This window comes from Bos javanicus, chromosome 29, assembly GCF_032452875.1.
Source record: "Bos javanicus breed banteng chromosome 29, ARS-OSU_banteng_1.0, whole genome shotgun sequence".
Lineage (NCBI taxonomy): Eukaryota > Metazoa > Chordata > Mammalia > Artiodactyla > Bovidae > Bos > Bos javanicus.
In genome coordinates this window covers 41,996,766-42,068,854 of record NC_083896.1, presented here as the reverse complement: position 1 = coordinate 42,068,854, position 72,089 = coordinate 41,996,766, and the positions used below count along the sequence as shown (strand labels likewise).

The window sequence follows — 72,089 nt, the reverse complement described above, 5'->3', positions numbered from 1 at the left end:
TGCATTTCTGTTTTACACTCATACCTGGAACTTACAAATGGTAGACTACCACCTTCTTACATGTGGAATTAGAACATTTTCCTGGTCCCTTCCCTAAACCACAAATTTTATTAAACTATTGGACACTATATATCAAACTTTAACCAGGCTTCCCGAGATATAAAAAGTCTTATACTTGAGAAGAGTGGGCATGAGTTCATCACAGTGGACACAGTAACTGGTGACAGCAGCAGCAACACAGCTGATTCCCACACTTGCCAAAGCCACACGCAGAGGCTGCATTTCTGGACAGAGGAAGATCAGTGGGGTTAAGACAACTGTGTGGAGACAATCAGCATCCAACAAGCTTAGTCAAGACCAACAGCTCTATAGACTATTTGAACATTTGTTGTAGAAAATATTACAATAGTAGAGATCATGGAGTCTTTTATAATCTGAGAGATATAAAATTATCAACATAGGTTGTAAAATGTACATAAAATGATCCGGATTAATTATAGCAAATCTCTCTGCATATCTGAGATTTGACAGAGAACAGGAAGAAAAGGTGAGTCTGGTAGAAATTTGCATCTACTTATTCTGTCCAATACTTATTATATTTTTATTGTAGAAGGTAGAACTGTCATGTGGAAGACTCAGCTCTAAAGTTAAGGACTTCACAATTAAAGTGTAGAATTTAAAGAGACCGGTCATCCTAGGTTCCTTGGGATTTAGGAGGTTTTAGCAATGTGGGATTCTCATGGAAAAAATCAGGAAACTCAGGTAAACCTCAGTGAGTCAATTGATCTAGTGTAGAAACAGCATTGCCATGGGTATGACACCAGAGAGTAATAGGAAGACAGGACTGCTCTGTTAGTGGAAAGGCTAAAGAGAACCCAGGTCTACCTCAATGTTAGACATGAGGAACCAGGAAAGGAAACTTTTGTTTGGATAACAGAACCACTAAAAAAAAAAAAAAAATCTGGAGAAACAGTTTTCTGCACAGTATAAAAAGAAATCTAGTTATGGCTTTATAATATTGTAAAGAACACTTGTAAGGGAGTAAGCTTGTGTCATTAGTGACATTCTGAGAAGCAGAGCCTGCCCATCTCTAATGCTGTGCAGCACATTCCTGCACTGGGAGATGGTAAAGTATTGTGCCCATTATGGTTCTCCTAATCAATACATATTTTCATTCTATTAACTTATAAAGTAATCTAACATGGAATGGACAGGGATTTTAATCTGCTTAAATCCTGTTCCTGCTGTTTACGCCTTCATTCCTTGGAAAAAGGAGATTTCTTTTTTTTTTTTTTTTTCATTTCCTGCTGCTGCTGCTAAGTTGCTTCAGTCGTGTCCGACTCTGTGCAACCCCAGAGATGGCAGCCCGCCAGGCTCCCCTGTCCCTGGGATTCTCCAGGCAAAAACACTGGAATGGGTTGCCATTTCCTTCTCCAAAGCATGAAAGTGAAAAGTGAAAATGAAGTCGTTCAGTCGTGTGCAACTCTTCGAGACCCCATGGACTGCAGCCCACCAGGCTCCTCCGCCCACGAGATTTTCCAGGCAAGAGTACTACAGTGGCGTGCCATTGCCTTCTCCCTTCATTTCCTGAGAGACTACCATAAACAAGAGCTGTAGTCATGGTGACTTAACAGTCTTATTTGCCCTTCACTGACCTTTGTTTTTTGTTTTCCCAAAAAATATTAACAGAAAACCTCATAAATAATCAGATTGGTTTGGGGGAATACTTAGCTCAAAATATGAACCTGTCTTTAAACCTAATTTCAGACAAGTGTGACCAATTACAGTCCCTGAAGGATGGGGAAAGACCCTTCCTTTCCCCAAAGTCCAGTCTCCCCTCACCTTGGGGCACAAACATGTTGGCCAAAATGGAAAGTCCCACCAGGAACAAGAAAAGCATCTGCGTTGGTCGACGGCCCTTGTAATTCAGTACTAGAAGTGCAAGACATCGGGCTAAGGTGGTAAGAGCTCCAAAGATGACCTGGAACAGGAATATATTGCTTCCAAAGTGCTGTAGATTCAGAGAGATGCCATAAAGGGGTACTGTGACAGCAAACCTGCAGTGAACAAAAGAAGAAAGATGCAGGCCATAAGGTTTAGAGCCCAGGTGCTGCAGCTGATGATTTTATCCACCCAGGCGGCTAAAGAATAAAGTCTCAACCTAGTTTCTTCAATTTTAGATGGTAAAGTTACCATAAATAATTACATGGCTATAAATGAAAACAATATTCCTTTTGTCCTTTTTGGAGTTTCTAAGCAAAGAGTTATCAGTAAAAATATAATGTGACTCAATCGCCAAACTGGATGGTACAGAGAATTTGAAAACATAAGCATTAAAACTAAAAATTTAGGGAAATAACTTCTTTTTGAGGGTTGTCTGTATGCAGAAAGTCCTCCCTTTCTTCACCCAAAGCCAATACTGTAAAGCACTTCCCTTTTCTGAACTAGTGAGTGAAACTGCAAAGAAGCTACCTGGGTCCCCTTGACTTGGCAGCATAGCATGCTGGTGTCCAAACAGAATTCTGGGAAATTTAAAGTTCATATCAGATTTCATGGGGCTAAAAGCAAATGTAAGAATGCAGGAAAGCAAACATGCACCAACTGCACCATCAGATATGGAATCAAAGATTCCCGGTGAGGATCTACCTTTTAACCAAGGAGCATCTAAGGGAATGGAATCCACTTTAAGGATCTACTTCACCAGAGAGATCTAGACTTAGAAATTGCAAGAGAAGAACCCACTAGAGCAATTGCAAACAGGGCTTCTCTTGACCATTATCTGTACTTTTCCCTTACATTCTGATCGTCTATGATTCAGAAACATAAGTTCATGTCCTAGTGGATATGAAAAGGTCAAAAAAGCACAATGTAGTTAAGTGAATCAGCAGTCTACTGAGATATGTCTGGAAAGAGATAAAATATACTGTTCAATAGTCACTTTCTTAAGTTTGGCAGTGGATATATACTGTTTTGTGTGCTTTTTTGGTCCATGTGCATACATCTTCAAAAATTCAGAATCTAAAATTTCTCCTCCTGACTCTACCAAAGCATTCCCTCAAGAGATAACAAACAAGACTTTCACAGAAGGCCATGTACTAACACACACAAAAAATGTATCCAAATTTTAAACAAAAGTCCATCAATATTGAAGTACATATAAACACTGTAGTGTATTCATGGAATGGAAAACAAAAACACTAGGGAGGAGAATGGGAGAAGGCAATGGCACCCCACTCCAGTACTCTTGCCTGGAAAAATCCCATGGATGGAGGAGCCTGGTAGGCTGCAGTCCATGGGGTCGCTAAGAGTCGGACCTGACTGAGCAACTTCACTTTCATTTTTCACTTTCATGCATTGGAGAAGGAAATGGCAACCCACTCCAGTGTTTTTGCCTGGAGAATCCCCGGGACAGGGGAGCCTGGTGGGCTGTTGTCTATGGGGTCACACAGAGTCAGACGCGACTGAAGCGACTTAGCAGCAGCAGCAGCAGGGAGAATAATCTACTGTTACATGCACCTGAATGCGTGAGTCTATATGAGTGAGCATGAGACACAGGGGCCGTTCCAGAACCCTTTATAATTTACTTTATGTGAAGCTCAACATCAGGGCACACACGTCTAGAGTGAAGGATAGCAGAACAGCTGTTAAGTTTTGTTTGGCAAAGGAGAGGGTGGTTGAGGAGAGAAAAGGGGTGGTGCTGGTGGTGGTGGTAGTGGGGCACTCCATGGGATTTACAATTTTCTATCTTGATCTGTATGTTGGTTACATTTTTATATACTGACATACTCATTGATTTATATATTTAGATATATATTTAAATATTCCTGATCTCTTCGTGTTTCTGTTTGCAACACTTGCATCAATGAAAACTGAAAGAAAAAATAAAGACAATTAAGTATGCAAATCTGTACTGCAATAGAAGTTCTCAACATCAATCTCCAGTGAGGAGACTGATAGTGTGATATGACATAATGAACTGTTTATAATATAGTCAGCTCCATGTGAGTCTTATTTGCTGTGTTTTCCTCATCTTTCTTTTTAAATTTTTTTATTTAAGGATAATTGCTTTACAGAATTTTGTTGTTTTCTGTCAAACCTCAACATTAATCAGACATAGGTATACATATCCCCTCCCTTTTGAACCTCCCTCCCATTTCCCACCCCACTCCACCCCTCCAGGTTGATACAGAGCCCCTGTTTGAGTCTCCTGAGCCATACCACAAACTCCAGTAGGCTATTTTACATATGGTAATGAAAGTTTCCATGTTACTCTCTCCATACATCTCACCCTCTCCTTCCCTCTCCCCATGTCCATAAATCTATTCTCTATGTCTGTTTCTCCATTGCTGCCCTGTAAATAAATTGTTCAGTACCATTTTTCTAGATTCCGTACATATGTGTTAGAATACGATATTTATCTTTCTCTTTCCAACTCACTTCACTCTGTATAGTAGGTTCTAGGTTCATCCACCTCATCAGAACTGACTCAAATGTGTTCCATTTTATGGCTGAATAACATTCAATTGTGTATATGTACCACAACTTCTTTATCCATTCATCTGTTGATGGACATCTAGGTTGCTTCCCTGTTCTAGCTATTGTAAATAGTGCTGCAATGAGCAATGGAATACATGTGTCTTTTTCAATTTTGGTTTCCTCAGGGTATATACCTAGAAATGGGATTGCTGGGTCATATGGAGGTTTTTTTCATACCATCTTCCACAGTGGCTGTATCAATTTGCATTCCCACCAACAGTGAAAGAGCATTCCCTTTTCTCCACACCCTTTCCAGCATTTATTGTTTGTAGACTTTTTGATGATGGCCATTCTGATCAGTGTGAGGTGATATGATATTTCATTGTAGTTTTAATTTACATTTCTCTACTAATGAGCAATGTTGAGGATTTTTCATGTGTTTGTTAGCCATCTGTATATCTTTGGAGAAATGTCTGTTTAGGTCTTTTTCCCACTTTTTGATTGGGTTGTTTGTTTTTCTGGCATTGAGTTGTATGAGCTGCTTGTTTATTTTGGAAGATAGTCATTTGTCAGTTGTTTTATTTGCTATTATTTTCTCCCATTCTAGACTTGCCTTTTCACCTTGCTTATAGTTTCCTTTGCTGTGCAGAAGCTTTTAAGTTTAATCGAGACCCACTTGTTTACTTTTATTTTTATTTCCATTACTCTAGGAGGTTGGTCATAGAGGATCTTGCTTTGATTTATGTCATGGAGTGTTCTGCCTATGTTATTCTCTAAGAGTTTTATAGTTTCTAGTTCTACATTTAGGTCTTTAATCCATTTTGAGTTTATTTTTGTGTATGGTGTTAGGAAGTGTTCTAATTTCATTCTTTTACATGTAGCTGTCCAGTTTTCCCAGCACCATTTATTGAAGAGGTTGTCTTTGCACCCATTGTATATTCTTACCTCTTTTGTCAAAAATAAGGTACCTATAGGTGCGTGGGTTTATTTCTGGGCTTTCTATCTTGTTACATTGGCCTAGATTTCTGTTTCTATGCCAGTACCATACTGTCTTGATGACTGTAGCTTTGTAGTATAATCTGAATTCAGGAAGGTTGATTTCCTCCAGCTCCATTCTTCTTTCTCAAGACTGCTTTGGCTATTCGGGATCTTTTGTGTTTCCATATGAATTGTGAAACTTTTTGTTCTAGTTCTGTGAAAAATGTCATTGGTAATTTGATAGGGATGGCATTGAATCTGTAGATTACATTTGGTGGTGTAGTCATTTTCACAATATCGATTCTTCCTACCCAGGAACATGGACTATCTCTCCATCTGTTTGTCATCTTTGATTTCTTTCATTAGTGTCTTATAATTTTCTGTGTACAGTTATTTTGTCTCCTTAGTAAGTTTATCCCTAGATATTTAATTCTTTGTGTTGCAATGGTGAATGGGATTGATTCCTTAATTTCTCTTTCTGATTTTTCAATGTTAGTATATAGAAATGCAAGGGATTTCTGTATCGTGCAATTTTACTAAATTCACTGATTAGCTCTGGTGATTTTCTGATAGTATCTTTAGGGTTTTCTATGTACAGTATCATGTCATTTGAAAACAGTGAGAGCTTTACTTCTTTTCCAATCTGGATTCCTTTTATTTCTTTTTCTTCTCTGATTGCTGTAGCTAGGGTTTCCAGAACTATGTTGAATGATAGTGGTGAAAGTGGACATATTTGTCTTGTTCCTGAGCTTAGAGAGAATGCTTTCATTTTTTTCACCATTGAGAATAATGTTTGTTGTAGGCCTATCATATATAGCCTTTAGTATGTTGAGGTAAGTTCCTTCTATGCCCATATTTTAAAGGCTGTTAATCATAAATGGGTGCTGAATTTTGTCAAAGGCTTTTTCTCCATCTACTGAGATTGTCATATGGTTTTATCTTTCAATTTGTTAATATAGTATATCACATTGATTGATTTGCATATATTGAAGAATCCTTGCATTCCTGGAATAAATCCAACGTGATCAAGGTGTATGAACTTTTTGATGTGTTGCTGAATTCTGTTTGCTAAAATTTTGTTGAGGATTTGATTTGTGACCCAAGATATGGTCTATCCTGGAGAATATTCCATGTGCACTTGAAAAAAGGGTGTATTCTTCTGTATTTGATGGAATTTCCTGAAGATATAAATGAAATTCATCTCATCTAATGCATCATTTAAGACTTGTGTTTCCTTATTAATTTACTGTTTTGATGATCTGTCCATTGGTGTGAGTGGGGTGTTAAAGTCTCCTACTATTATTGTATTACTGTCAATTTCTCCTTTTATGTATGTTAGTGTTTGACTTAGGAGAAGGCAATGGCTCCCCATTCCAATACTCTTGCCTGGAAAATCCCATGGACGGAGGAGCCTGGAAGGCTGCAGTCCATGGGGTCGCTAAGAGTCACACGACTGAGCAACTTCACTTTCACTTTTCACTTTCATGCATTGGAGAAGGAAATGGCAACCCACTCAAGTGTTCTTGCCTGGAGAATCCCAAGGATGGGGGAGCCAGGGGTCTGCCGTCTATGGGGTCGCACAGAGTCAGACACGACTGAAGCAACTTAGCAGCAGCAGCAGCAGTGTTTGTCTTATGTATTGAGGTGCTCCTATGTTGGGTGCATAGATATTTACAATTGTTGGTCTTCCTCTTGGATTGATCCCTTGATCTTTACGTAGTATCCTTCTGTATCTCTTGTAGTATTCTTTCAGGTCTGTTTTTATCTGATATGAGGATTGTTACTCCAGCTTTCTTTTGCTTCCCATTTGCATGGAATATATTTTTCCATCCCCTGACTTTCAGTCTATATGTGTCTTGAGGTCTGAAGTGGGTTTCTTGTAGACAGCATATATACAGGTCTTGTTTTTGTATTCATTCAGCCATTCTGTCTTTTGGTTGGAGCATTTAATCCATTTACATTTAAAGTAATTATTGATATGTATGTTCCTATTGCCATTTCCTTAATTGTTTGGGGTTGCGTTTTTAGATCTTTTTTCTTTTCTTGTATTTCTTGACTATATAGGTCCCTTTAACATTTGTTGTAAAGCTGGTTTGGTGATACTGAATTCTCTTAACTTTTGTTTGTCTGAAAAGCTTTTTATTTCTCTATCAATTTTGAATGAGATCCTTGCTGGGTACTGTAATCTTGGCTGTAGATTTTTCCCTTTCAGTACTTTAAATATATCCTGCCATCCCTTCTGGCCTGCAGAGTTTCTGCTGAAAGATCAGCTGTTAGGTGTATGGGGTTTGCCTCATATATTACTTGTTGCTTCTCCCTCGCTGCTTTTAATATTCTTTCTTTGTACTTTGTCTTTGTTAGTTTGTTTAGTATGTGTCTTGGTGTGTTTCTCCTTGGGTTTATTCTATATGGGAGTCTTTGTGCCTCTTGGACTTGATTGACTATTTCCTTTTCCATGTTGGAGAAATTTTCAACTATAATCTCTTCAAAAAATTTCTCATAAACTTTGTTTTTTTCTTCTTCTTCTGGGACCCCTATAATTCAAATGCTGGTGCATTTGATATTGTCCCAGAGGTCTCTGAGACTATTCTCAGTTCTTTTCATTCCTTTACTTTATTCTGTTCTTCAGAAGTTATTTCCATCATTTTATCTTCCAGCTCACTGATTCATTCTTCTGCTTCAGATATTCTGCTATTGATTCCTTCTAGAGTATTTTTAATTTCAGTAATTGTGTTGATTGTCTCTGTATGTTTATTCTTTAGTTCTTCTAGGTCTTTGTCAGTTGATTCTTGTACTTTCTTCATTTTGTTTTCAAGGTTTTTGATCATTTTTACTACCATTATTCTGTATTGTTTTTCAGGTAGTTTGCCTATTTCCTCTTCATTTATTTGGACTTCTGTGTTTCTAGTTTGTTCCTTCATTTGTGTAGTATTCATTCATTTTTTAAACTTATTGGGTTTAAGGTCTCCTTTTACCAGACTTCAAGGTTGAATTCTTTCTTCCTTTTGGTTTCTGCCCTCCTAAGGTTGGTGCAGTGATTTGCAGAAGCTTCATATAGGGCGAGATTTTTGCTGAGTTTTTGTTTGCTTGTTTGTTTGTTTGTTTTTCCTCTGATGGGCAAGGCTGAGTGAGGTGGTAATTCTGTCCGCTGATGATTGGGTTTTAGCACTCACAGGGTGCTACTGGTGGTTGGGGTCTTGTATTCAAGTGGTTTCCTTTCTGTGAGTTCTCACTGTTTGATACTCCCTTGGGTTAGTTCTCTGATACAAGTCTAGGGTCTTGGAGTAGGTGCTCCCACTCCAAAGATTCAGGGCTTGACCTCTGGTCAGGGACAAAGATTCCACAAGTGGTTTGTTATGGAATTAAGTGAGATTAAAACAAAAATGCAAAAATGAGAAACAAAAGATGAACCTCAGACAAATGGCAGTTACAAAGTCAGGCAAATAATAATCAAAATAATGAAATATACACATATACATATACACCCATAAGCAAAGTGAAAACAGTCCAACAAAAATAAAGAACACAGTAGATTGACCTGGCAAACAAAAGAAATAAAAAATATATATATTTACCAGTTAAGAACAAAACTAACTAAAAGACAAACTGGAAAACAAAACTAAAGCAAGGTGCCAAGTGGGGAATAAAGCAATGAAAACAAAACTAACAATTATGTTGAGAGGAAAGGAAAGAGAGACAGGAAAGAAAGAACAGATATGCAAAGTTAAATAGAGGTAGATGAAGAAGATTTGTATATATTAATGATTAACTGCAGGGGGAAAAGAGTAGGAAAAACAAACAAAGGAATAAATGTAGAATAATAGTTATAGGTTTAAAAGATTAAAATTTTAAAAAGAGGAAAAAAAAAAAAAGGAAAACATCACAGAACTGCAAAAGCCCAATGTAGAGGCAGAGGTTTATATCAATAATAAAAAAATGTCACTGAAAAAAAAAAAAAACCTCAAAAGCTTTATTAGGTTTCATAGTGCCAATAAAATCGACAATTACAGCAGAGCAAGGGAAAAGGGAAAAAGAAAAAAGAAAAAAAAATCCAAAAGAATCTACAGAACAAGTCAAAACATAAGAATAATAAATGTTTTTCTTTTTTTTCTTTCTTTCTTTCTTTTTTTTTCTTGAGTCACTGCTGTCAGAGTCCTTTCCCTCGCTGGGAGTCACAGTCCACCTCACCTCCCTAGACTGCTCTCCAACACTGTGCTGACCTCTGGACCTGCTGTGGGGGCAGCTCAGATTCTAATCTGGTCCTACTCCTATGTGTTCTTGCTTCCAAGGTCCACAGCTATCAGAATTAGTGCATTTTCTTTTGTGAGAGCTCTCAACAACATTTTATATACTCCATAGACACAGATTTCACCTAGTTGATTGTGTGGATTTAATCTGCAGCTTGTACAGCTTGTGGGAAGGTTTTGGGTCTTCTTCCTTAGCCACACTGCCCCTGGGTTTCAATTGTGGTTTTATTTCCACCACTACATGTGGGTCATCCACTGGGGTTTGCTTCTGAGGTTGCCCTGGAGGTTTTGGGTTTGCCCCTGTGAGGGCCAGGTGTGGAGGTGGTGCAGCTGCTTGGATCACAAGGGTTCTGGCAGCACCAGGTACTCAGGGAAGTTGGCAGCTACAGCAGCAGGAAATATAGTGATCTGGAAGGGTATGGCAACCAGTATTGGCCAATATGCTCCAGTATTCTTGCCTGGAGAACCACTTTCCCTGACAGGGAAGCCTGGCAAGCCACAGTCTATAGGATCATAAAGAGTTGGTCATGACTGAAGTGATCTTGTGTGCATAGATGCAAGACATTTTTTGCCTGTGGCAGCTCTGCCCCAGTGAGAGTTGAGCATGAAGTTGGCGCAGCTGCTTGGCTTGCAGGGACCCTAGTGGCACCAAGTGTGCAGGGACACGGACTGCCTCTGCTGCAGGAGTTATGGCCCTATCAGAGTCATTCTTTGAGCCTCTTGTAGCTGGTGGTCAGAAGGCCTCTTTGGCCATTCTTTCCTCCTAGCTTCTCCTATTCAGGCCCTTGGAGGGCTCCCTTGCCTGGAGTCCTTCTCTCTTGTTCCATATATCAGGCACATAGAAGGATCCCCCTGGCTGGAGTCCTACTCTGTAGATCGGCACATCAGTCACTGAAAGGAGCACCCTGGGTGGGGTCCTGCTCTGCAGTTCAGTGCGTCAGGCATTTGATGGGCCAGGCTTTCTATTGTTCAGCTACCAATGCTGGTGTGTGGAGAGAGAGAGGCTATGGTGATGGCTTCACCCCCTACATGTGACTCAGCAGTATCGCCTTGCTTCCATGGCTGCCATATTTTCTTCCATCAGCATTCCCCACCACAATCCATCCCCTGCCTAATCTCCTCTCAATCTGTCTCTCGACAGTCAACAGCACCCCTCGCCCTGGGATTGCTCCACAATCCCCAAACTCCAGGTCCCAGCCACTATACCTTCCAGGGGACCCACATCCCTGTCCAGGGTATGTATGGCTGCAGCAAGGACTGTCTGATTCTCATTTCATTTAGGCTGCCACAGATCAGCTGTTTCACTCTCAACCTTAAGTGTTTCTCCTCTGTCTTGGACAACTGTCCCACTGTGGGGACTGGACCCCTGCTTCAGTTCCCCCTCCCACCAAGGGCAGGTCCAGTCCTACTAACACTCCTATTTTTCCCCCTAGTTCCTTCATCCTACCGAGTTTTGCATGGTTCTATATATTCTTTTCCTCTGGTCAGGTACTTCTGTCTGCTCTCAACTGATATTCTGCATGCACTTCTATATCTGAAGGTGTACTCCTGATGTATCCGTGGAGAGAGATGCACTCCACGTCCACCTACTCCTTCGCCATCTTGTATTCTCTTCCTCATCTTTTAACCACAAATAAGCCCTCCCTCTCACAACACTGTTGTAACCTTTTGTGATAAACAGATTCATGTTCCCATTCAAGTTGTCATACATTGTGGGTAGCCCACCTCACAAAGAGGAGGAGACAGATCCTTTTACGCAGGTTGGGTGTGCGGAAAAAGTCAAACACAGTAGTTTTGGTCTGTGCTCCCTCCAGCTCCTCCTGCATGGTCACTCTCAAACCCTTGAACAAAAGCAAACAAGTATCATTTGCTAGTATAGTGCCAGGTATTGTGATGAGTGCCAGTAGGATAGGAGAGATGTGTGTCCTTTCTTTCTAGTGTAATATATTCAGGTATTACCTAAATCAAATCCCTTACAATTATACAGTGGAGCTGACAGATAGATTTAAGGGATTAAATCTGATAGACAGCATGCCTGAAGAACTATGGGTGGAGGTTCATAATATTGTAAGGAGGTGGTGACCAAAACCATCCCAAAGAAAAAGAAATGCAAGAAGACAAAGTGGCTGTCTGAGGATGCTTCTCAAATAGCTGAGAAAAGAAGAGACGTGAAAGGCAAAGGAGAAAGGGAAAGATATACCCATCTGAATGCAGAGCTCCAGAGAATAGCATTGGGTGACAAGGAAGCCTTCTTAAGTGAACAATGCAAAGAAACAGAGGAAAATAGAATGGGAAGGACTAGATATCTCTTCAAGAAAACTGGAGATACCAAGGGAATATTTCTTGCAAGATGGGTATGGTAAAGGACAGAAATGGCAAGGACCTAACAGAAGCAGAAGAGATTAAGAAGATGTGGCATGACTACACAGAAGAAATACACAAAAAAGGTCTGAAGGACCCAGATAACCATGATGGTGTGTTTACTCACCTAGAGTGAGACATCCTGAAGTGTGAAGTCAAGTGGACCTTAGGAGGCATTATTACGAACAAAGCTAGTGGAGGTGATGGAATTCCAACTGAGCTGTTTAAAATCCTAAAAGATGATGTTGCTAAAATGCTGCACTCAATATGTCAGTAAATTTGTAAAACTCAGCAGTGACCACAGGACTGGAAAAGGTCAGTTTTCATTCCAATCCCAAAGAAAGGCAATGCCAAAGAATGTTCACACTACTACACAATTACACTCATTTCACATGCTACAAGGTGATTCTCAAAATTCTTCAAGCTAGGCTTCAAAGTACACAAACTGAGAACTTCCAGATGTACAAACTGAATTTAGAAAAAGCAGAAGAATCAGAGATCAAATTGCCAACATCTGCTGGATCATAGAAAAGGAAAGGAAATTCCAGAAAAACACCTACTTCCACTTCATTTACTATGCTAAAGCCTTTGACTGTGTAGATCACAACAAATTGTGAAAAATTCTTCAAGAAATGAGTATACCATACCATTGGTATTTCTCATGGCCTCCTGAGAAACCTATCAGCAGGTCAAGAAGCAACAGAATGGACATGGAACAATGAACTGGCTCAAAATGGGAAAGGAGTACGTCAAGGCTATACATTGTGACCCTGCTTGTTTAACTTACATGCAGAGTACATCATGCAAAATGCCAGGCTGTAAGACTCACAAGCTGGAATCAAGATAGCCAGGGGAAATATCAACAACCTCAGATATGTAGAAGATACCACTCTAAAGGCATAAAGTGAAGAGGAACAAAAAAGCCTCTTGATGAGTGTGAAAGAGGAGAATGAAAAAGCTGGCTTAAAATGCAGCATTCAAAAAACTAAGATCATGGCATCCAGTCCCATCACTTCATGACAAATAGTTGGGGAAAAGGGGGAAAAGTGGAAACAGTGGCAACTTTTATTTTCTTCACTCTAAAATCACTATAGATGGTGACCGCAGCCATGAAATTAAAAGACACTTGCTCCTTGGAAGAAAAGCTATGACAAACCTCGACAGTCCATTAAAAAGCAGAGATATCACTTTGCTGACAAAAGTCCGTATAGTCAAAGCTATGGTTTTGTAGTCATGTACAGATGTGAAAGTTGGACCATAGAGAAGGCTGAGCACCAAAAAAAATGATGTTTTGAATTGCATGCAAGAGACTCTTGAGAGTCCCTTGGGCAGCAAGGAGATCAAACCAGTCAGTCCTAAAGGAAATCAACCCTTAATATTCATTGGAAGGACTGATGCTGAAGCTCCAATACTTAGCCACCTGCTGCAAAGAGCTGACTCATTGGAAAAGACCCTGACGCTGGGAAAGACCGAGGGCAGGAGGAGAAGGGGGCGATAGAAGATGAGATGACTGGATGGAATCACTCAATGGAGGTGAGTTTGAGCAGACTCCGGGAGATAGTGAGGGATAGGGAAGACTGGCGAGGTGCATTCCATGGGGTCACAAAGAGTTGGACATGACTTAGCAACTGAACAATATTACACATGCAATCACAGGTGTGATGTTGATATGATGGAGTAGGTAAGGAGTTAAGGGATACTCCAGGAAATTAAATGATAACCATTAAATTTTGAAAATGAGAGCACAGAGGGGTCAGGGCATCCTGGAGAGTACATAGGATATACAATCAGTCAGGAAGTGAACTAAAGCTGAAAGCTTCTTTTCTACGAGCTTTATGGCCCTCATGGCCATAAAGAACCAGGGAATTTGTATTCTTAACTAGCTGCCCTTGTTAGAAAAGCAGCTTGTCTATCTCATTAGGAGAAGGCAGGTGTCAGTTTATGACTCACATTCAGCAGTAACCACCTTCCCTTTCTGCTCACCTCCATGTTCAGGGTTGCCTCGGCATTCTTCATTTCATTTCTGCGTGCAACTTTCTTAAGTTCCCTTAATCCTTGATCTGTTTTATTGGTGACAATCAGCCACCGTGCAGACTCCACCAGCCACCTGATGAAAGAAGGGCCCACAAGTGCAGTCAGTTCTCTCTTGCTTATTTGTCATATGGTTAATTACAGCTAATGCTTTTTGCCTTCAATCCGATATTCACCACTTCAAGTATTGGGTTAGGAAAAGGAGCTCATGTTTTGTTACATACTGCTAGGAAAATACAAGAATGACCACTTTATGTAGTACATTTAAAAGATGTTCTACATGCAAAGGATCATAGAGTTTGCAGTCAAATTGCCTCTCTGCTTACTCAGCAGAAGGCTTTCCAAGAGGCCTAAGAAGCTTAAGTTTGAGAGTCCCTCACTTGCATAATTCCCTCCAAAGCTAAGCATGAGATCCAGCACATTTGTGCACGTAGCATATATTCATAATATATATTATCTTGAAAAAAGAAACCCCCGAATGCATTTCAGTTCAGTTCAGTCACTCAGTCAAGTCTGACACTTTGCAACCCCATGGACTGGAGCATGCTAGGCTTCCCTGTCCATCACCAACTCCCAGAACCTGCTCAAACTCACATCCATCGAGTTGGTGATGCCATCCAACCATGTATGCTTTCAGGCCAACAAATATTGTCAATACTCCTGCCACTTCCAGCAATGTCGGTGGAATGCAAATGTAGGGAAGCCTGGTATGCTACAGTCCATGGGGTCATAAAGAGTCAGACAGCACTGAGTGAACAACAACAGCTCCATAAATGGGGGTCACCTATTTACATCTGCCCCAGTTTCCTTATCAATGAACAGAGACAATAAACACACCTTCCTGGTTAAGAGGAGAGAATGACGTAGCAGATGGGTCTGGTGTGGATTATCCTTTTTATTTCTGTCTCTTTGTACTCATGTCACTGTACTAAATCCATAGCAATCTTTCTGGGATCTACTGAATATGACTCTCCCTAGAATGGTTATAAGTGTAGGGATGAGATTATCCATAAATTACTTAAGGGAAGACAGAGTGGTGAACACATAATGTAAATCATCCAATCTGCATGTCATTTTCTGTTCTGGAGAATTTAAGCTGCTATTTGTTAAATTGCTCTATGAATACATTTTCTGCCTCTTCCTTTATCCAATTTAATATGCAACATAGAAAATCATTGAGAACTTGATTGTATCATATTCATTCCAAAGCCAAAAAATTGAAGCTTTATCTTTCAAAAATACTTAAGTATATATTTTATATTAAGAAAAATAGTAATGGAATAACTCAATGACATAACACTGGGTAAGACTTAGGAAGCAAAATGGCAGAAAATACCTGGAACTCCCAGGCAGAAAGCTCATTGTTATTCTGTGTTCTGCTTCTCAAATCTCAAATTGAACAGAGTAAACAGATGAAAGACCCTGGTTTAGGCAGAAACAATAAGAAAGTGTTCAGGAAATAAGAAAATCAATATATCCCAATTCAGCAAGCATTTTCATCCCAGGTTCCCTTAAAACACAGTGAGAGAGATGCTCATACCTTGAGGAGAAAGAGAAGACAAAGAAAGGGACAGACACCACCAGCTGCAGGGTGCGCCACTCTCGAAAGGCAAAAGCCAGTCCTCCCAGCATCATCTGTCCAATACTAATAGCACAAGTTATCAGCATTGTTACCATGGCTTTAGACTGGGACCTTGTCCACTCTGCAACTAAAGGAAAACCCAATAGGGATATTAATGTTGTCTAAGGGTGAAATTTCAAGATCAAATTCAAGGCTTGGAAAATGAAGAAGGACAAAACTGTTGACTTACTGAGCAACCAGTTATTTGTTATGATGGCCACAGCAGAACAGCCTGACCAGAAGCGAAGCAAGCTGTAAATGAGGAAGGTGGGAGCAAAGGCTGTGCAGGTCCCAGAGATGGCGAGCTGGAGCAAACAGCACCTGAGAATCAACTTTCGCCCAAACCTAAGAAACAGAGAGTCAGCTTAGATTACGGAGATAGTGATAATTTGTGGTAAAAAATTAAAAAGACATACTTTGACGTTTAGCTGCTGCTGCTAAGTCGCTTCAGTCGTGTCCGACTCTGTGCGACCCCATAGACTGCAGCCCACCAGGCTCCCCCATCCCTGGGATTCTCCAGGCAAGAACACTGGAGTGGGTTGCCATTTCCTTCTCCAATGTGTGAAAGTGAAAAGTGAAAGTGAAGTCGCTCAGTCGTGTCCGACTCTTAGCGACCCCATGGACTGCAGCCTACCAGGCTCCCCCGTCCCTGGGATTCTCCAGGCAGGAGTACTGGAGTGGGTTGCCATTTCCTTCTCCAATGCATGAAAGTGAAAAGTGAAAGTGAAGTCGCTCAGTCGTGTCCGACTCTGTGCGACCCCATGGACTGCAGCCTACCAGGCTCCTCCGCCCACAGGATTTTCCAGGCAAGAGGACTGGAGTGGGGTGCCATTGCCCTCTCCATTGACATTTAGAGAATGTTTTAATAAGTGATTCTTTGTATCTGGAAGCTTGAGTACACAAGAGCCAGGTCAACAATGGAAATAGCTTCAAGGTAACATTCCTTGTTACCTAAATAAGCAGGTATAATGTTACCTAAACAAGTGTTATAATGTTTTATATAAAAAAAAATTACCAAAACTTCATCACGCAGTCATCAGGAGACCCGACCCAGGGATCAAACCCAGATTTCCTGCAATGCATGTAGATTCTTTACCATCTAAGCCAGCAGGGAAGCCCATTAAAAAACTACAGTGTTGGAAATTATAATATACTATAAGCACTCATTGTACTAACTTATGTATTTAGCAGAGTAGAGAATCTCTATAGTGTGTAGTGCTGCGGCCAGCACAGTAGGTAGGGATCAAAAGCGGTCGACGCACAGTTTGGAAAAAAGAAACTAGAGACAGAATTAAAGTTTTAAAGATGGGACTGGGGGACTCAAGACCTCGTGGGTCAAGAGCCCTGTTTCTCTGAGCCACATCACTTTTATTTAGTGTCTTGGCAAGCAGAAAGTATCTACTGTGTTACAATGAAGTCAGCTTCCTGTGTCCCCGGTCACATCTCCCGTTTTATTGATTACTCTAAACTGTTATTTTCTTGTACAAGGGCTACCACCTAACTGGAGGTCATAGACCCGCACATGCCTTGGGAAAACATCTTAGTGTGTGCACAAGCAGTGTTCTGAACTTGCGCTGACCCGGCGTTCCAAGGTCCACACTGTGTTTTTCCTTAGTTTAGCAGGGTATGACAGCCCCAACTGATGTACTTTTATTTGGGTTATACTGTCGGGGATGGGGAGCCTGGTGGGCTGCCGCCTATGGGGTCGCACAGAGTCGGACAGGACTGAAGCGACTTAGCAGCAGCAGCAGCAGTACTGCTATATTTTGCTTTTATTCTTTTCCCACGATGATTTTCTCATGGCTTAGCCAGAGCAACAGGCGGCTGACTGTTAACCCCTGCAGTGCAGGACACAAGAGGGCTAAAAGTGTACTTTGTTCTCTAGCACCAGACAGGTTAAGATGCAACTGATGCAAAAGATCAGTGAAACAATGCATCAAAGTTGTTAAGGTTTATGTAAGAGTAACACTAAATTTCCATGTATTTGTAAAAATTCCAATTTTCCTTCTGCTTATGTTTTCTAATTTCATTCTGTTGTAATCACAGAAAATATTTTTTAAAAAGGTTTTTTAAATAACATTTTTTGGTAACAATAACCCTGTGTACGAGACAGCAAAAGAGACACCGATGTATAGATCAGTCTTATGGACTCTGTGGGAGAGGGAGAGGGTGGGGAGATTTGGGAGAATAGCATTGAAACATGTATAATATCATGTATGAAAAAAAAATCTGAAAGTCTGTTACTCTTTAAAAAAAAAAAGTTAGCGCATGCAAAAGAACTGAAAAAACTAAGTCATTCATAGTCACAAGCAGTTTACCATTTGATGTGTTCTTCTAGGTCTCATTTGTGTATTTTCACTATAAGCATCCATTTTTATGTAATTAAGATCGTACAGTTATGTATCATGCCATTTCACACATCTTGAATACTTGCCATTAACCAAAAATACACTGTGCTTAGTCACTCAGTCATGCCCAACTCTTTGCAACCCCATGGACTGTAGCCCAACAGGCTCCTCTGTCCATGGGGATTCTCCAGGCAAGAATACTGGAGTGGGTTTCCACGCCCTCCTCCAGGGGATCTTCCCAACCTAGGGATCAAACCCAGGTCTCCCACATTGCAGGCAGGTTCTTTACTGTCTGAGCCACCACTCAATCTTTAAGGAAAAAAACATAATCGTGCCTTTCTTGGTGACAAAAATTTCAGAGAAGACAAAAATGGCAACAGGTCTCTAGACAAAGATACTGGCAGAGCTATGATTGAAACACTACATTCACTTCATGTTCAGTTTAAAATGATACATAAAGCAACAGAGTACACAAAGTATAATGCTTCTAAGAAGATTTATTATTCAAACTCAGCTATTAAAGTATTAGCAGGGAGGTGTGTTTTCGTTGAATTAATTACTTAACAATGCATTCCTGTAGTACAGCCAGGAGATGCACACACATCAGTGGTTATCATCAAAATACAAATATGAACACATCCACACCCAGCCCTCCCTCTATATTTCCTTCTACCCCTCTGCTGCCAACCTAGATGAATAAGTCATGACTCACATTTCTCAGAGATTGTTTAACAATTCCACATCTAAGATGTTGCCTTTTATTTTTATCAATTAGAACAAAAATATTTACAGATTGGTTAATTCACTAGTCATACTTTGTATCATACATTGTCACCTCAGGACATCTAAAAAGCCTAGAAATCTTGCAAAATTTTCTGATTTTTGGCTTTGAGCCTCATACATGGTCAAGTCTGGAGAATGCTCCACGAACCAAATGTGTATTCTTTCATCAAGAAGGGAGTTTTATCCAGGTCTGTTAGCTCTAGCAGTTTGTAGTGCTGCTCACGTCTTGTATTTCCTTACTATTATTTGGCTTAGATGTTTAATCCATTACTAAAACTGAAGTACTGATGTTCTCAGCTATGAATACAGAACTACTTTGCCCTTCAGTTATGTCAGTGATTGTTTCATATATTCTGAAGCTTTTTCTTTAATGCAATATTGCTATTATTCTGTCTCTAAGATGTGTCTGACTCTTCTCAATTCTATCAACTGCAGCATGCCAGGTTGCCTTGCCCTTCACTATCTCCTGCCTGCAATGCGGGAGACCTGGGTTGGGAAGATCCCCTGGAGAAGGAAATGGCAACCCACTCCAGTATTCTTGCCTGGAGAATCCCATGGACATAGGAGCCTGGTGGGCTACAGTCCATGGGGTGGGTCGCAAAGAGTCAGACATGACTGAGCAACTTCACTTTCACTTTCACTATCTCCTAGAGTTTGCTCAAACTACTTAAAGCGATCTACAGATTCAAGGCAATCCCTATTAAATTATCAATAGCATTTTTCACAGAACAAGAACCTCCTGTCTTGAAGCACCTTCCTCTTCTTCCCATTGGTAACTCCTTCTCAACTTTATAAATGAAGTTTATGGTAGTTCACCTCTAAGGATTATTCTGAAATTCCCTTCAGATGTTATGGAGGTGACATTTCTGTGTCCAGTACAGACAGCCCAGTGGCAACAAAATGTCATCCATCAGAATGAGTCTAATTCTACATTTCCATCTATAACTTCCTGGGAACCAAGGCAACCCACAGTGTAAATTGTGTATGGGAACTCAGTAATGACTTCTCTATGAAACAATCATAAACTGTGAAAACACGCAGTGGAAGGGCAGCAGTGATTGGGAGACACTCACCTGTCTGAGAGATGGCCGTATACGAAGCCTCCCACCTGCATTCCAGCCATGAATACAAACTGAACCACTGATTTCTGTGACTGGTGATCACATATGAGGTCCCACTGGAAAAGAAGGAAACCAGCACAGAGGAGCACCACAGCATTTTAAAGCTCTCAATGAGTACATTCTGCTTTCCTTTCTTACATTTACTCGGCTCTACTATTTAAGTCCCAGTTTGAGCATGGCTTTTCTAGAAATTCTCAACTCAATCTTTCAGATTTTATCAGGACAAATCTTTATATTCACTTAGGACTACATACCTCAGTGATTCTCAATCTTTTTGATACACTGAAAATAGTTGAGTTTTTTTTTTTTTTATCACTGATATTTGGATCACACCTAGAGTGAAATACACTGATTTGTTTCTCTACAATTAGTCAGGAGATGGAATTTTTTAAGGTTAATAGAAGTCCTTCCAATTACAACTAGGCTGAGAACATGCAACTAAAAATAATTTTTCACACATTATATCAAACATGTACTGATCTAAACATCAACCTCCTCATTAAATTTTAAGTTTGGTGACAGTAAAGTTCATATCCAGTTTGCTGATTTCCTCATTCTCAATTGTAATTAAAAATGAAGTTAAAGTATTAGTCACTCAGTTGTGTCCGACTATTTGTGACCCATGCACCAGGTTCCACTGTCTATGGAATTTTCCAGGCAAGCATACTGGAGTGGGTAGCCATTCCCTTCTCCAGGGGGCCTTCCTGACCCAGGGATCAAACCCAGGTCTCCTGCATTACAGGCAGATTCTTTACCATATGAGCCACAAGGGAAGCTGTGATTATAATGTAAGTTCTTGGCAATTTAAAAAGATAAGCAAAAACCAATACAATATTGTAAAGTAAAATTAAATAAATAAATAAATAAATAAAAAGATAAACAACCACTGAAAGGATAAAAGAGAACTCATTACATTATCTTCTCAGTAACTGAAGATTTGAACAGTGTCTATTTTATGTTATTCTAAACATCCACACCAAGTACTCAGAAGAGGAAAATGGGGCCTTACCTCAGTCACGATGGTGGAGGAGAACAAGCTGTGGTCATACACCCAGCCGTCCATACAGGGCTCCGTGTCCAGGCCAGTCATGTTGGCGAAGGTCCTATTCAGGTGAAGGAGCTGCCACTGGGGGTGGAGGAAGCGATGACACTTCTCTGGCTTTAAGTTTGAATCCAGTGGGATGGAGATTCTCAGGAGGACATCAGGGCTGAGGATCTCAGTGGCATTATCCAGGATGTAGACCCAGCAGCGATGACCAGGAATGGCAGCAGTGAAATTCTCCAACAGTATATGACAGGCTGCTATCCCAACAAGAGGAAGAGCTAAAACCATCTGAAGGATCTGGAATTTTCCCAGGCCACCAACTTCATTAAGGAGCTCCTCAAAAGCCATTGTGATGAGGCAAACGGAGGGAAAATTTTCCTTTCATTAATTCACATGGAATCTACGTGACTTCACACCAGTTTGTCATCAACGGTTCTCGTCACTTCGCTGCTGTAAGAGAGCAGTGGAAGAGTTTCCTCAGTCCTTCTGGAGTCACGAGGTATTGGCTTTTTAGTAAAGTCATAGAGAAAATTATTTACTAAAGATTCCTCTATCTGATGAACGTTAAATCTGTTTAAAGGTTTACTCACTTAATGCGCTTGTCCTCAGTGATTCTGTAAAATCATCACTGGACCTTGACATGAACATGGTTTTTAAATAATCTAAGATAAACCTGCTACACAGTCTTCGGTCATTTCTGGAAAACAGAATTTGAGAGATACAGAAGTGAATTGCTCTATGAATTTTCTGTGGAAAGAACAGAAAGTGAGTGCTTTTCTTGTTTATACTGACTTTAGGCTATAATAATTAACAAAATATAATCCCTTGTTTCTAATTAAAGCAAAGTGAATTGTGGTACAATTACTACCTTTTAGCAACTGCTATTGTGCTTCAGTTTCAATCACACTAGGAATACACAATGATTTTAAAATCCTTCAAATAAAGATACTGAAGAAAGACAGTGGTAAGATCACCTAAGGGTTTATCTTCTGAGATTTTCACTTACAGAATATATTAAGGGTCTTTTATGTGCTACCAGTCAGAACCTTGATGAACTGATCATTTTATCAAAATGTGCCCAGCCTTGTTATCTCTAGGAATGTTCCACTATACCTACATGAGTATGTATTTACTCACTTCAGTATAACAATTCCAAGTTTCTTGTACTTACAGTTTACAAACTACAACTTTCCAATCCTCTATGTTTTAAAAAGTTTTTATTCATTTATATATTTTTGGCTGTGCTGGTCTTCATTGCTGCCCTCAGACTTTCTCTAAGCTGTGGTGAGCAGGTGCTACTCTTCAGAGTGATGTGTGGGCTTTTCATTGTGGTGGCTTCTCTAGGAGCATGGTCTCTAGGGCTTCAGCAGTTGCAGCACAGGAGTTCAGTCATTGTGGTGCTTGGGCTTGCTCCACAGCATGTGGAATCTTCTTGGACCAGGGATTGAATCCATGCCCCCTGTATTGGCAGGTGGCTTCCTATCCACTGTACCACTAGGGAAGTTCCTCGTTCATACTTTTCATTGAAATGTTTATTGATATTATTGAAGATTCATTGCAGGAGCAAGAAAAATATAATGTACATGCACTTCACTCAGTTTCCCCCAATAGTAATATTTATAAAATGATAATATGATAATCACAGCTAACATATTGACAGTTACACTGTCTCCTGATCTTATTCAGGTTTTCCCAGTTTTGCCTGTACTTGTATTTGTGTGTTCTTGTATTTAGTACCAGAGTTTTATCATCTGTGTATCTTTCTGTGCCCATCACCACAGTCAAGATACTAAAGAATTCCCTCTCCAGAGGAATCCTTAATTTTGTACTATTAGAAATATGCCACCGCCCCTTGCTCCTGTCATTCCCTTTCCTACCTTTGGCATCTAGTAATATGTTTTCTGTTATTTAACCTCAGTCATTTAGAAGTTGTTATGTACATTACCAGAGAAGGCAATGGCACCCCACTCCAGTACTCTTGCCTGGCAAATCCCATGGACAGAGGAGCCTGGTAGGCTGTAGTCCACGGAGTCGCTAAGAGTCGGACACGACCGAGTGACTTCACTTTCACTTTTCACTTTCATGCATTGGAGAAGGAGATGGCAACCCACTCCAGTGTTCTTGCCTGGAGAATCCCAGGGACAGGTGAGCCTGGTGGGCTGCCGTCTGTGAGCTCTCACAGGATCTGACACGACTGAAACGACTTAGCAGCAGCAGCATATACATTACCATCCTCTCCTTCTTTCCCCTAATGGTAATGTATATAACAACTCTGAAAGGAGAAGAGGGTGACAGAGGATGAGATAGTTGGACATGAACTTGGGCAAACTCTGAGAGATGGTGAGGGACAGGGAGGCTTGGTGTGCTGCAGTCCATGGGGTCACGAACAGCCAGCCACAACTTGCTGACTAAACAGCAACATATATATTACATATGCAAAACAGATAGCCAGTGGAAACTTGCTCTGTGATGCAGGGAGCTCAAATTGGTGCTCTGTGACAACCTAGTGAGATGGGATGGGGTGGGAGGTGGGACAGAGGCTCCAAAGGGAGGGGACATATATATGCCTATGGCTGATTCATGTTGATGTATGGCAGGAACCAGCACAATTGTGTAAAGCAATTATCCTCCAATTAAAAATAAATAAATTTAAAAATGATAATAAAAACTCAGAAGTATAATAGATTAAATGTCCATCAAAAAGAGAAGTTATTGGATCAATCATAATATTTCTTTCTAATAAAATGAAGTTATTGAAAAAAATTTTAATGCAAAAAAATTTTTTTAATAAATAAAAGTTGTTATATAGAAGGGAGGGATCAAAGTGGTATAGTAGGAGGATGTGGAGCTCAGCTGTCCTTATAAACACATGAAAAATACATCAACATCTGGGGCAATTCTTACAAAATATTAACTAGAAATTGTCAGAAGAACTCCTGTACAACCGAAGATGCAAGACAGATTTCCACATAACAGAGGAGGCCAGAGGAAAGGCGTAGGGTGAGGATCCCAGCCCAGGAAAGGAGTCTTAAAATAAGAGAAGTTCTTCAGGGGCAGACCCTCACTCTGGGGAGCTAGCTGGTTGAGTCACAGCCTGGAAATCCCAGTCCAGGGTTCCTGCATGGATGGCACAAGCCCCCTTGGTTGCTGGGAGAACAACTGGGACACAGAGATGGGCTGGAGGTGTCGTGTAGGAGGTGTCCCTACACACAAGGGAGCACACATTTTGGCTCCAACAGTGAAGATGGACAGAGAGCTTTGCCCTGGCAACTGCCCCCTCACCACACTCCCCAATCTGAGCAGGGCCAAGGCCCCAGACCCAATTACTCCACAGCATGGTTTAGTTCTGGATCTGGGGCAGAGACATCCCGGGGGAAAACACCCAGGGAGGCAGCCTATACACTGGAAAGCAGTGCGGCCACCACAGTGCCATGACCCCAAGCCCCAGCCCAGCAAACGGCCGGCCTGCACACTCCACACCGCAGCCGTGCACTAAGTTCTGAGATGGACACGTCAGGGAAAAGGATGCAGCCTTGGGCTGCATCTGAGAAGAACTGTGGATGCCAACACAGGCAGTGCTTTCTCTGTGGGCATATGGGCCTCTGTCGCTTCAGTACTCCCCTTCTTCTGGGCAGGCATGCACTCATGGGGAAAGGGACCTGATTAAACCTGACTTTCAGGGCTTCTACTGCAAAAACTGGGGACATGTCAGACTTGTCCATGAGAGCATGTTTACAGGCATGGAGCAGATGGAATTCCTGCCTCACTTGGGACAGGCTTTAAGTCACCCCAAAACAAATTCAACACCCTGAGGGAAGACAAGCTAGCATCCATTATAAACCTGTCCTTGCACCGAAGACTTTGAACACACACAGTCTTCCCAGGAATGCTACCATCTAAAACACCCCTTCAACAGCACAATAGATAACTGTTTCTCCTCAATTCAGAGAAAGAGGAAGTTAAGTAAAGTAAAAATTCAGAGGAAACTTCTGAAAGAATGAATAACAAAACAGACCTCACCAGTCTACTATAATCCAAGTTCTGAAAGAAAGTAATAAAGATGCTAAAGAAATTAAGAAAGAATATCAATAGAAATTAAAAGATGCTTACTCCTTGGAAGGAAAGTTATGACCAACCTCGACAGCATATTAAAAAGCAGAGACACTACTTTGCCAACAAAGGTCCAGCTAGTCAAGGCTATGGTTTTTCCAGTGGTCGTGTATGGATGTGAGAGTTGGACTGTGAAGAAAGCTGAGCACCAAAGAATTGATGCTTTTGAACTGTGGTGTTGGAGAAGACTCTTGAGAGTCCCTTGGACTGCAAGGAGATCCAACCAGTCCATCCTAAAGGAAATCAGTCCTGGGTGTTCATTGAAAGGACTGATGCTGAAGCTGAAACTCCAATACTTTGGCCACCTCATGCGAAGAGTTGACTCATTAAAAAAGACTCTGATGGAGGGAGGGATTGGGGGCAGGAGGAGAAGGGGACGACAGAGGATGGATGGCATCACCGAGTCGATGGACATGAATTTGGGTAAACTCCAGGAGTTGGTGATGGACAGGGAGTCCTGGCGTGCTGAAATTCATGGGGTCACAAAGAGTTGGACACGACTGAGTGACTGAACTGAACTGATCAATAGAAACACAGATCATTGTAACAAGGAACTGCTGCTACTGCTAAGTCGCTTCAGTCGTGTCTGACTCTGTGTGACCCCATAGACGGCAGCCTACCAGGCTCCCCGTCCCTGGGATTCTCCAGGCAAGAACACTGGAGTGGGTTGCCATAACTATATAATAACCCTTATATGTTATTACAGAATATGGAATATAGTTCCTGTGCCTGTGCTATGCTTGTTGGTTATCTATTTTATATATAGTAGTGTGTACATGTTAGTCCCCACCTCTTGGTTTATTCCTCTCTCCACCCTCTCTGCCTTTTGATAACTGTAATTTTGTCTTCTATGTCTGTGATCTCTTTCTGTTTTGAAAACCAGTTCATCACTATCAGTTTTGATTCAGCATATAAGTCATATCATACAGTATTTGTCTTTCTCCACCTTATTTATCTCACTGAGTATGGTAATCTCTAGGTCCATCCATGTTGCTGCAAATGGAATTACTGCATTCTTTTTACGGATCAGCAACATTCCCTTGTTTATATGTATTAATATCACATCTTCTTTATCCATTCTTCTGTCAATGCACATTTAGGTTGCTTCCATAAATGTTATTTGTTATTACAAATGCCCTGATGGCTCAGTGGTAAAGAATCCACCTGCCAATGCAGGAGACACAGCTTTTATCCTTGGTTAAGAAGATCCCCTCTGGAGAGGGAAATGGTAACCCACTCCAGTGTTCTTGCCTGTGAAATCCCATGGACAGAGGAGCCTGGTGGGCTAGAGTCTATAGAGTTGCAAAAGAGTCATACACAACTTTGCGACTAAACAACAAGGACAACTTTGTAAATAGAGCTGTTACGAACATTGGGCACATATCTTTGAATTAGAACTTTTTTTTTTTAGGTGTGATTTTTAATTAGGTTCATTGCCACAGTTGTTACAATATTTGAATTTTATATGAGTCATGGATTTCTCCTTCTAATATTTCAAGTGATTGACATGAGTAATAAATTACAACTGCCTATGTGATTTACATTGTTAGGCTATTTCCTATTTCTCTTTGCACTTTGTAGGAAAAAAAGATTTCTTCCAAAGTTTGTGTATAACAAATGTTTAAATATTCAAAGTGGCCACATTTGATTGTTCTTACGTTATTTAAAAGAAAAGTGGAAGTTGTATGGTAAAGGAGAAAAATGAAGTGTCTGTGAAATGAAAAGGCAAAACAAATGTAGGAAATTAAAATTATTTCAAGTGTCAGTGATGAATTAGGGTGAAAGCAAAGGAAAATTATTATTTTGGTTTATTTAGCAGTTGAAATAAGAGCAGACTAGCCTTCTTTCCTGGGTTTTGTTTACCCCTCATTTCTGTATTCTTTCACTGAAAGATGGGTAATACTGGGCTTCCTCTTTTCTGGCAGGTTGGCTTTACTAGAACAGTAAAATGCAGGGGACAGGGGTCCCCATACATTCGGGCCCAGCTGCGTGTCTGCCCTTGACCTCCAGAGTGCTGGGGACGGGAGGAGGCTCTGATTCCCCTGGGGGGCCGTTGGGCCGCTCCCACAAAGGCTCCTTGTGAAGCAGGCTCACTATGTCATGAGCCCCATTAGTTTGTGTCATTTGCTGTCTCCTCCAGTCCCTCCCACCTTTGTTTTCTTGCGACACACTGGTCATGGTGATGTGGAATAAATGTGCCTTACTGGGTACATGTGGCACATTTCTAAAAATTGAGGTGCAGTTAATGCATACTATTATATACGTTTCAGGTATACAATGTAGTTATTTACAGCATTTTAAGGTTATATTTCATTTATAGTTATTATAAATATTGGCTATATTCCCTGTGTTGTAGCACAGTTCTTTTTTTTTTAATTTTATTTTATTTTTTAACTTTACAATATTGTATTGGTTTTGCCATAAATCAACATGAATCCACCACAGGTATACACGTGTTCCCCATCCTGAACCTTCCTCCCTCCTCCCTCCCCGTACCATCCCTCTGGGTCGTCCCAGTGCACCAGCCCCAAGCATCCAGTATCGTGCATCGAACCTGGACTGGCGACTCGTTTCATATATGATATTATACATGTTTCAATGCCATTCTCCCAAATCATCCCACCTTCTCCCTCTCCCAGAGTTCAAAAGAAAATAAAGTAATTAACCTCCAATTAAAATAAATAAATTTATATTTTAAAAAATAAAAAAAAATTACAAAAGACTGTTCTATACATCTGTATCTCTTTTGCTGTCTCACATACAGGGTTATCGTTACTGTCTTTCTAAATTCCATATATATGCGTTAGTATACTGTATTGGTGTTTTTCTTTCTGGCTTACTTCACTCTGTATAATAGGCTCCAGTTTCATCCACCTCATTAGAACTGATTCAAATGTATTCTTTTTAAAAGGTCATCATACCCTGAACAAGCCGGCTTATTCTAGTGGAAGGTTAGTTTAACACTTTAAAATATATCTGTTTTGACACTGGTCAGAATGGCTATTGTGGAGAAAAGGGAACCCTCTTGCACTGTTGGTAGGACCGCAAATCAGTATAGCCACTATGGAGAACAGTATGGACATTCCTTTAAAAACTAGAAATAAAACTGCCATCAGTCAGTTCAGTCGCTCAGTCATTTCCAACTCTTTGTGACCCCATGGACTGCAGCATGCCAGGATTCTCTGTCCATCACCAACTCCCAGAGCTTGCTCAAACTCATGTCCATCAAATCAGTGATGCCATCCACCCATCACACACTCTGTCGTCCTCTTGTCCTCCTGCCTTCAATCTTTCCCTGCATCAGGGTCTTTTCCAATGAGTCAGTTCTTTGCATCAGGTGGTCAAAGTATTACAATATTGTAAAGTAATTAGCCTCCAATTAAAATAAATAAATTTAAATTAAAAAAAAAAGAAAAAAAGTATTAGAGCTTCAGCTTCAGCATCAGTTCTTCCAATGAATATTTAGGACTGATTTCCTTTAGGATTGACTGGTTGGATCTCCTAGCAGTCCAAGGGACTCTCAAGAGTCTTCTCCAACACCACAGTCCAAAAGCATCAATTTGTAGGTGCTTAGCCTTTTTTATGGTCCAGTTCTCACATCCGTACATGACTACTGGAAAAACCATAGCTTTGACTATGTGGACTTTTGTTGGCAAAGTAATGTCTCTGCTTTTTAATATGCTGTCTGCTGCTGCTGCTGCTGCTGCTGCTAAGTCACTTCAGTCGTGTCCGACTCTGTGCAACCCCATAGACAGCAGCCAGCTCCTCTGTCCCTGGGATTCTCCAGGCAAGAATACTGGAGTGCGTTGCCATTTCCTTCTCCAATGCATGAAAGTAAAAAGTGAAAGTGAAGTCGCTCAGTCATGTCCGACTCTTAGCGACCCCATGGACTGCAGCCTACCAGGCTCCTCCATTCATGGATTTTCCAGCCAAGAGTACTGGAGTGGGGTGCCATTGACTTCTCCAAATATGCTGTCTAGGTTGGTCATAACTTTTCTTCCAAGGAGCAAACGTCTTTTAATTTCACGCCTGCAGTGACCATTAATCCCACTATTGGAGAAAAACCTTGAGAAAAACATAATTGAAAAAGACACATGTACCCCAATGTTCATTGCAGCATGATTTACAACATTCAGGACATGATAGTGACAGATGAATGGATAAAGAAGCTGTGGTACTTATATGCAATGGAATATTACTTAGCCATAAAAGGGATGGATTTGAGTCAGTTCTCACAAGGTGGATGAACCTAGAGTTTGTTTTACAGAGTGAAAGAAAGAAGTGAAGTCGCTCATTCGTGTCTGACTCTTTGCGACCCCATGGACTGTAGCCCACCAGGCTCCTCCATCCATGGAATTTTCTAGGCAAGAGTACTGGAGTAGGCTGCCATTTCCTTCTCCAGTGTATCTTCCCAACCCTGGGATTGAACCTGGGTCTCCTGAATTGTGGGCAGACACTTTACTATCTGAGCCACCAGGGAGTCCCATACAGAGTGAAGTAAGTCAAAAAGAGAAAAACAAATATTGTAGATTAATGACATATATGGAATCTAGGGAAAATGGTACTGATGAACATACTTGCAGGGCAGGAATAGAGACACAGACATAGAGAACAGACTTGTGGACACAGCGGGCAAAGGAGAGAGAGGGTGGGGCAAATTGAGAGTAGCACTGAAGCATATACATGACCATATACAATAGATAGCTAATGGGAAGTTGCGGTATAACACAAGGCGCTCAACCCGTTGCTGTGACAACCCAGAGAGATGAGATGGTTAGGGAGTAGGAGGAAGTTCACGAGGGAGGGGACATGGGTACGAGTGTGGCTGAATCACACTGCAAAGCAATTATGCTCCAATTAAGAATAAATTTTAAAAAAAGAACCAGTGTAATTCACCACTTACAGAGACTAAACAAGAAAATAACTATATGTTCATGTCAATATATTTGACAAAGTCTATTGCAAAAGGTAAGGAACTATAGAATGTGAAGTGGACATGGACAAAGGGTGCACTGCTGGAGATCTAGAAATCACTTTTAAATAGATAAGCGAAAACTCCTTCTTTGATCTCCAACTCATAATCTTGGTTTTGTATGAAAATGCTAGTATCTTGATCCCTCAAATGGGGAGATTTTAAGGTACATGGACCCAAAATAATTCTGGAATCCTGCATGACAGAAACTTGAGCCTCCAAGGTAAAAATAAAATGGACTAGTAGAGAATCACAATGTGACAATGAAACTGCATTTGTGGACTATCTGTTTTATCTGGTTTCATACTTTTTTCTCATTAAATCTCTGTCCATTGTAATAAGTCAAGTCCTTTGTAAGTTATATGTGCCCAACAAGTATTTTCAGAACCAACAATTGAATAAAACTCTTTATGAAAAAATTAATTTATTTTCATTGGAGGCTAATTATTTTACAATATTGTAGTGGTTTTGCCATACATTGACAAGAATCAGCCATGGGTGTACATGTGTCCCCTATCCTGAACCCCCGCTCCCACCTCCCTCCCCAACCCATCCCTCAGGGTCATCCCAGTGCACTGGCCCTGAGCATCCTGTCTCATGCATTGAACCTGAACTGGTGACCTATTTCACATATGGTAATATACATATTTCAATGCTATTCTCTCAAATCATTCCAACCTCATCTTCTCCCATAGACTCCAAAAGTCTATTCTTTACACCTGTGTCTCTTTCTTTTTTCCAACTAGTACTTTTATTTTTTTAAATTTAAATTTATTTATTTTAATTGGAGGCTAATTACTTTACAATATTGTATTGGTTCTGCCACTTGCATCTCTTTTGCTGTCTCATATATAAGGTCATTGTTACCATCTTTCTAAATTCCATATATATGCATTAATATACTGTATTCGTGTTTTTCTTTCTGACTTACTTCACTCTGTATAATAGGCTCCAGTTTCATCCACCTCATTAGAACTGATTCAAATGCATTCTTTTTAATAGCTGAGTAATATTCCATTGTGTATATGTACCACAGCTTTCTTACCCATTCATCTGCTGATGGACGTTTAGGTTGCTTCCATGTCCTTGCTATTGTAAACAGTGCTGCGATGAACACTGGTGTACATGTGTCTCTTTCAATTTTGGTTTCCTCTGTGTATGCCCAGCAGTGGGATTGCTTGGTTGTATGGCAGTTCTATTTCCAGTTTTTTAAGGAATCTCCACACTGTTCTCCATAGTTGCTTTACTAGTTTGCATTCCCACCAACAGTGTAAGAGGGTTCCCTTTTCTCCACACCCTCTCCAGCATTTATTTCTTGTAGACTTTTGGATAGCAGCCATTCTCACCAGTGTGAGATGGTACCTCATTGTGGTTTTGATTTGCATTTCTCTGATAATGAGTGATGTTGAGCATATTTTCATGTGTTTGTTATCTATTTATATGTCTTCTTTGAAGAAATGTCTGTTTAGTTCTTTGCCCATTTTTTTATTACTATTTTTATTTCTTTTACTTTACAATATTGTATTGGTTTTGCCATACATCAACATGCATCCACCATGGGTGTACATGTATTCCCCATCCTGAACCCCCCTCCCACCTCCCTCACTGTACCATCCCTCTGGGTCATCCCAGTGCACCAGCCCCAAGCTTCCTGTATCCTGCATCGAACCTGGACTGGTGATTCGTTTCTTATATGATATTATACATGTTTTAATGCCATTCTCCCAAATCATCCCCCCCTCCCTCTCCCACAGAGTCCAAAAGACTGTTCTATACATCTGTGTCTCTTTTGCTGTCTCACATACAGGGTTGTCGTTACCATCTTTCTAAATTCCATATATATGCGTTACTATACTGTATTGGTGTTTTTCTTTCTGGCTTACTTCACTCTGTATAATAGGCTCCAGTTTCATCCACCTCATTAGAACTGATTCAAATGTATTCTTTTTAATGGCTGAGTACTACTCCATTGTGTATATGTATCACAGCTTTCTTATCCATTCATCTGCTGATGGACATCTAGTTGCTTCCATGTCCTGGCTGTTATAAACAGTGCTGAGATGAACACTGGGGTACACGTGTCTCTTTCAGTTCTGGTTTCCTTGAGGTGTATGCCCAGCAGTGGGATTGCTGGGTCGTATGGCAGTTCTATTTCCAGTTTTTTAAGGAATCTCCACTCTGTTCTCCATAGTGACTGTACTAGTTTGCATTCCCACCAACAGTGTAAGAGGGTTTCCTTTTCTCCACATCCTCTCCAGCATTTATTGCTTGTAAACTTTTGGATCGCAGCCATTCTAACTGGTGTGAAATGGTACCTCATAGTAGTTTTGATTTGCATTTCTCTGATAATGAGTGATGTTGGGCATCTTTTCATGTGTTTGTTATCCATTTGTATGTCTTCTTTAGAGAAATGTCTGTTTAGTTCTTTGGCCCATTTTTTGATTGTGTTGTTTATTTTGCTGGAATTGAGCTGCAGGAGTTGCTTGTATATTTTTGAGATTAGTTGTTTGTCAGTTGCTTCATTTGCTATTATTTTCTCCCATTCTGAAGGCTGTCTTTTCACTTTGCTTATAGTTTCTTTTGTTGTGCAGAAGCTTTTAAGGTTAATTAGGTCCCATTTGTTTATTTTTTCTTTTATTTCCAATATTCTGGGAGGTGGGTCATAGAGAATCCTGCTGTGATGTATGTCAGAGAGTGTTTTGCCTATGTTCTCCTCTAAGAGTTTTATAGTTTCTGGTCTTACATTTAGATATTTAATCCATGTTGAGTTTATTTTTGTGTATGGTGTTAGAAAGTGTTCTAATTTCATTCTTTTACAAGTGGTTGACCAGTTTTCCCAGCACCACTTGTTAAAGAGATTGTCTTTAATCCATTGTATATTCTTGCCTCTTTTGTCAAAGATAAGGTGTCCATAGGTGCGTAGATTTCTCTCTGAGCTTTCTATTTTGTTCCATTGATCTATATTTCTGTCTCTTTGTGCCAGTACCATACTGTCTTGATGACTGTAGCTTTGTAGTAGAGTCTGTAAGTCAGGCAGGTTTATTCCTCCAGTTCCATTCTTCTTTCTCAAGATTGCTTTGGCTATTTGAGGTTTTTCATATTTCCATGCAAATTGTGAAATTATTTGTTCTGGTTCTCTGAAAAATACCATTGGTAGCTTGATAGGGATTGCATTAAATCTATAGATTGCTTTGGGCAGTATACACATTTTCACTATATTGATTCTTCTGATCCATGAACATGGTATATTTCTCCATCTATTTGTGTACTCTTTGATTTCTTTCATCAGTGTTTTATAGGTTTCTATAAATAGATCTTTTGTTTCTTTAGGTAAATTTACTCCTAAATATTTTATTCTTTTCATTGCAATGGGGAATGGAATTGTTTCCTTAATATCTCTTTCTTTTTTCTCATTGTTAATGTATAGGAATGAGGGATTTCTGTGTATTAATTTATATCCTACAACTTTACTATATTCATTGATTAGCTCTAGCAATTTTCTGGTGGTGTCTTTAGGGTTTTCTATGTAGAGGATCATGTCATCTGCAAACAATGAGAGTTTTACTACTTCTTTTCCAATCTGGATTCCTTTTATTTCTTTTTCTACTCTGATTGCTGTGGCTAAAACTTCCAGTATGGCAAAACCAATATAATATTGTAAATTAATTAGCCTGCAATTAAAATAAATTTAAATTAAAAAAATAATAAACAAGATCTTAAAAAAAAAATAGTAATGGTGAGAGTGGGCACCCTTGTCTTTTTCCTGACTTTAGGGGAAATGCTTTCAATTTTTCACCATTGAGGTTAATGTTTGCTGTGGGTTTATCATATATGGCTCTTATTGTGTTGAGGTATGTTCCTTCTACAGAGAAGGCAATGGCACCCCACTCCAGTACTCTTGCCTGGAAAATACCATGGACGGAGGAGCGTGGTAGGCTGCAGTCCATGGGGTCGCTAAGAATTGGACACGACTGAGTGACTTCACTATCACTTTTCACTTTCATACACTGGAGAAGGAAATGGCAACCCACTCCAGTGTTCTTTCCTGGAGAATCCCAGGGATGGGGGAGCCTGGTGGGCTGCCATCTCTGGGGTCACACAGAGTCGGACACGACTGAAGCAACTTAGCAGCAGCAGCAGCATGTTCTTTCTATGCCTGCTTTCTGGAGGGTTTTTATCATAAATGGATACTGAATTTGTCAAAGGCTTTCTCTGCATCTATTGAGATAATCATATGGTTTTTATCTTTCAATTTGTTAATGTGGTGTATCACATTGATTGATTTGTGAATATTAAAGAATCCTTGTACCCCTGGGATAAAGCCCACTTGGTCATGATGTATGATCTTTTTAATGTGTTGTTGGATTCTGTCTGCTAGAATTTTTTTTGTTTTTAGCAAATTAACACTAAATATTTAATTCATATTATCCTCAAAGTAACAGTATAAAGTAGATATTATCATTCCTATTTTTTTTCTTTTTTAAACTTTACATAATTGTATTAGTTCGCCAAATATCAAAATGAATCCACCACAGGTATACATGTGTTCCCCATCCTGAACCCTCCTCCCTCCTCCCTCCCTATACCATCCCTCTGGGTCATCCCAGTGCACTAGCCCCAAGCATCCAGTATCGTGCATCGAACCTGGACTGGCATCTTGTTTCATACATGATATTTTACATGTTTCAATGCCATTCTCCCAAATCTTCCCACCCTCTCCCTCTCCCACAGAGTCCATAAGACTGTTCTATACATCAGTGTCTCTTTTGCTGTCTTGTACACAGGGTTATTGTTACCATCTTTCTAAATTCCATATATATGCGTTATTATACTGTATTGGTGTTTTTCCTTCTGGCTTACTTCACTCTGTATAATAGGCTCCAGCTTCATCCACCTCATTAGAACTGATTCAAATGTTTTCTTTTTAATGGCTGAGTAATACTCCATTGTGTATATGTACCACAGCTTTCTTATCCATTCATCTGCTGATGGACATCTAGGTTGCTTCCATGTCCTGGCTATTATAAACAGTGCTGCGATGAACATTGGGGTACACGTGTCTCTTTCAATTCTGGTTTCCTCAGTGTGTATGCCCAGCAGTGGGATTGCTGGATCATAAGGCAGCTCTATTTCCAGTTTTTTAAGGAATCTCCACACTGTTCTCCATAGTGCCTGTACTAGTTTGCATTCCCACCAACAGTGTAAGAGGGTTCCCTTTTCTCCACACCCTCTCCAGCATTTATTATTTGTAGACTTTTGGATCACAGCCATTCTGACTGGTGTGACATGGTACCTCATAGTGGTTTTGATTTGCATTTCTCTGATAATGAGTGATGTTGAGGATCTTTTCATGTGTTTGTTAGCCATCTGTATGTCTTCTTTAGAGAAATGTCTATTTAGTTCTTTGGCCCATTTTTTGATTGGATCATTTATTTTTCTGGAGTTGAGCTGTAGGAGTTGCTTGTATATTTTTGAGATTAGTTGTTTGTCAGTTGCTTCATTTGCTATTATTTTCTCCCATTCTGAAGGCTGTCTCTTCACCTTGCTAATAGTTTCCTTTGATGTGCAGAAGCTTTTAAGGTTAATTATGTCCCATTTGTTTATTTTTGCTTTTATTTCCAATATTCTGGGAGGTGGGTTATAGAGGATCCTGCTGTGATGTATGTCAGAGAGTGTTTTGCCTATGTTCTCCTCTAGGAGTTTTATAGTTTCTGGTCTTACGTTTAGATCTTTAATCCATTTTGAGTTTATTTTTGTGTATGGTGTTAGAAAGTGATCTAGTTTCATTCTTTTACAAGTGGTTGACCAGATTTCCCAGCACGACTTGTTAAAGAGATTGTCTTTAATCCATTGTATAGTCTTGCCTCCTTTGTCAAAGATAAGGTGTCCATATGTGCGTGGATTTATCTCTGGGCTTTCTATTTTGTTCCATTGATCTATATTTCTGTCTTTGTGCCAGTACCATACTGTCTTGATAACTGTGGCTTTGTAGTAGAGCCTGAAGTCAGGTAGGTTGATTCCTCCAGTTCCATTCTTCTTTCTCATGATCACTTTGGCTATTCGAGGTTTTTTGTATTTCCATGCAAATTGTGAAATTATTTGTTCTAGCTCTGTGAAGAATATTGTTGGTAGCTTGATAGGGATTGCATTGAATCTATAAATTGCTTTGGGTAGTATACTCATTTTCACTATATTGATCCTTCCAATCCATGAACATGGTATATTTCTCCATCTATTAGTGTCCTCTTTGATTTCTTTCACCAGTGTTTTATAGTTTTCTATATATAGGTCTTTAGTTTCTTTAGGTAGATATATTCCTAAGTATTTTATTCTTTCCATTGCAATGGTGAATGGAATTGTTTCCTTAATTTCTCTTTCTGTTTTCTCATTATTAGTGTATAGGACTGCAAGGGATTTCTGTGTGTTGATTTTATATCCTGCAACTTTACTATAGTCATTGATTAGTTCTAGTAATTTTCTGGTGGAGTTTTTAGGGTTTTCTATGTAGAGGATCATGTCTGCATCTATGTTCATCAGTGATATTGGCCTGTAGTTTTCTTTTTTTGTAGCATCTTTGTCTGGTTTTGGTATTAGGGTGATGGTGGCCTCATAGAATGTGTTTGGCAGTTTACCTTCCTCTGCAATTTTCTGGAAGAGTTTGAATAGGATAGGTGTTAGTTCTCTAAATTTTTGGTAGAATTCACCTGTGAAGCCATCTGGTCCTGGGCTTTTGTTTGTTGGAAGATTTTTTAATACAGGTTTGATTTCTGTGCTTGTGACAGGTCTTTTAAGATTGTCTATTTATTCCTGGTTCAGTTTTGGAATAAAACTCTGAATAAAATGCCAATTGTTTTCAACAGCCTATAACATGTTTGATTTCTTAAATTATAGCATGTTTTCACATTTATGAATGCCCATCACTGTATGCCCTCACCCAAAATGAGACAATAATTTGTTACATCTGCCTTTTTTAAAATGAAAACGTATATTTCAAACTGGATTTGTCTTTTATTAATTACTATTTGTCTTTTAATAATTACTATTAATTAGAAAAGCTTTTCTTATTAATTAGCCATGACACTAAGAATGTAACTTTTAATTTGCAGTGATTATATTTAATACATACACATTTTAAAAATTTCGTATTCTATATTTGCCATTCAATGTTGATAACTTAAAAGAATTTTAAATTACATATATTAATTATTGAAAATATGAAGGGAAAAAATTGCAAAGAGAAAGTAATAATCATTTAAAATTTCACCATTAGAAGGTCAACATTCTTATTTCAATGAATGTATTTCTACATATCACATAATCCTTCTATTTGGAGAGATTTATGATGTTTAATGTATCATGTCTTAAGTGTATATATATATACACACACATATATGTATTAGTATCTGTTTCTGGATTTCTTTTGATGTTTGGTTTCATATCATATATTGTTCTGCACACTTATGGACAGTTCACCATATGCTGTCCCACACATAAAGCAGTCATATACTAATTCAATGATATTCTTTTGCTTCTGAATTCCACACATCAAGCAGTCACATACTAATTCCATGACATTCCTCTGCTTCTGAATTATTTTGTCTATTAATAATTTATTGATAGATCTTAAACTTTTTCAACTACTTTCCCTAAATATTGAACTGCTCATGGAACATGTACCAAGAAATTATATGTTTAAGTGAATACTAAGGCAATAATTATAAATTCGATTCAATTTTCCAGTATATTTACTTGCTACTGTGTAGATATAAAGGAAAACTCCAAGTTTTGTTGTTCATATCTTTCCTTTCCTCCCTGGTCAGTCATAAAATCTCCTTAAAATTTTGTCACTTTTATGCAGAAATCTTCCTCATTTACTTTTCTTGAGAATTGTTTCCTGGAGAAACAAAATAGAAACAACAAATCAACCAGCCAATTAGCAAATAAAAATAAACATTAAAAAAGAGAAAAACATGAAAATAAGTTCAGGTGCCCTCCCTGCACAAGTACAAACTGAACTTCTAACCATCAACTTCTTTTTTTTTTTTTTAACTTTACAATATTGTGTTGGTTTTGCCATACATCCACATGCATCCATCACGGATGTACACGTGTTCCCAGTCCTGAACCCCACCTCCCACCTCCTTCCCCACACCATCCCTCTGGGTCATCCCAGTGCACCAGCCCCATCAACTTCTTATAATCCAATAAAATCCATAGGGTTGACACTCATTCTGGAAAAGGCTCTGCAGACTGTGCAAACCCAAGAAAGCAGTTTGAAAATTGCTACTCTCACTTGGGTCTGTTTAGACCTCTGACCAACAACACCTTTGGAAAGCCAAGAGGCGAACTGAAAATCTAAGGGCACTCCCCATCTGTTGTGGGTTGAATTATGTCTTTCACAAAATTCATACGCTGAGATCATAACTCTCAGCATCTCAGAATGTGAGATTGCCATATTTGGAAACAAGAATGTCACATATAAAATTAATTAAGATGAGGTTATATTGGACTAGAATGGGCCCTTAATCCAACATGATTAGTGTCTTTATTCAAAAGGAATATTTGGGCATAGTGGTGTGCCAGGGAGGTGTCATGTATAGATTGGAGTTATGCTGCCACAAGCAAAGGAGCTACGAGAAACCAGGAGAGACCTGGAACAGACCCTTCCCTAAAGGCTACAGATGGGGCATGAACCTGCCAACAACTTGAGCTCAGATTTAAAAGCTAGATAATTGTGAGGCAATCATTTCTGTTAAGTAACTGACTTTGTGAACCATGATTATGGGTGCCAGGTCACTAATATACCATTTTTCTTATTTTTAAATATATTTTGTAAGTTTCTATTTTCCCTGTACCAATCTTTCCATTACTTGTGGCAGCAAATTGTCTGACTCTTACGGGCACATACATAATATTAATTATCTTTTCAAAGAGAATCATTAACTCTATGTGATTTTCCTAAATTATTCCTTCATGTTTGTTTCCCTTTCATATACTAGGCTTTTATGGATCTGAGGACCATGAAGCACCATCAGGAATGTGTGTCTCTCATGAGGGCAAGTAGAATGTGCCCTCACAACAGAGATAATTACCATCACTTCAGCACTAAAACTATCAATAAGAACAGGGAAGAGGGAATCTCTGCAGTCTAGACTGGAACACACAGTGGGTAGAAATGACCCTGTCTCTTGTGAAGGCAATGATCTGACATGGAAGTATCCCTGGCAAGGCTCAGTGATCTGAAGGACCCACACATTGTGTTGCCTTTCTCACCTACAGATTCAAAGCACATAGTCTCTTCCAGGGGGTGGGAGCAGGTTACTCACTTATTTTCCACATCCTGGATGGTGTCAGGCAGAGGCAGATGTCTGGTTTCAGGTTGGAGAAGGACGAGAAGACTAGCAATGATGGGGCACACTCCATAGATGATCCAGGGCAGAGTGGGTAGATACACCACTAGGGTCATCAGCAGGGGAGCCAGTGCTGCCCCACACCTACTAGCCATCATATCTATGCCTGCAGCTCTTGCTCTAAATGATAAGTAATAATTTTTGTAATAATTCAGTAAAAATCTTCACTTGTAATTTATGATCTATTATTTTGACATGATTATGGAAGACAATAAAAGACAAATATTAAATACTTGGGTTTGATGACAAACACTTATTTTTGCAATTTGCTCTGTAATTTTCCAGCTGTCTTTGTCAGGGTCAAAGTGTGAAAGACCCATTGTCATCATTAAACAGAACATTACACACTAGACCTATTCTAACAAATGGCCCAAAAGGTTAATGAAATGAAGCACTGAAGTATTGCTTAGGACAGTGCATGGCCCCAAATCTGCTTTTTCAATAAACTGTGACTATAATTGCTGTTAGCGTATCACTAGTACAGTTAAAAACAATTGCTTTATAGTTAACATTTCCTATTATGCTTATTCCCACAACAACCATCAGTTAGCTGGGAAAGTACTTTTTTGGGTGGTGGCAGAACATTCATAAACTCATATACCTGACAAGAGTGGGGAGGAGTTCAACAAAGTGGACAGAAATACTGGTGTTAGAGGCAGCAACACAGCCCATTCCCACACTTGCCAAAGTCACACGCACGGTCTGCATTTCTGGAGACAAGAAAATCAGAGAGATTAAATAACTATGTGGAAGGAATCAGCATCCACCAAATTTAGTCAAGGGGGAAAAACCCTACTGCTTTACCTGTATGTTTGAAATAAGTTGTAGAAAATTGTACGTGGCAGTGATCATGGGGTGGCTGAACAAATGAAAAATGTAAAATTATAAATATAGGTGGTAAAAAGTACATAAAAGTATCTGGATTGATTGCAGCAAATCTCTTCACGTAGGTGAGATTTACTGGAGAAGCAGAAGAAAAAATGAATCTGGCAGAAATTTTCTTTTACTTATTCAGTCCAGTACTTGTTATATCCTAATAGTAGAAGGTAGAACCATCATGCAGTCAATTCCTAAATCTAAGGCTCATCTCTAACTTTGAGGACTTTATGATTAAAATGCAGAATTTAAAGTTATCAGTCATCCTGGTGTACCTGGGAATTAGCAGATTTTAATAAGGTGAGACTTTCATTGATAAAATCAGAAAAGTCCCAGGTAAACCAAAGTCCCAGGTAAACCCAAATGAGTCAGTCAACCTAGAGCAGATACAGCATTGCCATGGGGTAAGCATGACACCAGAGAGTACTAGAAGGACAGGATTAATCTCTGAAAGAACAGGCAGAAGATCTAGATCTAGATCAATTTTAGGTTTGAATGGAAGGAAACCTACTAGGAGAAAATGGAAGAATGGAAACCTACTAGGAAATAAAAATAAGTCAAAATTTGTTGCTGTTGTTTAGTTGCAAAGTCATGTCTGACTCTTTTGTAATCCCAAGGACTATAGCCCCTCCAGGCTCCTCCATCCATGGGATTTTCCAGGCAAGAATACTGGAGTATTGCCATCTGCCATCTGCTTCTTCAGGGGATGTTCCTGACCCAGGGATAGAACCCACATCTTCTGCATTCACAAGCAAGTTCTTTACCATAGAGCCATCTGAGAAGTCCCAATTCAAAATTAGGGAAACACTTGTTCCCTACGTTCAAATGTTCAAAGAATCAGTTTTCTGAGCAATATAAAAAGAAATATAATTATAGCTATATAATATTGGAAACAAACTTTACTGTAAGGCAGTAAGCCTGCATCATTAATGATATTCTGAGGAGCAGAGTTCACCAGTCTATGAGGATGTAAAGCACATTTCTGCATTGGGAGATGGCAAAACATTGTGCTCACTAAGTTTCTCCTAGTCGTTACATAACATCATTCTATTAACATATGAAGTAATCTAACAGGGAATTGACAAGGGTTTCCTCTTCCTGCTCTACACTCTTTCACTACGTAAAGAGGAATTTTTTTTTTCCATTTCCTGGAAGACTTCCATAAGCAAGAGATATAGTTATGGTGACTTAACCCCACAGTCACATGTGGATACATAGATATGGGGAAGTAGACCAGTCATCAAAGCTGGCAATGAGGAGCCCAGAGTGGGTGACCATATCGTGTCCTCACCTGGAATATAATTGCAAGACCTTGCCCTTCCATGTTTGTTATTAAAAGAGTGAATGAGTGTATGTGTGCTCAGTCATGTCCGACTCCTTGCGACCCCACAGATCTGTAGACTGCCAGGCTCCTCTGTACATGGGATTTCCCAGGCAAGAATATTGGAATGGGTGGCCATTTCATCCTCCAGGGGATCTTCCTGGCCCAGGGATTGAACCTGCGTCTCCTGTGGCTCCTGCTTTGTCAGACAGATTCTTTACCATTGAGCCATCAGGGAAGCCAAAAAGAGTGAATGAGTGAAGAGAAAGTGAACAATTGCTGTTCTGGAGAAACTGTCTGAAATAAATGGCACTAGTTTCCAACATTTCCATAATGGAGTGAATATAAACAGATGCCTGATTTATCCCTCAACATGTGACTCATTTCTCAACAACTTATTAGCAGAATTTCTCATTAACAATCATATTGGTTTGAGGGAATACTTAGCCCTTAATTAGGATCTCTCTTTAATCCTGGCTTCCAACAAGTGTGATCAATTGCAGTCCCTGAAGGAGTAGAAAAAGACCCTTCATTTCCCCAGAGCCCAGTCTTCTCTCACCTTGGGGCACAAACGTGTTGACCAAAATGGAAAGTCCCACCAGGAACATGAAAAGCGTCTGGGTTGGTCGACGGCCCATGTGATTCAATACTGGAGGTATAAGACATCGGGTTAAGCCCGTGAGAGCTCCAAAGATGACCTGGAACAGGAATATGTTGCTTCCAAAGTGTTGTAGATTGATGAAGATGCCAAAAAAGGGTATTGTGGTTCCAAATCTGTAGTAAATGAAAAAGGAAAGACAGAAGCCATAAAATTTAGAGCCCAGATGCTACAGTTGATGATTATATTCACCCAGGCAACTAATAGTCAAGGTTAAAGAATAAAGTCCCAATCTGATTTCTCCAATTTTATTTATTTATTTATTTATTTATTTTAATGTATAATTTATTTTTATTTTTTTTCTAATTTTATTTTATTTTTAAACTTTACATAATTGTATTAGTTTTGCCAAATATCAAAATGAATCCGCCACAGGTATACATGTGTTCCCCATCCTGAACCCTCCTCCCTCCTCCCTCCCCATACCATCCCTCTGGGTCGTCCCAGTGCACTAGCCTCAAGCATCCAGTATCGTGCATCGAACCTGGACTGGCAACTCGTTTCATACATGATATTTTACATGTTTCAATGCTATTCTCCCAAGTCTTCCCACCCTCTCCCTCTCCCACAGAGTCCATAAGACTGTTCTATACATCAGTGTCTCTTTTGCTGTCTCGTACACCGGGTTATTGTTACCATCTTTCTAAATTCCATATATATGCGTTAGTATACTGTATTTATGTTTTTCCTTCTGGCTTACTTCACTCTGTATAATAGGCTCCAGTTTCATCCACCTCATTAGAACTGATTCAAATGTATTCTTTTTAATGGCTGAGTAATACTCCATTGTGTATATGTACCACAGCTTTCTTATCCATTCATCTGCTGATGGACATCTAGGAACTGGAGGAATCAACCTACCTGACTTCAGGCTCTACTACAAAGCCACAGTTATCGAGACAGTATGGTACTGGCACAAAGACAGAAATATTGATCAATGGAATAAAATAGAAAGCCCAGAGATAAATCCACGCACATATGGACACCTTATCTTCGACAAAGGAGGCAAGACTATACAATGGATTAAAGACAATCTCTTTAACAAGTCGTGCTGGGAAATCTAGTCAACCACTTGTAAAAGAATGAAACTAGACCACTTTCTAACACCATACACAAAAATAAACTCAAAATGGATTAAAGATCTAAACGTAAGACCAGAAACTATAAAACTCCTAGAGAAGAACATAGGCAAAACACTCTCTGACATACATCACAACAGGATCCTCTATGACCCACCTCCCAGAATATTGGAAATAAAAGCAAAAATAAACAAATGGGACCTAATTAACCTTAAAAGCTTCTGCACATCAAAGGAAACTATTAGCAAGGTGAAGAGACAGCCTTCAGAATGGGAGAAAATAATAGCAAATGAAGCAACTGACAAACAACTAATCTCAAAAATATACAAGCAACTCCTACAGCTCAACTCCAGAAAATAAATGACCCAATCAAAAAATGGGCCAAAGAACTAAATAGACATTTCTCCAAAGAAGACATACAGAGGGCTAACAAACACATGAAAAGATGCTCAACATCATTCATTATCAGAGAAATGCAAATCAAAACCACTATGAGGTACCATTTCACACCAGTCAGAATGGCTGCGATCCAAAAGTCTACAAATAATAAATGCTGGAGAGGGTGTGGAGAAAAGGGAACCCTCTTACACTGTTGGTGGGAATGCAAACTAGTACAACCACTATGGAGAACAGTGTGGAGATTCCTTAAAAAACTGGAAATAGAACTGCCTTATGACTCAGCAATCCCACTGCTGGGCATACACACTGAGGAAACCAAAAGGGAAAGAGACACGTGTACCCCAATGTTCATCGCAGCACTGATTTCTCCAATTTTAGAAGTAAAATTATCATAAATAATTACATGGAGTCACTTGGACTGAAAAGAGATCAAACCAGTGAATTCTAAAGGAAATCACTCTGAATATTCATTGGAAGGACTGATAATGAAGCTGAAGCTCCAGTACTTTGGCCACCTGTTGTGAAGAGCCAATTCACTGGAAAAGATGCTAATGCTGGGAAAGATTGAGGGCAGGAGGATAAGGAGAAGACCGAGGACGAGATGGTTGTTTGGCATCATCAACTCAATGGACATGACTTTGAACAAACTCCGGGAGATGGTGAAGGGCAGGGAAACCTGGCTTGCTGCTGTCCATGGGGTCTCAGAGTAGGGCACAACTGAGTAAATGAATAACAAATATATGAAAATGATACTCCTTCTGTCTTTCTTTTGTCTGAGTCCCTGAGCATAGAGTTGGCAGTGACAGGAAAGTGTACCTGCTGTGATCAGCAAATTGGATGCTACATAGAAATTGAATGGAGAAGACCAAAACCAGGAATTTAGAAAAATTACTTTTTGAAGTTTGTCTGTATGCTGTGAGTCTGACATCTCCTACCTCAAACCCAATATTGTAAACCATTTCTCTTTTCTCAGTTCAGTTCAGTTCAGTCGCTCAGTTGTGTCTGACTCTTTGTGACCCCATGAATCGCAGCATGCCAGGCCTCCTTGTCCATCACCAGAAACTAGCGATTAAAACTGTGAAGGGACCATGCATGTCTTCTTGACCTGGGAGCATAGTATCCTGGGTTTTAACACAAATCTGGGGAATTCAAAGTTCATATATGATTTCTTAGGGCTAAGAGAATATGTGAGAATTCAAAAGAGCAAACATACATCTACTGCACTGTCAGAAATGGAATCAAATGTTCCAACTTGGGATCAACCTTTTACCCAGAAAACATCTAAAGGAAAAGAGTCCACTTTAATGAACTACTACACCCTGAGAGAGCTAGACTTAGACATTACAACAGAAGAAACAGCACAGATCACAGCAATTGCAAGCAAGTCCTCTCTTGACCATTATCTCTGCTTTTTCCTTCCCTTCTGATTGTCTAGGATTCAGGAACAAAAGTCTGTGTCCTAGTGGATATGGGAAAGGTGAAAAAGCACAATGCAGTTAAACACAGAAGCAGCCTACTAGGGTATTCCTAGGAAGATGTAAATTGTACAATACAATAGCTACTTTCTTAAGCTTGGGGAAGGTCTATATTGTCATGTATGCTTTTCATTCTTGATTGTTAAATCTTCAAAAATTTAGAATTATATTTAAAATTTCTCCTCTTGACTCTACCAAAATACAAGTACTTATATACTCTCATGACATAATGAACGAGATTTTCACAGGAACCATTGTGCTAACACTCAAATAAAGTGTTAGTCACTCAGTCGTGTCTGACTCTTTGCTATCCCACGGACTGTAGCCCACCAGGCTCCTCTATCCATGGGATTCTCCAGGCAAGAATACTGGGGTGGTTTGACATGCCCTCTTCCAGGGGATCTTCCTGACCTGGGGATCCAACCCAGGTCTCCTGCATTGCAGACAGATACTTTACCATCTGAGTTACCCGGGAAGCCCCAACACTCAAATAAGCTGAATCCAAATTGAAAACAAGTAACAGTTCACCAACACTGGAGTACATGTAGACATTGTAGCTTAATCATCTGCTGCTGCTGCTGCTAAGTCGCTCCAGTCGTGTCCAACTCTGTGCGACCCCATAGATGGCAACCCACCAGGATCCGCCGTCCCTGGGATTCTCCAGGCAAGAACTCTGGAGTGGGTTGCCATTTCCTTCTCCAATTCATGAAAGTGAAAAGTGAAAGTGAAGTCGCTCAGTCGTGTCCAACTCTTAGCGACCCCATGGACTGCAGCCCACCAGGCTCCTCGGTCCATGGGATTTTCCAGGCAAGAGTACTGGAGTGGGGTGCCATTGTGGAAACTAAATTCCTAGGGAGGAGAACAGCCTACTTTTATACACAACAGAATGGATGAATCTTCATGAATGAGCATAAAGAAAGGGGGCTGTCTCTGAACCCATCTGTCATTTACATTATGTAAAAGAATCAGGCAACATTCATCTGTAGTGAAGAAGATAAGAACAGTTGTTAATTTTTATTTTTCACAGGAGAGGGTAGTGAGGAGAGAATAGAGTCAGGAAGTGGTGCTGGTGGTGGTTATTGTGCAACTGGATAGTTGACATAGGAAATCTTGGGAAATTTGAATTTTCTGTCTTGATCTGGAGGTTGGTTACATTTTTACATATTGGCGTATTCATTGATTTGTATATATTCCTAATCTCTTCAGGTTTATGTATTATTTTTTAATTAAAATATTTTATTATAAAAGTATTTCTTGCACACAGAAAAAGAGAATAATATGTATCCACCATTTCAGCACATTGTCTAATTGCTTTACTTATTTACTCACTTAATAGCATTAAAGTTTTATAGATACAATTGAAGCTCCCTATATGTTCCTTCTTGATCTCTTCTCCTTCAATCCTCGCAAAGGGGCTGATACTTACCATTGACATGCTTGCTCTTCTTACACATGTGTATATCCTATGCACACTGGTATAGTATTGTATATAAGATTGTTTTACCTTTTTTCAATGTAAAACAATTGGCGTCATGCTGATAAATCACAAATCATTCTGAATTTTTCTTTTTCATTATGTTTTTACGGGTGCATCTATGTTGGTGCAGTTGGCCCTAGTTCAATCATTTTAACAGCTGTAAGATATTACATTGTACAAATGTACAAATTTGTACAAATTACATTGTACAAATATGCTACAAATTATTCATTAGTTTTCTATTAGCAGATTAGAATTTTCTGTCTTGACCTGGAGGTTGGTTACATTTTTACATATTGACATATTCATTGATTCATATATATTCATGATCTCTTCATGTTTCTGTTTTAAAATTTTGCTTCAATTAAATTGAAAGATAAATATAGAAAAACAAGTGCTAAGATCTGTTCTTAATGGAAGTTCTCAACAATAGTCTCCAGTTAAGACACAGATAGAGTGATAAAATCTAACTAACTCTTCATCATACAATCAGTTTCTTGTGAGTCTTAGTTGGTGTTCCCCACATCTTTTATTTTCAAATCACCATCTCCCTCTCACAACACTTTTGTAACCTTTGAAATAAATAGTTTTATGCCCCAACTCTTTGAATGTTGCCATGCACTGTGAGCAAGCCCACCTCACAAAGAACAGAAGACAGATTCTTTTTCGCAGCTTGGGTGTGCGGAATAAGTCAAACACAGTAGTTTTCATCTGTGCTGTCTTCAGCTCCTCCTGCATGGTCACTCTCAAACCCTTCAACAACAGCAAACACATATCATTTGCCAACATAGTTCGAGGTATAGTGGTTAGCATTGGATCCCAAAAGGACAGAAATGATGTATTCCCTTTCTTTCTGCGTGTGTGTCCTAAGTCACTTCAGTTGTGTCTGATTCTTTGCTACCCTATGGACAATTCCCCACCAGGCTCCTCTGTTCATGGGATTCTCCAGACAAGAATACTGGAGTGGGTTGCCATGCCCTCCTCCAGGGGATCTTCCCAACCCAGGGATCAAACCTGCATCTCTTATGTCTACCTCCATTGGCAGGCAGGTTCTTTACCACTAGCACCACCTGGAAAGCCCCTCCTTCTTTCTAGGGTAACATATTATACATGAAACCACAAGTGTGAATGTGATATGAAGGAGTATGTAAGGATTTAAGGGAAACTCCAGGAAATTAAATGGCAACAACAAAATTTTGAAAATGAGGGCATGGTATCCAAGGGAGTACAGAGCCTATAGATTCAATTCAGGAAATGAACTAAAGGAAGTAGTTGCACAGCAAGCAAAGCTTCTTTTCTCTGAAATAGACCTGAAAGATGAGAGAACTGAGCTTGTCTTCTCAACTAACTGCCCTGTTAGAAAATCAGCTTGTCTATCTCAAGAAGAAGAAGGCAGGTGTCAGTTTATTTCTTCTCTACAACCCTTAACCACCTTCCCTTCCCTTCTCACCTCCATGTTCAGGGTTGCTTCAGCATTCTTCATTCCATTTCTATGTGCAACTTTCTTAAGTTCCTTTAAGCCCTCATCTGGTTTATTGGTGATAATCAGCCACCGAGCAGATTCCACCAGCCACCTGAAGAAAGGCACATAAGTGCAGTCAGCTCTCTTTTTTAATGTATTGTATGCTTCTTGACAGCAGATGCTTTTTGCCTTCCATCTATATCCACCATTTCACTTGTTGGATCCACAGACCTTGGAGTCAAATTTCCTCTCTGCTTACTCAGGAAGAGAATTTCCAAGAAGCTTATGAAGTTTAAGGTGGAGAGTCCTTCATATGCATATTCTCTTTGAAAGCTTTGCATGGGATCTAACAACTTTGTGAATATAGTATATATTTATAATATATATTCTTTTAAAAAAGAAGCCCCCAAATGATGTAAGCTTATAGCCCAACAAATATTGCAAATATTCTTGCTGCTACCAACACTGTTGGTACCTAACTACACAAGTGAGTCACTTGTTTACATCTGCCTCAGATTTCTCATCAATAAAATGGGGACTGTAGTGCCATCTTCTTTGTAGAACTGGAAAGAGGATAAAATGACTTAGGAGATGATTCTGACAAGGACTACACTCTGCTCCTTCTTTGAACTCATCTCAATGTATTAAATCTATAGTCATCCTTCTGTGATCACTTAAGCTGATTCTCCCTACCATAAGTAAATGTTTGTTAAAACTATTTAAGGGAAAAGGAAGTGCTGAACACATAACAGAAATCACCCTATCTACATGCCATTTTTAGTAATGTAGAAATTATGCCACTATTTTGTCAACTGGCTATATGAACAAATTTGCTGCCTCTTCCTTTATCCAAAATCAGCAACAACATAGAAAATTGCTGAATCTTTACCATATTGGATTCATTCCAAAGCTCAAAAAACAGTATTTTTAAAATATGTCTGATTTTATACTAAGGAAAATAATATTAGCCTAACTCTGACCACTATACTGGGTAAAACTTATAAAGATGGCAGAAAATATCTAGAAACCCCAGACAGAAAAGTCATTATTACTCTGTGTTCTGCTTCTCAAACCTCAAATCCCACAGAGTGAACAGATGAGAGACATGGGTTTTAGGTCCAAACAATACAAAATGGTCCATGGAATAAGAAAATCAATATATCTTAATTCAATATGCATTTTCATCCCAGGTTCCCATAAGACAGAGTAAGAGAGAAAGCTCATACCTTGAGGAGAGAAAGAAGACAAAGAAAGGTACAGATACCACCAGCTGCAGGGTGCGCCACTCTCGAAAGACAAAAGCCAGTCCTCCCAGCATCATCTGTCCCATACTAAAGGTACAGGCTACCAGTGTTAATATCATGGCTTTTGACTGGGATCTTGTCCACTCTATAACTGGAAGAAAATCCAAATGGGATATTAATGTCACATAAAGATGAAATTTCAAAGTGATTTTTAAGGCATGGAAAATGGGAGGAGACCAAAATTGTTGACTTACTCAGCATAATGTTGTTTGCCACGATGACCACAGCAGAACAGCCTGACCAGAAGCGTAGCGAGCAGTAAATGAGGAAGGTGGGAGCAAAGGCTGCACAGGTCCCAGAGATGGCCAGCTGGAGCAAACAGCACCTGAGAATCAACTTCCGCCCAAACCTAAGAAACAGAATCTGCTTAGATGAAGGGAATAATGATAACTTGTGGTAAAAACATAAGAAACCAAAAGAATACTCTGAAATTTAGAGAATGTTTTAACAAGTGATTCTTTGTAATTGAAAACGTTTAAAAAAGAAGGGCTAAATCAACAATAGGAATCTCATTTTTTTTTCTTTTTCTTTTTTTTTTTTACTGTAATACTTTTATTTTGACATAATTTTTTTACAACCTTTTGATTTTATTTTATTTTTTTTTAAATATTTAAAGTGACATTGGGATGCCTGATATACATTGTAAAAAGAGTCCTGCTATCTTGTTAATTAACAAGGCTATCACCTTACATATTTACCTTTTTTTACTTTTTTGGGTGAGAACATTTAAGTTTGACACTCTTAAAATTTCAATTATAGAATACAATGTTATCAACTATAGTCTTTACGTTATACTTTATGTCCTCAGACCTTATTCATCTTTTTTTTTAAATTTATTCCTTTATTTCTCATGTGTTCCCCATCCTGAACCCTCCTCCCTCCTCCCTCCCCATACCATCCCTCTGGGTCGTCCCAGTGCACCAGCCCCAAGCATCCAGCATCGTGCATTGAACCTGGACTGGCATCTCGTTTCATACATGACTAACACTCTTTTTCTATAGACTAACAAGACCAAAACCTCATCCTCCAATCACCAAATGGCCTCTGACACCAAGTGGCACCATATAAAATAAACTATAATGTTGGAACTTGGAAAATACCATAAGAACCCACCATACTAACATAGGTATTTAGCAAAGTAGAGAGTCTGTACAGTGTTCAGAACACAAGGGAGCTAAAAGTGTACTTGGGTCTCTAGGACCAGATAGGTTAAGGTTAAACTGATGCAAAAGATCAGTGGACAGAGTTGTTGAAGGTTTATAACTGCCATATAACCCAGCAATCCCACTGCTGGGCATACACACTGAGAAAATCAGAATTGAAAGAGACACATGTACCCCAATGTTCATCGCAACACTGCTTATAATAGCCAGGACACGGAAGCAACTTAGATGTCCATCAGCAGACGAATGGATAAGAAAGCAGTGGTACATATACACAACGGAGTATTACTCAGCCATTAAAAAGAATACATTTGAGTCAGTTCTAATGAGGTGGATGAAACTGGAGCCTATTATACAGAGTGAAGTAAGCCAGAAAGAAAAACACCAATACAGTATACTAACTCATATATATGAAATTTAGAAGATGGTAACAATAACCCTGTATGCGAGACAGCAAAAGAGACACAGAGGTATAGAACAGACTTTTGGACTCTGTGGGAGAGGGCAAGGATGGGATGATTTGGAAGAATGGCATTGAAACATGTATAATATCATATGTGAAATGAATCGCCAGTCCAGGTTTGATGCATGGTACAGGATACTCAGGGCTGGTGCACTGGGATGACCCAGAGGGATGGTATAGGGAGGGAGGTGGGAGGGGGGTTCAGGATGGGGAACACGTGTACACCTGTGGCAGATTCATGTTGATGTATGGCAAAACCAATACAATAGTGTAAAGTAATTAGCCTCCAATTAAAATAAATTCATATTTTTTAAAAAAAGAGCCAATCTTTGATGAATCTGGATTTATAGTCTTCAAGAAGTGTGCTTTTCTAGAAAAGAATATATAAGTATCATAACCCAGACAGCAGACATTATATAAATTTCTCAGAGGAAAGAATTATGAAAGATGAAGAATGAAGTGAAAAGTAAGGTGAAGGACAAATAAGAAAAAATGAATTCTGTGTTCCATGAGCATCAAGAAAATAGGGCCTTAGTGGAGGCAACCTGGATTAAACAGGATCTGCTAATCTATATGCCAGTAATAAAAACAGATAGACAATCTGGAATTGAAAATTCCTCTGCAATCCTTAAAACATAATTCTTAAAATGCTCAAATAATTTACCCTAAAAATAGAAAATGTGAACCATAGGAACCAGCATCACCAAAAAAATCGTAATTATTATCACCATCAAGAAAATAATGCAGAAAACAAACAAACAAAAAGAGAGAAATGTTCGAATGAGAAAAATCAAAACAACAACCACATCTTGAGTTGCAGTGCCATGCACATTGCTTCAGCACTTGCCCTAACTGCATGGGCCAGCCTTGGCCCTTCATACTTATAACTCTGGTCTGAGTACAGGGTGGAGGTCGCTGCATGCAGCACCCTATAAGCAAGTGAAATTAGACGAAGCACAAAGGAAAAGGGGGGGGGGGGAAATATCCAAAGAAACAAGAGGCTGGAGATGTTGATACTGGTCCAAGCTCTCAAGGCGATAGAGAGAACCACAGCAGAAGCCTTGGTAATCCCCACCACATGCTCTTCTGGGCATTGTCAGAGCCTAAGAGCTGGGGTTAGAAGAGACAGCAGTTCAAATCCTGGTGACACCAGGTTCAAGCTGGGAAACCAGTGAAGAGAGACTTCTGGGATGCTGTCAAGAGCAATAGATGATTGATTTTGGATTGTAATCTTCCCACGGACAGTTGCCCAGTCCTCAGTTCTATGAGGCTTTTGCTCATCACAGGGCCACACATAGTGCTGCCCTTAGAACCTGAGTAAAAATTCGCTCCTCAGCCACAGCCTCCCAGCTCCATCCCTCCCAAGTATCCTCTTCCCAGCAGATCAAGCCCCAAACCTTTGGAGTGGGAACACTGACTCCAAGACCCTACACTACCAGAGTACTAACCCTAGGGAGTAACAAATAGTGAGAACTCACACAAAGGAAACCACTTGAATACAAGACCCAGCATCATCCAACCACCAGCAGCACCTTGTGCAAAATGCCTCACCCAAACAACAAATAAAACAAAAATACAAACCCAATCATCAGCAGACAGGATTACCACCTCACTCTGCCTTGCCCATCAGAGGAAAATCAAGCAAACAAACAAAAACTCAGCACAAATTTCACTCTATACGAAGTTTACACAAAGCGCTGGACCAACCATAGGAGGGAAGAAACCAAAATGAAGAAAGAATTCAACCTTTAAGTCTGGGAAAGGGAGACCTCAAACACAATGAATTAAAAAAAAATAGTGTAAAGGCAGAGAAATACTACACAAATGAAGGAACAAACTAGAAACACAGAAGTCCAAATAAATGAAGAGGAAATAGGCAAACTACCTGAAAAAGAATTCAGAATAAAGATAGTAAAGATGATCAAAAACCTTGGGGAAAAAATGGAGAAAATACAAGAATCAATTGACAAAGACCTAGAAGAATTAAAGAATAAACATACAGAGACAAACAATACATTTACCGAAATTAAAAATACTCTAGAAGGAATCAATAGCAGAATATCTGAAGCAGAAGAATGAATCAGTGAGCTGGAAGATAAAATGATAGAAATAACTTCTGAAGAGCAGAATAAAATAAAGGAATGAAAAGAACTGAGGATAGTCTCAGAGACCTCTGGGACAATATCAAATGCACCAGCATTTGAATTATAGAAGTCCCAGAAGAAGAAGAGAAAAACAGTTTATGAGAAAATTTTTGAAGAGATTATAGTTGAAAATTTCTCCAACATGGAAAAGGAAATAGTCAATCAAGTCAAGAGGCACAAAGAGTCCCATACAGGACAAACTCAAGGAGAAACACACCAAGACACTAAACAAACTAACAAAGACTAAACACAAAGAAAGAATATTAAAAGCAACAAGGAAGAAACAAGTAACATACAAGGGAAATCCCATATGCTTAACAGTTGATCTTTCAGTAGAAACTCTGCAGGCCAGAAGGGAATGGCAGGATATACTTAAAGTACTGAAAGGGAAAAATCTACAATGAAGATTACAGTACCTGGCAATGATCTCATTCAAAATTGATGGAGAAATAAAAAGCCTTTCAGACAAGCAAAAGTTTAGAGAATTAAGTACCACCAAACCAGCTTTACAACAAAAGTTAAAAGGACTTATATAGTCAAGAAATACAAGAGAAGTAAAAAGATCTACATAATCAACCCCAAACAATTAAGAAAAGGGCAATAGGAACATATATGTCAATAATTACTTTAAATGTAAATGGGTTAAATGCTCCAACTGAAAGACACAGACTGGCTGAATGGATACAAAACCAAGGGCCATATACATGCTGTCTACAAGAAACCCACTTCAGACCTCAAGACACATACAGACTGAAAGTCAGGGGATGGAAAAATATATTCCTGCAAATGGGAAGCAAAAGAAAGCTGGAGTAGCAATCCTCATATCAGACAAAATAGACCTTAAAATAAATAGGATTACAAGATATAAGGAAGGACACTACATAATGATCAAGGGCTCAATCCAAGAGGAAGACATAACAATTGTAAATATCTATGCACCCAACATAGGAGCGCCTCAATACATAAGACAAACACTAACAGACATAAAAGGAGAAATTGACAGTAACACAAGAATAATAGGAGACTTTAACACCCCACTCACACCAATGGACAGATCATCAAAAGAGAAATTTAATGAGGAAACACAAGTCTTAAATGATGCATTAGGTGAGATGGATCTCATTTATATCTTCAGGACATTCCATCCAAATGGAGAAGAATACACCTTCTTCTCAAGTGCACATGGAACTTTCTCCAGGATAGACTGCATCTTGGGTCACAAATCAAATCTCAGTAAATTTAAGAAAATTGAAATCATATCAAGCATCTTCTCTGATGACAATGCTGTGAGACTAGATATCAGTTACCAGAAAAAAAAAAATGGTAAGAAACACAAACACATGGAAACAAATAACACATTTCTAAATAACCAACAGGTGACTGAAGAAATCAAAAGGGAAATAAAAAAATTTCTAGAAACAAATGACAATGAAAACACGACAACTCAAAACCCATGGGATGCAGCAAAAGCAGTTTTAAGAGGGAAATTTATAGCAGTACAATCTTACCTCAAGAAACAAGAAAAACATTGAATAGAAAACCTAAATTTACACCTAAAACAACTGGGAAAAGAACAAAAAGCCCCAAAATTAGTAGAAGGAAAAAAATCATAAAGATCCCAGCAGAGGGACGACCCAGAGGGATGGTATGGGGAGGGAGAAGGGAGGAGGGTTCAGGATGGGGAACACATGTATACCTGTGGCAGATTCATTTTGATATTTGGCAAAACTAATACAATTATGTAAAGTTTAAAAATAAAATAAAAGTTTAAAAAAATTTAATATTAATGAATGCATACTTTTAATCGGAAACAAGTGTGTTATTGGTTTGTGTGTGTGCTCAATTGCTCAGTTGGGTCTGACTCCATGGACTGTTTTACTAGGCTTTTTATTGTAAAAAGGTGATACCCATTTTAGGCTTCTTGGAAGAGCAAATAATCTGACCTTTTTTTTCCGAATGTGAAGTTCAACTCACAGGTGACTGAAAATTGATTCTAGTGATATTGAATAGCATTTCCCTTTCCTAATTCTGACTGTGTCCTTTTATAAGTAATCATCATGATTAGCATGCATCTAAACTGTTGTTACTTGGAGTACTTGACTACTCACAAATCTCACCATGATTCTGGAAATCCTAAGATTCCTGGTGTGTATTTGTTGATATTAATAGTTCTATTATCTTTATTGGTTCAATCACACAATGTCATCTAAGATGCTGCAAGACCTTGTACACAGGGTATGGATTGTGGGAAATAAAATTTCAGTTTTTATTAAAAAAAAAAAATCCCAGCAGAAATAAATGAAAGAAGCAATACTAAAGATTAATAAAACTAAAAGCTGGTTCTTTGAGAAGATAAACAAAATTGACAAGCTTTAAGCCAGACTCATAAGGAAGAAAATAGAGAAGAATCAAATTAACAAAATTAGAAATGAAAAAGGAGAGGTTGCAACAGACAGTGCAGAAATACAAAGGATTATAAGAGATTATTATGAACAACTATATGGCAATAAAATGGATAACCTGGAAGAAATGGACAGATTCTTAGAAAAGTTGACTCTTCCAAGACTAACCAGGAAGTAAAAGAAATTATGAACAGCCCAATTATAAGCACTGAAATTGAAGCTGTGATCAAAAATCTCCCCCCCAAAAAAGTCCAGGACCAGATGGTGTCACAGGAGAAAACTATCAAACATGTAGAGAAGAGCTAATGCCTATCCTTCTAAAATTCTTTCCAAAAATTGCAGAGGAAGGAACACTTCCAAACTCATTCAACAAGGCCACAATCACCCTGATACCAAAACCAGACAAAGACAACACAAAAAAAGAAAATTAGAGGCCGATATCACTGATGAACATAGAAGAAAAAATCCTCAACAAAATTTTAGCAAACAGAATTCAGCAACACATCAAAAAGCTCATATACCATGATCACGTTGGGTTTATTCCAAGAATGCAAGGATTCTTCAATATATTCAAATCAATCAGTGTGATACACTATATTAACAAATTGAAAGATAAAAACATATGATAATCTCAATAGATGAAGAAAAAGGCTTTGACAAAATTCAGCATCCATTTATGATTAAAACTATTCAAAACATGGGTATTGGAACCTAGCCAAGGTTCCGATGTTCCAACCCAACCTACTTATGTTGAGGAACCTATCTCAACATAGTAAAGGCCATATATGATAGGCCTACAGCAAACACTATGCTCAATGGTGAAAAACTGAAAACATTTCCCCTAAGATCAGGAACAAGACAAGGATGTCCACTTTCACCACTATTATTCAACATAGTTCTGGAAGTCCTAGCCACAGCAATCAGAGAAGAAAGAAAAAAAAAGGAATCCAGATTGGAAAAGAAGAAATAAATCTCTCACTGTTTGCAAATAACATGATACTGTACAAAGAAAACCCTAAAGATACTATCAGAAAACTGCTAGAGCTAATCAGTGAATTTAAAGTTTTAGGATATAACATTAAAACATAGAAATCACTTGCATTTTTATATACTAACAATGAAAAATCAGAAAGAGAAATTAAGGAAGCAATCCCATTCACCATTGCAACACAAAGAATTAAATATCTAGGAATAAGTTTACCTAAGGGGACAAAAGAACTGTATACAGAAAGTTATAAGACACTGATGAAAGAAATCAAAGATGACATAAACAGATGGAGAGATATTCCATGTTCCTGGGTAGAAAGAATCAATATTGTGAAAATGACTTACTACCAAACACAATCTATAGATTCAATGTGATCCCTATCAAATTACCAATGGCATTTTAAAAGAACTAGAACAGAAAATTTCACAATTCGTATGTAAACACAAAAGACCCCGAATAGCCAAAGCAGTCTTGAGAAAGAAGAATGGAGCTGGAGCAAATCAACCTTCCTGAATTCAGATTATACTACAAAACTAGTCATCGAGACAGTATGGTACTGGCACAGAGACAGATATCTAGACCAATGGAACAAGATAGAAAGCCCAGAAATAAACCCATGCACCTTTGGGTACCTTATTTTTTTTAAAGAAGGCAAGAATATACAATGAGAGGCAAAGACAGCCTCTTCAATAAATGGTGCTGGGAAAACTGGACAGCTACAGGTAAAAGAATGAAATTAGAACACTTCTTAATATCATACACAAAGATAAACTCAAAATTGATTAAAGACCTAAATGTAAGACCAGAAACTATAAAACTCTTAGAGGAAAACATAGGCAGAACACTCCATGACATAAATCAAAGCAAGATCCTCTATGACCCACCTCCTAGAGTAATGGAAATAAAAACAAAAGTAAACAAGTTGGACCTGATTAAACGTAACAGCTGTTGCACAGCAAAGGAAACTATAAGCAAGGCGAAAAGACAATTCTCAGAATGGGAGAAAATGATAGCATATGAATCAATTGACAAAGGATTAATTTCCAAAGTATACAAGTAGCTCACACAATTCAATACCAGAAAAGCAAACAACCCAAACAAAAAGTGGGGAAAAGACCTAAGCAGACATTTCTCCAAAGAAGACGTACAGATGGCTAACAAACACATGACAAGATGCTCAACATCGCTCATTATTAGAGAAATGCAAATCAAATAACAATGAGATATCATCTCACACCAGCCAGAATGGCCATCATCAAAAAGTATACAAACAATACAGGAAGCTTGGGGTTGGTGCACTGGGATGACCCAGAGGGATGGTATGGGGAGGAAGGTGGGAAGGGGGTTCAGGATTGGGAACACGTGTACACCCGTGGCAGATGCATGCAGATGTATGGCAAAACCAATACAATATTGTAAAGTAAAAAAAAAATTTTTTTTAAGTCTAAAAACTGTAAATGCTGTAGAGGGTGTGGAGAAAGGGAACCCTCTTGCTCTGTTGGTGGGAATGTAAATTGATACAGCCACAATGGAAGATGGTATGGAGATTCCTTTAAAAACTATGGCAAAACCAATACCACATTGTAAAGTTAAAAAATAAAAATAAAATAAAAAATAAAAAAAACTAGGAACAAAACCACCATACAACCTAGCAATCCCACTCCTAGGCAAATACCGTGAGGAAACCAAAATTGAAACAGACACACGTACCCCAGTGCTCATTGTAGCACTATTTACGATAGCTAGAACATGGAAGCAACCTAGATGTCCATCAATAGATGAATGGATAAAGAAGTTGTGGTACATATACACAATGGAATATTCAGTTCAGTCGCTCAGTCGTGTCCAACTCTTTGCGACCCCATGAATTGCAGCACACCAGGCCTCCCTGTCCATCACCCAAACTCATAGCCATCCAATCAGTGATGCCATCCAGCCGTCTCATCCTCTGTCATCCCCTTCTCCTCCTGCCCCCAACCCCTCCCAGCATCAGGGTCTTTTCCAATGAATCAACTCTTTGCATGAGGTGGCCAAAGTATTGGAGTTTCAGCTTCAACATCAGTCCTTCCATTGAATGCGCAGGACTGATCTCCTTTAGGATGGACTGGTTGGATCTCCTTGCAGTCCAAGGGACTCTCAAGAGTCTTCTCCAATGCCACAGTTCAAAAGCATCAATTCTTTGGTGCTCAGCTTTCTTCACAGTCCAACTCTCACATCCATACACGACAACTGGAAAAACCATAGCCTTGACTAGACGGACCTTTGTTGGCAAAGTAATGTCTCTGCTTTTTAATATGCTATCTAGGTTGGTCATAACTTTCCTTCCAAGGAGTAAACGTCTTTTAATTTCATGGCTGCAGTCACACTCAGCCATAAAAAGGAATCCATTTGAGTCAGTTTTGATGAGGTGGATGAACCTAGAACCTATTATACAGAGTGAAGTGAGTCAGAAAGAGAAAGATAAATATCGTATTCTAACACACATATACAGAATCTAGAAGAATGGTACTGAAGAACTTATTTACAGGGCAGCAATGGAGAAACATAGAGAATAGATTTATGGACATGGGGAGAGGGGAGGAGAGGGTGAGATGTATGGAGAAAGTAACATGGAAATTTACATTACCATATGTAAAATACACAGCCAATGGGAATTTGCTGTATGGCTCAGGAAACTCAAACAGGGGCTCTGTATCAACCTAGAGGGGTGGGGTAGGGAGGGAGATAGGACGGAAGTTCAAGAAGGAGGGGATATATGTACACCTATGTCTGATTCATGTTGAGGCTTGACAGAAAACAGCAGAATTCTGTAAAGCAATTATCCTTCAATAAAAAAATAAGTTAAAAGAACAAGAACAACAACCACATGAACTAATTGCTATCTCTATCAAATGATAGAAATTACCATATGGGTTTAAAAAGAGATGGACTTTTATGCTGCCCACTATAGTACTTAAAATATTATAGATTGAAAGTCAATTGACAGAAAAATATATATACAATTCAGGTAGTAATAATAAGATGACTAGAGTCTTTATATCATCATTAAAGAAAAAAATTTCAAAACAAAATTTATTTACAGACACAATAATGCTGAAAACAACAAGTGTATCTTTACTCAGCAACGGTGAACTACATGAAGCAAAACTGACAGAATTAGATAACAGAATTTATGATAGAGATATATTTGATACACTGATACCTTTAATTTTGATACAACTAACACTATATAGACTTTTCATTTTAATCTTTTTAGAAGTACAAGTCAGTAATTAATTATACTCATCATATCACGGAACCATCAACATTGTCTTTTTTGAAAACGTTTTCATCAACCCAAGACAAATTCTCACAATTAAGCAATAACTCTGCATCCCTGCCCTTTATCCTTTTGAAAATTTTAAACTCTATCTCCATTCGTTTGCTTATTCTGGATATTTCATATAAGTGGTTGCCTACAATTTCCTTTTGTGCCTGGCTTATTTCACTTAGCATAATTTTTTGAGGTTCTCTCATGTTGCTCAAAGATGGGCACAATAAAGGACAGAAACAGCAAGAACCTAACAGAAGCAGAAGAGATTAAGAAGAGGTGGCAAGAATACACAGAAGAACCATTTTTTTAAAAGGTCCTAATGATCAAGATAACCACCATGGTATGATCACTCACCTAGGTCACTCAGCAATGGTTATAGGACTGCAAAAAGTCAGTTTTAATTCTAGTCCCAAAGAAGGGCAATGCCAAAGAATGTTCAAACTACCATACAATTGAGCTCATTTCACATGCTAGTAAGATAATGCTTAAAATCCTTCAAGTTGGCTTCACAAGTATAGGAACCAAGAACTCCCAGATGTGCAAGCTAGATTTAGAAAAGGCAGAGGAATCAGAGACCAAATTGCCAACATCCATTGGATCATAGAAAAAAAAACAAGGAAATTCCACAATGAATGTAAATTGATATAGCCACTACAAAGAACAGTATGGAGATTCCTTAGAAAACTAAAAATGGAACTACCATATGACTCAGCAATCCCATTTCTGGGCATATACCCAGAGAAAACCATAATTCAGAAAGATACTTTCAATGTTCTTGCAGCACTATTTACAATAACCAGGACATGGAAGCAGACTAAATGTCCATCAACAGAGGAATGGATAAAGAAGAGGTGGTACATATATGCAATTAACGTTAGTTTAGTTAAGTCACTCAGTCATGTCTGACTCTTTGCAACCCTGTGGACTGTAGCCCACCAGGCTCCTCCAGCCATGGGATTCTCCAGGCAAGAATACTGGAGTGGGTTGCCATTTTACTCAGCCATAAAAAGGAGCAAAACTGTGCAATCTGCAGAGATGCAGTTGGACCTAGAGACTGTCATACAGAGTGAAGAAAGTCAAAAAGAGGAAAAAAAGTCATATATAACTTTTATATGTGGAATATAGAAAATAATGTAGGTGAACTTATTTGCAAAGCAGAAGTAAAGACACACACAGAAAAATGGGCGTATAGATACTAGTCGGGGGAGGAGGAGTGGGATGAACTGGGGGACTGGGATTGACATAGACACACTAATATGTGTAACTATTACATAACACTACATAGTCATAACTACTATGTATAACTACTATAACCACTGTGTAACACTACTATGGATAACTAAGGAGAATCTACTGTGTAGCACAGGGAACTCTACTCAGCCCTCTGTGGTGACCTACATGGGAAGAAAATCCAAAAAAGAAGGGATATATGTATACAAACAGCTATTCACTTTGTTGTACAACAGAAACTAATACTGTAAAGTAACTATACTCCAATAAATATTAATTTAAAAAATAATTTCAAATTGAATGTTCTTTCTCTAGCAACTCTTCCAGTTCCAATAAAGCAGTTTCATAATAATAATAAAAAGCTATTCTGAAATGCCCCCAGATCTTATGGTGATATCATTTCTGTGCCCAGTACAGAGATCTCCATGGCAACAAAATTGCATTCTTCACAATGAGTCCAATCCTACATCTCCATCTGTAGCTGCTTGGGAACTAAGGAAACCCCCAACACTATAAACTGTCTATCAGAACTCAATAAAGACTTATTTATGAAACAATTAATCATAAACTCTGAAAACAACACAGAGTAGTGCAGCAATGATCTGGAGACATACCTATCTGAGAGATGACCATATATGAAGCCTCCCACCAGCATTCCAGCCATGAATAGGGATTGAGCTACTGGTTTCTGTGACTGATGGTCACAAATGAGGTCCCACTGGAAGAGAAGGAAATCAGCACAGAGGAGCTTCACAGAATCTTATAGTCTTATAGCCCTCAACGCTCACTCAGTCAAAAAGCCATCAGTGAAATTCATGTCCGCTGGCTTCTCTTTACCACATTTACTGATCTATACCATTAATGTCTCAGCTTATGCATTGTTTTCTTCTAATAATCATCAACTAAATCTTCTAGGTTATATTAGGGCCAATCTTCATATTCACTTAGCACTGCATACCTCAGTGGTTCTCAATCATTTCCACACACTGAAAACTTTGAGGTTGCCTTTTCAACAACCTAGATTTGCTTGTATGACAAGTATCCAGGAAAGGACTTTAAAAAAAAATTATACAAATATTTATAATTTGCAACTAGACTGAGAGCAAATGACCAAGAATAATTTTCCACAGTTTATATCAAGTACTTCTCACATTATGTGAGAACTGATGGTTAGGAAAGTAACTTAAACCTTTGTAATACTAAAATTCATATCTAGTTATTGATTTCACTGTCATCAGTTGTGCTTGGCAATTAAATAAATAAGTAATCAGTTTTCTTAAAAGAATGAAAGACAGCTGGCTACACTATCTATTCAGTGAATGAAGACATGAATCTTCAGACATGACTTTGTGTTATTCTGAATACCCAGACCATATACTTAGAAGAGGTAAATGGGGCCTTTACCTCTGTCACGATGGTGGAGGAGAACAAGCTGTGGTCATACACCCAGCCGTCCACACAGGGCTCCGTGTCCAGGTCAGTCATGTTTGGGAAGGTCCCATTCAGGTGAAGGAGTTGCCACTGAGGGTGGAGGAAACGATGACATTTCTCTGGCTTCAAGTTTGAATCCAGTGGGATAGAGATTCTCAGGAGAACATCAGGACTGAGGAATCCAGTGTCATTATCAGAGACAGTGTCATTATCAAGAATGTGGACCCAGCAACGATGACGAGGAATGGCCGCAGTGAAGTTCTCCAAAAGTATTTGACAAACTATTATCATTAGGGAAGGAAGAATTAAAGCCATCTGAAGGATCTGGAATTTTCCCAGGCCACCAACTTCATCCAGGAGCTCCTCAAAGGCCATTGGGCAAAGGCAATCTTCAAGAAGAGTCAGAATGACCTCAATTCTAGCTTCAAAGGAGAAAAAGCTTTTCTTTCATTAATTCATGTTAGATCTGTGTGACTCACACCAGTATCTCGTCAATGTGTCCCATCCCCTCTCTACTGCAACAGAGCAGTGGGAGCAGTTTTCTTAGTCTTTCTGGAATCAGGAGGTATCACTGTTTTAGTAAAGTTATAAACAAAGTTATTTACCAAAGACACTTCTATGTGATGTAAACCGTTAAATCTGTTTAAAGATTTACTCTCTGAAAACACTTCCCCTCAGTTATTCTGTAAAATCAATATTGGACTTCAGCGTGTACATATTCTCTAAATGTGTTAAAATGAGACTGCCACACAGTCTTCAGTCATTTCCAGAAAACAGAATTTGAGACACATAGAAGTGAACTGCTTTATGATTTTCCTGTGGAAAGAAGATAAAACAAGTGTTTTTCTGTTTTTCAATGAATTTAGATTAAAATAATTAACAAAATATAATCCTTTGTTTTTAATTAAAGCAAAGTGGAATGTGGTGCGATAACTACATTTTTAAATTTTTATTTTTTTTTAATTGAAGAATAGTTGCTTTACAGAATTTTGTTGTTTTCTGTCAAACCTCAACATTAATTAGTCATAGGTATACTTATGTCCCCTCCCTCTTGAACCTCCTTCCCATCTCCTTCCCCATGCCACCCCTCTAGGTTGATACAGAGCTGCTGTTTGAATTCCCTGAGACATACAGCAAATTCCCATTGGCTATCTACTTTACATATGATAACATAAGTTTCCATGTTACTCTCTCCATACATCTCACCCTCTCCTCCCCTCTCCCCATGTCCATAAATCTATTCTCTATGTCTGTTTCTCCATTGCTTCCCTGCAAATAAATTCTTCAGTGCCATCTTATTCCATACATATGCGTTAGAATATGGTATTTATCTTTCTCTTTCTGACTCACTTCACTCTGTATAATAGGCTCTATGTTCGTCCACCCTTTTGCAACTGACTCAAATGTGTTCCTTTTTATGGCTGAGTAATATTCCTTTGTGTGTACGTACCACAACTTCTTTATCCATTCATCTGTCTATGGACATCTAGGTTGCTTCCATGTTCTAGCTATTGTAAATAGTGCTGCAATGAGCACTGGGATACATGTGTCTGGTTCAATTTTGGTTTCCTCAGGGTGTATGCCTAGGAGTAGGATTGCTAGGTCATACGGTGGTTTTGTTCCTAGTTTTTTAAGGAATCTCCATACCATCTTCCATTGTGGCTGTATCAATTTACATTTCCACCAACAGAGCAAGAGGGTTCCCTTTCTCCACACCCTCTACAGCATTTACTGTTTGTAGACTTTTTGATGATGACCATTCTGACTGGTGTGAGGCGATGTTTCATTGTAGTTTTGATTTGCATTTCTCTAATAATGAGCGATATTGAGTATTTTGTCATGAGTTTGTTAGCCATCTGTATGTCTTCTTTGGAGAAATGTCTGTTTAGGTCTTTTTCCCACTTTTTGATTGGGTTGTTTCCTTTTCTGGCATTGAGTTGTATGAGCTGCTTGCATATTTGGAAAATTATTCCTTTGTCAGTTGATTCATTGGCTATTATTTCCTCCCATTCTGAGGGTTGTCTTTTCACCTTGCTTATAGTTTCCTTTGCTGTGCAAGAGCTTTTACGTTTAATCAGGTCCCACTTGTTTACTTTTGTTTTTATTTCCATTACTCTAGGAGGTGGGTCATAGAAGATCTTGCTTTGATTTATGTCATGGAGTGTTCTGCCTATGTTTTCCTCTAAGAGTTTTATAGTTTCTGGTCTTACATTTAGGTCTTTAATCAATTTGAGTTTATCTTTGTGTATGATATTGGGAAGTGTTCTAATTTCATTATTTCACATGTGGCTAGCTGTCCAGTTTTCCCAGCACCATTTATTGAAGAGGCTGTCTCTTCCCCATTGTATATTCTTGCCTTCTTTTAAAAAAAATAAGGTACCCAAAGGTGCATGGGTTTATTTCTGGGCTTTCTATCTTGTTCCATTGGTGTAGATTTCTGTATTTGTGCCAGGGACAAGACAAGCATGTCTGCTCTCACCACTATTATTCAACATAGTTTTGAAAGTCCTAGCTATAGCAATCAGAGAAAAAAAGAGAAAGAAAAGGAATTCAGATTGGAAAAGAAGAAGTAAAGCTCTCACTACTTGAAGATGATACTTTACATAGAAAACCCTACAGATACTATCAGAAAATTACTAGAGCTAATCAGTGAGTTTAGCAAAGTCACAGGATACAAAATCAATACCCAGAAATCACTTGCATTCCTATATACTAACAATGAAAAATCAAAAAGAGAAATTAAAGAATCAATCCCATTCACCATTGCAACAAAAAGAATAAAATATCTAGGAATAATAATAATCTGAGACAAAAGAACTGTATACAGAAAATTATAAGACACTGATGAAAGAAATCAAAGATGACATAAACAGATGGAGAGATATTCCATGTTCCCGGGAAGGAAGAATCAATATTGTGAAAATGACTGTACTACCAAATGCAACCTACAGGTTCAGTGTGATCCCTATCAAATTACCAATGTCATTTTTCACAGAACTAGAACAAAAAATGTCACAATTCATATGGAAATGGAGAAGACACCAAACCACCAAAGCAGTCTTGAGAAAGAAGGATGGAGCTGGAAGACTCAACCTTCTTGACTTCAGATTATACTACAAAGCTACAGTCATCAAGACAGTATGGTAGTGGCACAATTACTACATTTTGGTAACTGACATTCTGCATCAATTTAAATCGCACCAAGACCTCACAATAAGTTTAAATTCTTCCAAATAAAGATACAGGAGAAAAGTAGTGATAGGTAAGCTCACATAAGGGTTTATTTTCTCAGGTCTATTTATTTATTTAACAGAATATATTAAGGATCTTTTATGTGGTGATGCTAAGAATCCTGATGAATTGATCATTTTCTCATTATGAACTTGGCCTCTTTATCTCTAGTAATATTCCTCAATTTCAACTGTTTATTTTCTTATATTAATATAACCATTCCAGATTTCTTATAATTTACATGCTATAACACTCATAAACATTTTTAATTGGTGTGTTATAGGAGATTATTATAGATTCACATGCAACTGTAGGAAATAATATGATAAACTGCATGCACTTCACCCAGCTTCCCCCAATTATAATATTTGTAAAATTATAGTATAATGTTACTATTAGTTTTTTGAGAGTGATACAATATACTGGTCTTATCCAGATTTCTCAATCAGTTTTACCTGTATTTGTGTGTGTGTGTGTGATACTTAGTACCATATAGGTTAATCATCTGTGTAGCTTCCTGTGCCCATCTCCACAGTCAAGATACTAAAGAATTCCTAACTAAAGTATTCTTCTTGTTGTACTGATATAAATATACCATCTGGCCTTGCTCCTATTATTCCCTTTCCAATTTTGGCAACTATTAGTGAGTTTTCCATTTTTTAAACTCTGTCACTTACAGCTGTTTTAGAGGGGAGGGATCAAGATGATGGTGTAAGAGGACATGAAGCTTACCTACCTTCATAATAATATCAAATTCAACAATACTAAGCCTAAACTAAATGAAATGCTGAAGGGTCTTCTCTAAATAGAGAATAAGCAAGAATATAAAGAAAAGAGAGAATCACAGTAGGAAAGGCAAATATATAGGGTTCAGGATGCAGAACACATGTATACCTGTGGTGGATTCATTTTGATATTTGGCAAAAATAATACAATTATGTAAAGTTTAAAAATAAAATAAAATTTAAAAAAAGAAATGATTGAAGATTAGTAAAATAAGCCAGTATGTAGATTAAAAGAGATATAAACTTATAAAGACAATTATAAATACAATACACAGTAAAAAGGATAAGCTTGAAGATATAAATAAGACATCAAAAAATGTAGGGGGAAGTACAAAAATGTAGATCTTTTAGAATGTTGTTGAACTTAAATGAATATAGGTTACAGAAAGAAAACATAGTGGTGAACTTCATGAACTTCATGGTAACCACAAATCAAAAATAAACAACAGATTCACAAAAACTAAAAAGAAAGAAAGCATACTAAAAAGGAAAATCATCAAACTATAAAAGGAAAAACAAAAAGAAGAAGAAATGAAAAGGAAGAACTACAAAAACAATCAGAAAACAAAAATTAAGATGGTCATAAGTACATGCTATCAATAATTACTTTAAATGTCAACATACTAAATAGCCAGATCAAAAGTCAGAGTGGCAAAGCTGGTGCACTGGGACAACCCAGAGGGATGGGATGGGGAGGGAGGTGTGAGGGGGGTTCTGAATGGGGGGACACATGCACACTCGTGGCTGATTCATATCAATGTATGGCAAAAACCTCCACAATATTGTAAAGTAATTAGCCTCCAATTAAAATAAATAAATTAATCTTTTAAAAAAAAGTCAGAGTGGTTAATTGGATTAAAAAAATAAGAACCTGTAGTATGCTGTCCACCAGAGATTCACATCAAGACAAAAGACACAGGCTGAATGTGTGGGAAAAGATATTTTATTCAAATGGAAATAAGAGATCAGGAGTAGCAATCATGTCAGACAAAACAGACTTTAAAACAAAGACATAAAGAAAGACAAAGAAGGGCATAAATAATGATAAAGAGATCAATACAATAAGAGGCCATTACATTCATTAAAATACACACACCCAATATAGGAGCACTTATATATATAAATACTAATAGACATAAAGGGAGAAAATGACAATAATACAGAAATTGTAGATACTGTAAACCCCTCTGACATCAGTGGAGAGAATATCCAGAAAGAAAAACAATAAAGCAAAAGAGGTCCTAAATGAAACAATGTTGGACTTAATTGATATCTAATGGATGCTACATTCAAACCAAAAACAAACAAATAAAACAAAATACACATTCTTTTTTTTTTCTTTTTTCTTTATTTTTTTTAATTTTATTTTATTTTTAAACTTTACATAATTGTATTAGTTTTGTCAAATATCAAAATGAATCCGCCACAGGTATACATGTGTTCCCCATCCTGAACCCTCCTCCCTCCTCCCTCCCCATACCATCCCTCTGGGTCGTCCCAGTGCACTAGCCCCAAGCATCCAGTATCGTGCATCGAACCTGGACTGGAGAACATTCTATGCACAATTTAAAGAATGTGTATTTTACGAGACAGCAAAATACACATTCTTTAAATTGTGCATAGAATGTTCTCCAGAACAGACTACATACTAGGTAACCAAACGAGTCTCAACAAATTTAAGAAGATAGAAAATTATATCAAGCATATTTTCTGACCACAATGTTATGAAGCTAGAAATCAATTTCAGGAAAAAAAATCAGAAAAGAATAAATATATGAGGACTATACAGTTCAGTTCAGTTGCTCAGTCGTGTCCAACTCTTTGCGACCCCATGAATCGCAGCACACCAAGCCTCCCTGTCCATCACCAACCCCCAGAGTTCACTCAGACTCACGTCCATCAACATACTACTAAAAACCCAATAAGTTAATGATCAAATCAAAGAGGAAACCCAATGAGCTAATGACTCAAAAAAGCCAATTCTAAGATGGAAATTTAGAGCTGTACACACCTTCACCAAGGAACAAGAAAAATCTTAGATAAAAGACCTAACGTACTATCTAAAATAATCAGAAAAAAGCCCAAAGTCAGCAGAAGAAGGAAATAATAAAGATCAGTGAGGAGATCAATAAACGAGAGCTTTTAAAAATCAGAGGTAAAGATCAAAGGAACCAAGAGCTAATATTTTGAAAAGATAAACAAAATTGATAAACCTCTAGACTCAGAGGTTTGACAAACTTCCAGACTCACCAAAAGTAAATGATAGAGGACTCAAATAAACAAAATTAGAAAGGAAAGAAGAGAAATAATAACAACTGATGCCATAGAAATACAGAAAAAAAAAACTAGAATTGAATACTATGAACAAATATACACCAACAAATTGGACAACTTAGAAGAAATAAACAAATTTCTAGAAACATACTGCCTGCCAAAAATAAGTCAAGATGAAACAGACAGTTTGAACAGACCAATCACTATGTGTGAAGTAGAGTCTGTATTTTTTTTAAATCCGTGCCAAAAAAAAAGTCCAGGACTGGACAGCTTCACTGAGGAATTCTACCAAACATATAAAGAAGAAATGAAACCTGTTCTTCTCAAAAATTTACCAGAAAATGAAGATGAGGTAACACTCCCAACTTCATTCTACAATGCTGCACTTATTACCCTGATACCAAAATCAGACAACACAAGAAATAAAAGAAAATCACATGCCCGTATCTTTGATGAATATAGATGCAAAAATCCTCAACAAAAAATATTACCAAGCTAAATACAACAGTATATAAAAAGGATCATTTACCATGATCAAATTGGATTTATTCCAGGGTCACAAGAAAGACCAAAAAATCACATAATTACCTCAATGGACAAAGAAGACACATTTGACAAAATTCAACATCCATTCATTATAAAAACTTTCATCAAAGTGGTTATAGCAGGAACATAACTCAACATAATAAAGGCCTCTTAACAAAACCACCTATGGCCAATGTAATACTCAAAGGCAAAATGTTGAAAGACTTCTGGTAAATTCAGGAACAAAATAAGGATGCCTACTTTCACCACTTCTACTTAACAAAGTACTGAAAGTCCTGTGCACAGCAATCAGACAAGGAAAAGAACTAAAATGTATCCAAATGGTAAGGCTATCACTATTTGTAGATGTCATGATACTCTCTACAGAAAACCCTAAAGTAACAGCCAACAAACTGTTAGAGGTAATGAATGCAGTTAGCAAGGCTATAGGACACAAGATTAATACAGAGACCTATTGCATTTCTATGCACTTATAATGGAATATCTGAAAGAAAAGATTAAAAAAAAAAAAAACATCGTGTTGAAAATTGTATCAAGATGCAAATAAAATGAAAAGTGAAAGTGTTAGTCACTCAGTCACATCCGATCCTTTGCCACTCCATGGACTGTAGCCTGCCAGGCTCCTCTGTCCATGGGATTCTCGAGGCAAGAATACTGGAGTGGGTTGCCATGCCCTCCTCCAGGGGATCCTCCCAAACCAGGGATCGAATCCAGGTCTCACACATGGCAGGCGGATTCTTTACCCAGTGAGTCACCTGGACAGCCTATCCTATTGTAAAAGTCAGTCAATCCTGTCCAACTCTTTGCCATCCCATGGAATAGTCTATGGAATTCTCCAGGCCAGAATATTGGAGTGGGTAGCCATTCCCTTCTATAGGGGATCTTCCCAGCCCAGGGACTGAACCCAGGTTTCCTCATTGCAGGTGGATTCTCTACCTGCTGAGCTACCAGGGAAGCCCCATTCTATGTGTTTCTATAGCTTATTTCTTTTCACTGTTGAATACATGAAATGTATATACATTGTTAATTTAACTGGCAAAGCCCAACAGGATTGTTTCAAGTTTTTATTTGTCCATTTGTTCTTTATTGAGATATAATGGACATAAAAAATTGTACAAGGTTAAGATAAGGGGCTTCCCAGGTGGTGCTAGTGGTAAAGAACCCCCCTGCCACTGCAGGAAATGGAGAATATGCAGGTTCGGTCCCTAGGATGGAAAGCTCCCCTAGAGAAGGGCAAGGCAACCCACTCCAGTATTCTTGGTTAGGAAATCCCATGGACAGAGAAGCCTGGTGGGCTATATTCCATGGGGTCGCAAAAAATCAGACATGACTGAAGTGACTTAGCTCACATGCAAAAGATATACAGTGGGGGCTTCCCTGGTGGCTTAGTGGTCAAGAATCTGCTGCCAATGCAAGAAACTGGTGGGTATGATCCCTGGGTAGGGAAGATACTCTGGAGAAGAAAATGGCAACCAACTCCAGTATTCTTGCCTGGGAAATCCATGACAGAGTGGCCTGGTGGGCTATAGTCCATGGGGTTGCAAAGAGTTGGACATGACTTAGCAACTAAACAACAAGATATACAGCAGTGCTGATTTGATACATTTATATATTTCAATATGATTATTATCATAGTGTTAGCTACAAGCTAACACTCTAATCATGCCACAAAATTATCATTTCTTTTTCGTGTGGAGAATAATTAAGATCCAGACTAACAACATTTGAAATTTGCAATGTAGTATTGTTGACTATGGGCTTTCCTGGTAGCTCAGATGGGAAAGAATTTGCCTGCAATGCAGGAGACCCAAGATTGACCCCTGGTTTGGGAAGATCGCCTGGAGAAGGAAATGGCAACCCACTCCAGCATTCTTGCCAAGAGACTTTCATGGACAGAGGAGCCTGGCAAGCTATAGTCCATGGGATTGCAAAGTGCCAGATACGACTGAGCAACTAACACACACATACATACACAAACACACACACACACACACCTACATTGTTGACTATAATCACAAATTATGCATTACACCTTATCTACTAGTTGCAAGTTTGTACCATTAAACTTTTCCCCAATTCCCCGATCTCTCAGCTCCTGATAACCACCATCCTACTTATACCATTTTGCACAAGTTTGACTTTTTTTACATTTGACGTCTAAATTATATACAGTATCTGTTATTCTCTGTCTGATTTATCTTACTTAGCACAGTGCTGTCAAGGTATATTCATGTTTTCACAAATAACACTTCTATTTTTCTCATGACTGATTAATGTCCTATTATTTAAACTTACACTATGTTTTTAACCACTCACTTTCAGATGAGCACTTATGTTGCTTCTTTGTTATTGTAAAAAATAATCATGGGAATGCAAATATCTTTTCATTGTCCTGTTTTCATTCCTTTTGCACATAAAACAAGAAACAGGATTGCTGGATTATATGCTATTTTAAAAAAATTTTTTTTGTGGAATCTTTATGCTGTTTTCCATAATGACTGCACTGATTCATATTAGCACCAAGTATTGCCTCTACTCCACATATTAACGTCCCTGGTGGCTCAG

The 72,089-nt window shown here is 38.7% G+C and overlaps 2 protein-coding genes across 2 annotated transcripts in view; both read right to left on the bottom strand.

Annotated features, from left to right (window-relative positions):
* The window catches only part of LOC133241354 (solute carrier family 22 member 10-like), a 25,215-nt gene extending 3,733 nt beyond the window's left edge, over nt 1–21,482 (bottom strand). Inside the window, exons 1-8 of the mRNA XM_061406725.1 lie at nt 20,976–21,482; nt 19,919–20,022; nt 15,905–16,059; nt 15,634–15,802; nt 14,046–14,169; nt 11,427–11,542; nt 1,843–2,057; nt 176–284 (exon numbers count right to left, since the gene is read on the bottom strand). Coding sequence (XP_061262709.1) covers nt 176–284; nt 1,843–2,057; nt 11,427–11,542; nt 14,046–14,169; nt 15,634–15,802; nt 15,905–16,059; nt 19,919–20,022; nt 20,976–21,359 — 1,376 coding nt within the window. The 5' untranslated portion in view covers nt 21,360–21,482. The remainder of the gene's footprint in view (nt 1–175; nt 285–1,842; nt 2,058–11,426; nt 11,543–14,045; nt 14,170–15,633; nt 15,803–15,904; nt 16,060–19,918; nt 20,023–20,975) is intronic.
* Nucleotides 21,483–37,184: 15,702 nt separating this feature from the next.
* On the bottom strand, nt 37,185–63,267 carry LOC133241353 (solute carrier family 22 member 10-like). The gene is made up of 10 exons (XM_061406724.1): nt 62,662–63,267; nt 61,872–61,975; nt 49,749–49,903; nt 49,477–49,645; nt 48,239–48,362; nt 47,426–47,541; nt 42,260–42,474; nt 40,105–40,213; nt 39,420–39,623; nt 37,185–37,987 (listed from the first exon to the last, which is right to left on the bottom strand). Exons 1-10 carry the CDS (start codon nt 63,061–63,063, stop codon nt 37,927–37,929), a joined length of 1,659 nt encoding a protein of 552 aa, XP_061262708.1. The 5' UTR covers nt 63,064–63,267; the 3' UTR covers nt 37,185–37,926.
* Between the last annotated feature and the right edge of the window lie 8,822 nt (nt 63,268–72,089).

Bases quoted from the DNA above. Each gene is read 5' to 3' on its own strand.
- LOC133241353 (XM_061406724.1), bottom strand. From the start codon at position 63,063: ATGGCCTTTGAGGAGCTCCTGGATGAAGTTGGTGGCCTGGGAAAATTC. The intron at 40,214-42,259 runs GTGAGAGAAGAC...TCTTGTCTCCAG, and splicing joins CAACACGTTTGTGCCCCAAG to AAATGCAGACCGTGCGTGTG. The intron at 37,988-39,419 runs GTGAGTAACCTG...TTGTTTCTCCAG, and splicing joins ATCCAGGATGTGGAAAATAA to GAAACAATTCTCAAGAAAAG.